The sequence below is a fragment of the Harpegnathos saltator genome, unplaced genomic scaffold (assembly GCF_003227715.2).
Source record: "Harpegnathos saltator strain DR-91 unplaced genomic scaffold, Hsal_v8.6 scaffold94, whole genome shotgun sequence".
Classification (NCBI taxonomy): Eukaryota; Metazoa; Arthropoda; class Insecta; order Hymenoptera; family Formicidae; genus Harpegnathos; species Harpegnathos saltator.
In genome coordinates this window covers 19,546-81,327 of record NW_020230722.1, presented here as the reverse complement: position 1 = coordinate 81,327, position 61,782 = coordinate 19,546, and the positions used below count along the sequence as shown (strand labels likewise).

Sequence of the window (61,782 nt, the reverse complement as noted above, 5' to 3'; positions counted from 1 at the left end):
TTACTGGGAGTAGAGAGTCGTCCATGTAGTCCAAAATGTAGGGTTTTGAAAGGGCTTTAATTTGGTACCTGTCCGAAGCCTGTATCTCTAACCGTTTAGGAGATATCGAAGGTTTAAATTTTCAACCTTTTCCGTCGATATCCAGCCTTCATCCGTCGATATCTCCGCTTCTACTGGGAGTAGAGGTCGTCCATGTAGTCCAAAATGTAGGGTTTTGAAAGGGCTTTAATTTGGTACCTGTCCGAAGCCTGTATCTCTAACCGTTTAGGAGATATCGAAGGTTAAAGTTTTCCAACCTTTCTCCGTCGATATCCAGCCTTCATTCGTCGATATCTCCGCTTCTATTGGGAGTAGAGGGTCGTACATGTAGTCCAAAATGTAGGGTTTTGAAAGGGCTTTAATTTGGTACATGTCCGAAGCCTGTATCTCTAACCGTTTAGGAGATATCGAAGGTTAAAGTTTTCCAACCTTTCTCCGTCGATATTCCGCTTCTACTGGGAGTAGAGAGTCGTCCATGTAGTCCAAAATGTAGGGTTTTGAAAGGGCTTTAATTTGGTACCTGTCCGAAGCCTGTATCTTTAACCGTTTAGGAGATATCGAAGGTTAAAGTTTTCCAACCTTTCTCCGTCGATATCTCCGCTTCTACTGGGAGTAGAGAGTCGTCCATGTAGTCCAAAATGTAGGGTTTTGAAAGGGCTTTAATTTGGTACCTGTCCGAAGCCTGTATCTCTAACCGTTTAGGAGATATCGAAGGTTAAAGTTTTCTAACATTTCTCCGTCGATATCCAGCATTCATCCGTCGATATCTCCGCTTCTATTGGGAGTAGAGGGTCGTCCATGTAGTCCAAAATGTAGGGTTTTGAAAGGGCTTTAATTTGGTACCTGTCCGAAGCCTGTATCTCTAACCGTTTAGGAGATATCAAAGGTTAAAGTTTTTCAACCTTTCTCCGTCGATATCTCCGCTTCTACTGGGAGTAGAGTGTCGTCCATGTAGTCCAAAATGTAGGGTTTTGAAAGGGCTTTAATTTGGTACCAGTCCGAAGCCTGTATCTCTAATCGTTTAGGAGATATCGAAGGTTAAAGTTTTCCAACCTTTCTCCGTCGATATCCAGCCTTCATCCGTCGATATCTCCGCTTCTATTGGGAGTAGAGGGTCGTCCATGTAGTCCAAAATGTAGGGTTTTGAAAGGGCTTTAATTTGGTACCTGTCCGAAGCCTGTATCTCTAACCGTTTAGGAGATATCGAAGGTTAAAGTTTTCTAACCTTTCTCCGTCGATATCCAGCCTTCATTCGTCGATATCTCCGCTTCTATTGGGAGTAGAGGGTCGTCCATGTAGTCCAAAATGTAGGGTTTTGAAAGGGCTTTAATTTGGTACCTGTCCGAAGCCTGTATCTCTAACCGTTTAGGAGATATCGAAGGTTAAAGTTTTCCAAGCTTTCTCCTTTGATATCTCCGCTTCTACTGGGAGTAGAGGGTCGTCACTTACGGCAAAATGTAGGGTTTTGAGAGGACTTTAATTTGGTGCCAGAACCAGGCCTGTATCTTTAACCGTTTAGGAGATATCGAAGGTTAAAGTTTTCCAAGCTTTCTCCGTTGATATCTCCGCTTCTACTGGGAGTAGAGAGTCGTCAATTACGGCAAAATGTAGGGTTTTGAGAGGACTTTAATTTGGTGCCAGAAGCAGGCCTGTATCTCTAACCGTTTAGGAGATATCGAAGTTTAAAGTTTTCCAAGTTTCTCCGTCGATATCTCCGCTTCTACTGGGAGTAGAGAGTCGTCACTTACTGCAAAATGTAGGGTTTTGAGAGGACTTTAATTTGGTGCCAGAACCAGGCCTGTATCTCTAACCGTTTAGGAGATATCGAAGGTTAAAGTTTTCCAAGCTTTCTCCGTCGATATCTCCGCTTCTACTGGGAGTAGAGAGTCGTCACTTACGGAAAAATGTAGGGTTTTGAGAGGACTTTAATTTGGTGCCAGAACCAGGCCTGTATCTCTAACCGTTTAGGAGATATCGAAGGTTAAAATTTTCCAAGCTTTCTCCGTTGATATCTCCGCTTCTACTGGGAGTTGAGAGTCGTCATTTATGGAAAAATGTAGGATTTTGAGAGGACTATATTTTGCTGCAAGAAACAGGCCTGTATCTCTAGCCGTTTAGGAAATATCGAAGGTTAAAATTTTCTAACTTGTACCTTTGATATCTCCGCTTCTAGTGGGAATTGAGAGTGGAAATTTATGGTAATATTAGGTATAGGACTACATTGTGGCAAGAGCGCGTTCCTGTATCTTGAACCGTTTAGGAGATATAGTAAGTTAAAATGTTTAACTTGTGATGTTGATATCTCCGTTTCTCCTGTGAATTGAAAGTCGAGCTTTATGGTCAAAGTAGGGTTGATATAGAACTATATTGCACAAGAGCGCGTGGCAAGAGCGCGTTCCTGTATCTTTAGACCTTTAGGAGATATCGAAGGTTAAATATGCTATCGATGAGGTTCGCTTATATCTTCCATTTATCTCAAGAGCACTTCTCGGGAACGAAAGGTTCCGTTCGAAAGGTTAGTCTGCGATAAAAAGTGTCTTGCGATCTGAGGCCGCTGTTGTTTAAAGTTAAATTGCAGCAGCAGCAGTATCGGTCAACCTTGAGACCGGCTGCTAACATCCATTTGTGACTTCTGCCGCGCCTTTGCGATTACCGATAAATTCAGTTTTCTTGATTGCTCGCGCAATTTCAAGTGGCGGCCATAATATATGGCGAGAATGCATGGCAATATATGGGAATAATATATGGTAATAATATACGGCAAAAATATATGGCAACAATATATGGCAACAATATATGGCAACAATATGTGGCAACAATATAAGGCAATAATATAGGACAATAATTCATGGAATATATTTTTCGTTACTAGAATCAATGCAAATTTGCGGCATGCACAATGTAATAATAAAAGTAATAATAAAGTAATAATAAAAGTTCTTTCTGCGAGCTTTGAGACAGACACTCACCAATAATGATATTGATGATGTCCTGTTGCATCCAACCAGATCCATCAATGTCCGCCCATGTCCGCTGCCGCTCTCCATGTCGCGCAACATCTATCTTGCAGCTCGTCCCACGGTGATCGCTACACTTTTATCACACTTCCACGACGCGGTCGATACGCGGTATTAGAACGGCGATATTTACATCAATTAACGAACGTTTTACTCGCCATCGGTGGAAACTTTTGACGCGCTGTGAAACGGACTCTATAAACTCGATCGGCGAGGAGTAAGAACCGTGTGAAAATTTATTGACTCGTCCAACGGATTTTTACGGTGCTTTTCGCGATTGCGTCTGAAAAGTCGCGAAAATGTGGGATTATCGATATCTACGAGTGAAATATTCGCGATGCGAATGCACGCGAGGAAAGATTAGACAATCAGAAACCGGTCCCCCTTAGGGAGCGCGAAGAGAAAGTGCAAAGTTTTCACGCATTATAACTCTGTCACGACGAAGCTTACGCGATACTTTGGCGAAATGAGAATTTAAGTTTTCTTTGTTAGCAACGCGAGTAAAAACGCGTATATTGACAACCGCGGTCGCGATATTCAAAGGCACGCGAGCGAGGATACCTCAAGCTCGGCGTGCGCTGGCGCAATTTCTGCGCGCATTATACGCTACTCGAGACAATAGGGATTGTGATGAATGGACAATATTGCCAAATAATTCTACAGCCTGTTTTGCAAATAAAAGAAAAGTAGCTAACGATATCGGCATTTAGGTATGAATATATTTTATACGGACAATTGAATATTGTCAAATAATTAAATCGTTAAGTAATTCTGCGGCCCGCTTGCAAAATAAAAATAAAGCAGCTGATGTCGGTGTCGCGTTTGTACATGTGAATATTCTCTTATTCAGATGACTGAACATCAAAAGAGAATCATTCAGTATTTTAAATCTTGTATGTAATGCAGGCTATCGATCAAGTAATCCCCTGATTGTTTCGAGCAATGTATTTTATTCAACGTCACAAATACACACATGCAAGTATTTATTTGCAATTCGCATTGACTCGAATGATATTTTTTAGTCCCACATCCGTCATGCAGAATTTTGTTTCTCTTTTCATTTTGACTCACCGAAACGACTTGCAGTCAAAGCCACGTTCCGCTTCCATTCTGTAACAAAAATTCACATTCGCTCATCAGATTTGACCAACGAGTGCGGGCGAGTAAAAAAGTAGTTTACCCTCTGCGATCGTAATTCAAGTCGGGCCGGAAATTATATCCCAGCTCTAGATCGCCAAGGGTCAAACAGAAGACTATAGTAAACTTGTAAACTTACCTTCAAGCCGACTCTGCTTGGCCCGAACCGAATCCTCCGGTGCGGCATCCGCATCCACCGGATTGTTATTGCTTTCCGCAACAACTGAAACAGAAAAATAATTTTCTCGGTTGATAACTTGCGGTAGAGAGAGAATATCTTTGATCGGGACGAATCGAAAATACGGATATATTTTGATACGGAATTTTTATCTTAATATTTTTGTTCCAACATTGAAAATTCAAATGGGACTTGAAGCTTTCAAGAGAGCTGATAAGGAACAAGTTACAAAGGCAAAGATCGTAAAGAGTTGAACACAGATGTGTAGGAAACTTGTAAACTTTACCTTCCGGCCGACCCTGCTCTGCCCGAACCGGATCCTCCGGTGCGGCATCCGCGTCCGCCGGACTTGCTTCCCGCAACGTCTGGAACAAAAATTTAGCGTTGGTAAGCCTTGGTTGGTAAGCTGCGGTAGAGAAAAAATGGTTGGTCGGGATGAGTGGAGAATATTCGCTACGATTTTTTTTCTTTATTGACATTTAATGTCTAGATAGGAGCTCTTGAAAGAGCTGACGAAAGAAAATGGCAATAAGAAGCGGAGACAACAGTTGTGTGCTCTCGAAAATATTCTTTTACGGATGGACATTTAAATTCAGATCCCGTAACAAGAGTAAACAAACTTGAAAGAAGCGCTGACCGGAAACAAAAAAGGTCGCAGTCTAAGAAGCGATATGACGTTGAATATTCTACACAAGACCAATATTCTCACACAGGAATTGGGAATGATTCAGAATGTTTGATTGAGAACATGATGAATTCGAGATCCACGTCCATGGACCGTTATCCGTCTCTGTCTGGATCAATATCTTTTGTATACAACAACGCAATAAATAGATAGACAGAGATTGACGAGAGTAATTGCAAATTCATAAAGTGATGATTACTAGTCGGATGATGACGGATTGTGAATGCCGAGCGCGGAATTCCGACTTCTTATTCCCGGAAAATTCGTCAAACGTACGCTCTCGTTATCGGAGACCTCCCGCGTAATAAATGGTTCCACATACCTGGAAACGTGACATATCGCTGCCGGCGTTCTGCTTCTCGACTGCTGAAGTCCTCCGGATTTCACTCGCTCATGCTTCTAATGCTGATACTCGCGATTCGACCGTGCAGTTAATGAATGAGATGCCGACGCGATGCCGATTGAGTATCTCGAGGACCGACGAGATATATTTCTTTTAATTACACGAGACGGAAATGACGAGAGCGTCGCGCACGGCTGCTGCTGATGGAATGAGGTCGAATACATGAGGTGCGCGAGTATTATAATACGAAGGGCAAAAAGTGTCGTCGCTCGCGAGCCGATCAACACAATCGGCGCGATGTAAACATTGCGGGCCTCGGCGGCGATTGAAGCAAGAGAGACTTGCCTTTGAGCGTCTCTTGTTTTCTCGAAGGTTTCGGAACGACGAGGGGAATGCGAGGAGGCCTTTCAACTGTACGCGACATTGATGCACTCTATTTATTGATTACTGAAAATAAAGAAAATTACTCTGTCGAAGCATCGGACATTTGTTAGCTTTATGTTAATTAAAGAGGAATGTATACGATTAGAAAATGTGTTAGCAACTAATTGTACAGAGTGTAAGTTGTTGTGACGCCGTTTTCAGAGAATAATTAAAGGTCATGGTAGCGTTAAAGAATGGAATTTCATCCTATGCGAATTTAGTCGCGCTCTTATTAAATATTAGTCCTGTATAAAATGTCGTATTTAAAAGTATTGTTTCGCATTCACGAGATTTTGTCGTGAATTCTGCTGTCGGATTGGATCGCGGGTGAATACTTTTTAATGCGACGGGGAATGGAACGTGAAAATCTTGTATGCCTCTGAATCCGAAAACGATTAGGAGAAGAAGTGAATATTTTTCAATACGAAAGTTCGCATTTAAAAATTATCGATTGCGATTGAATACAAGGCATATTTGAAACGAATTGAATCCTTGTTAATGCGAAGCATTCACTACTGCCATCTCGCATTTAGCGCGGTGAAATTTAATGGGAACTAATACTTTTTATTTTCCCTTTCTTCGGATCAGAAAGCAGAATTCAGACGTATTCAAAATGTCAATACTTTTTAATATGTTTCAGTTCGACATTTTATACAGGGAGATTATCCGCTGCGGACAATAACTCTTCTACTTTTCATTTAATATTCAATGATGATAAATAACATTTAATTGCATTCGTTTGGCTTTTTTTATTTCGAAAATAAGAAAATATATACCGGGGTGAGATTTTACCCATGACAACATTAACATGATTTTCTTTGATGCTTTTTTTAAAAGTTCAAATATTTCGTCAACTCGCGGGATATTTATAATCGGAGTCTCGTCACGTTAATTACGTGAATAACACGTGCTTCTCCGAGCGGATCGAATGCTCACCGACGGCCACTGTCAGTGCCACGAGCGAATGTCCGGAGCGGACGGGATGCTGAATTAAAAAACAAGACGAAATGAACGGGACGCGGACAACGATACATCATGCATCTCCATACATGTCAAATTGTTTATTATAGAAGAGACTTTGATACGGCAATATATATTCGAAGATTTAACATTTAATGTACTTTTATTTTTTCTGCTCCTCCCCCTCTCTCCCCCGCTCTTTTTAGACCACCGGGCATAGTCTGGCATAGGCTGGTATTCATAGTCAGGTCTTTTATTTAAGACCGTCTTAAGTTCACTTTCAGGAACTCTATAGCCAATGAAGTGCTTTGTACAGAGTTTGAAGATAAACTTAAGACGGTCTTAAATATAAGATCCAACTATGAATACCGGCCATAGAGATAGCAACTGTCATTGCAGCACGGACATAAACCGCCTGAAAGTGGATGTAGCATGGACTTCCACCATATGCAGATTTTACTACCGAGACCTGTAAGTGGATGTACTATCGTAGTTCCCCTCTCAAAATGGATGCAGATGGCGTCCTTTCCCCTGTGCGGAAAGTCGGTGTCGCAGAAAATGTCGTATTGGCCGCTCTCAGGTTACTCTCTGCTTCTGCAGACTTTTAGTATTCTGTCGATTCATTGATGTGTTGAACATAAATTCGAGATATCGAATGTTTATAACTGCATTTGTTCATTATAATATAAATGTTGGAATTATTTTTTTTTATCAAAATCTTGTATTTGTGATACATCGGCCATTGTATGAACAGTTAACGTTTAAGTCAATAAATTTATTTAAATATAAAATTAAGTACAAAATTTGTAGTGAATATCCTCGTATAATATAAAGACATAAAACACATTAAGTTTTGTTTCTAACATGATATATCATATTCAACCTCTTCCATATGTACAAAATGTCATTAGCAGATAGTTTTGCAAGTTGTTAACGTTACAGGTAATAATAAAGTAAGATTTAATTGTATTGCATAAACTTTTGTACCAATTGATTTATGAAGATGTAACATTATTTATTATTTATGCTCTTTGTGAAAAATTGGATTAAAAAGCTGTACATGTATCTTTTTATTTGAAAAATGGCATTTGCTAGTCGTTATTTTGTCTCCAGGAGATATATTAAATCCATATTAATATCTACAATGTCTACATTGTCAACGATGGATGAACGTATGTTAAAAGGAATACAGAAGGTGATACCTAGTTTGATAAATACCAAATACAAAGGCCAAGATGGTAGAATTGGAGTCTTTGGTGGCAGTATTGAATACACAGGAGCACCATATTTTGCGGCAATGAGTGCACTGAGGACCGGTGCTGATCTTGTTCATGTTTTCTGTGCAAAAGATGCCAGCATTCCTATTAAGTCATTTAGCCCAGAACCGATAGTTCATCCAATATTGGACCAGCATGATCCACTAAAATATATAATACCTTGGCTGGATCGTCTGCATATTATTTTAATTGGACCTGGGCTTGGCAGAGATGAAAAGACATTCAAAACAATTGTTGACTTAATATCAACCTGTCGTGACTTGAAAAAACCACTAGTTATCGATGCGGATGGGCTGTTCCTAATCTGTCAGAAGCCAGAAATCGTAAAAGACTACCCAGGACTCATCTTGACACCAAATGCAATGGAATTCAGCCGTTTAGCTAAAGCAGTTTTGGATAGGAACATTGCACCATCCCCTGTAGTCAAAGCTTCTGATGTGAAACATGTGGCAGAGACTTTTGGAAAAAATATAGTAATATTGCATAAGGGAGCAAAGGATGTAATTGTGGATGGTCACAAAGGTACTGAAACAATTTCCTGTGGATTGGCTGGCTCTGGGAGAAGATGCGGTGGACAGGGAGATCTCTTGGCTGGTTCCTTGGCCATTTTTTGGTGGTGGGCTATCTCTGCAGGAGCAAGCGAATGCGCTCTGTCACCTGCGATAGTGGCGTGTTATGCTGCATCTAGACTAATTCGAGAGTGCAATACGTCAGCATTTAAAATGAAGCAACGAGGAATGTTGGCATCGGACATGTTGGAGCAGATTCAACCAGTCTTTAACAAGATCTTTGAGACTCATAGTGCCAAGTAACACAAAAATGCATCGTGAACTTTTTCAGTTTTATTTATGTTGTTTGTATATGGCATTGTTTTCTTTGATGGAAAGGAATATATAATTATTTATATATGTAATTGTTTATATTATTAAAGAGAAACAGTTGGGAATAATTATATATAAAAATAGGATATCAATGATTATTATTGCGATTTTATTATGGGTTTTAGAACTTCTTCGTTCAGTGGAAGAGGTCGAATACGAGCTATTGTTTCGTGAAGCATGCACGCATCCTCGTAATATCTAAAATTTATCAATTTATTTTGCGTTGTGTAAAACTTTGAAAAATCGTAAATAAATATATATTTCTAATTTTACTTTCATTCTCTCTTGTATACACATGTAATTTTGTATGACTATAAAGAAATAAATATTATAAAACCACAGTGCATATATGACGTATTAATGTTATTTATTCGCAATAAAATTCCTGTATTTCTGTTGTAGATAATATACGCATATTTTCTGCAAAATGTGTTTCACGAGAGGAATTTATATATAGAGAACTATTTTTCTCCCATTTCGAATTCATATTTACTAATACGATAATAATATACATGATGGGTTTTATATGATTCATTTTTCAGGAAATAAGGACTAAGGCGATTTTGGTAGGGATTAGCAAATGTTCAATACTAATGTAAAAATTATAGACACATATTATTCATGTTTTCGTTTCAATAATTGTCTTGATAAAAAGTTTCGTTTCATTTCTACCCGATCGTTGTAATTATTTAATTAATTAGAGCGCTAGACTACTCCGCTTAGTCGAGTAATGCGAAACAGCTCGGAAAGACTGTTCTACAGGTACTAGAGTTATCTGGCTAACACACTTATGGTCGTAAGAACCCCTTAATTCTATAACTTACAGTCGAGAAAATTAAATACAAAGTGGATTTTAAGTACAGGTAAAAAAGAAAAAAAAAAAAGAAGAGAAAAACAAGAAACGCAGAAACGCGTCGAGAAGTATTGGCGTATATCTACATTAGTTTTGGCATAAATATTCCAAATACTGTGCGTTCACATTGGAAAAGTCCTTCTTGTTCGTTGAGAGACCTTTCGCGGCATCAGAGTACATACGCAAATTTTAATTATACCTATACTAGAATCGGTGGACTACGAGTAAAACGTCAATACGGATGTGTGATTCCCACGGACTAAGATCGTGGGCGGCATATCCTTCGTGAGTGACTCTAACCAGGCCATGTATAATGGCGCCGAGACCGCACTCTTCCTCGGCATTGGTAAGGACCTGAAATTGTTTTAAATAATGAAAGCGTCCTCGAAAATTATAACACGACGTTATGATACGATCGCGAGCTCCAACGTTCTTGTTCGCACGTACATTACTACTAAAGTAGACTGACTCGAGTTCTCCAGTAACAATTCACGCAGTCGTAATTGCCGATGGGTCTTATCCCGTAAAGTTTGCAGCTCGAGGTCGGTGACACAGCATTCTGAAAACGACCATCGTTATCACTGAATGTCGAATATGAACGTCAAGAGTATAAACCGGAAGAACAAGGAAATTACATACCTGAACACGTACTTGAATTGTCCGAAGAATTGTTCATCCGGAAGTCGGATATCAGTTTGTCGAAAAAGGACTGCGTTTCCTGTTGCGGCTCGACGCAGATGCCGTCTACCATCTTCAAGCTGCTGTATTTTATCCGAGCTTTGCGCATTATCTCAACCATCCTGCGAAATTCGAGCGAAAATTGATAACACTCGTCCGCGTGTCCGCGTACGATGTTATTCATTGAAGGCATTTACTTTCGACAAAGAGCGTTGAAATTCTCGTTTATACGCTCTGCTTTATACTTACTCTTTCTCCTGAGCATCAATGTTCTGCTTATGATTGGCTAAAGCGAATATTCTCATCTTGCAGTGTTCCCAACCAGATCGCGTGCTGATTATATACGGTAAGAGGATCGTCAGACCTGCCGAGTAATAAATTTTGCCGCATACAGATCAGCCAGAAATTTTCGTTAATTCCGAACACGAACGACTCGGCTCGGATACGTATATATTGACGTCCCGTTGATCGCTCAAGTATAATTTTGTCAATTACCTCCGTCATCGTACAACCACCATACGTCAATCGTCCCCTGCTTGTGCTTCTTTTGGAAGATTGTCATATTCTCCGGTATGGAGGCCATACCGTTGCTTTTATCGCTGAAATAATAGACAATTAATTAACAGCGGCAGACGAATTTGCGGGGCAGCTCCGGGCGATCACAGAATCGATATTCGTACACTCACAGCAGTCTGTCGAGAGCGAGCTTCTTCTTCTGCTTCAAATTACCCCGCGCGTTCCAGTGTATCGGTGAATCTCTCATCACATTTGTGACGTCGGTGGGTGTGACGAACGACGAACCTGAAACGATCAAATAACCATCGAAGATAATGAATGTCGAACATGTAAAATTGAAATTTCATGACTTCTTCGCACAACGCAGCGGATTTTTTCCTCTTCTTTTCTTTACCGAATGTTTAGACCGGCTCACCGCGAGAGGTGAGTGAACGGTCGCTTTGAACAACGATTTAATTCGGCATCGTCAAAAGTAGAAATAAAAAGCGTCCATCTCCATAAGTGGTACGATCTTCTTCAATTTCACTTCAATATATCGCGGCCATTTTACCTATCGTCGGTACGCTCTGCACTCTGGGGATCTGCGTGCTCATGGAGAGATCGCTGTCGGCGTGCATCAAGGTGTTGCCCGCCAAGTCGTAGCTGCTTTGAGCGAGATTTCCGTGTTCTTCGTCCCCGTTCGCACTGATCGCGCCGGAGAAGTCCAGTCCATCGGCGATCCTCAAAATAGCCACAGCCAGTTTGTGGTCAAAGGCATTGCTAAGGGGAAGAAATCATCGTGAGAGACCACGAAATGCCGCGCTCTCGCTACTGATTTATTTACAACCCAAGAGTAATCCCGAAGTGGACTATTCTTATACCTATACTGCGATAAGTGGAATCACATGGCTTTTCGCACTATAATAATAATAATCTGACTGATTTTTAGGTTTACGCAGAATAGAGAGGCTTGATTTGCTTTCCGGCTTGGTATCGCGTGAATTTCTTGCCGACATGCCGGTTCGCTTCTTCAGCGAGAAAAACAACCTGAAATTCTATACGTACAGTGATAGTAATAACGTTGACTTACTGGAGAACATTGAAGTATTCCTGCAGGTCCTTGTGATTGCACGTCGACCAGTGAGTCTTGTAGCCCATGAGAACCACATTGGGCGCTAATTTGCCAACCCCGCTGGCCTGCATCAGCGCGGCGACGCCTCGCTCCAGGCTCATATCCTCCACCATGTGGTAGAACGATTTGATGCGGTGTTGGTACAGCCACGTGTAACCGTTTCTCATACGTACGGAGCGTAGACGATACGACAGTCGCGTCTGAAATCATATCGGGACGTTAGTTTCGTGTGTTCTCGTTGGCTGGTGTGCGGAAATGACCGGTACGCAAGTGTGTCAGATCGAGTTTCCTGTTCTCGTACCGGGAAGACTTCGCCGGAGATCAGCAGCGAATTATTCTTCGTGATGAGGTTCGCCAGGTGTATCAGCGCCGGCCTCGAGCCAGGTAGGCCGGTGAGCGCGAGAATCTGCGGCGCGTAATTCTTCACGTGCTCGTCCATGCTGTTCAATCTGGAAGTTTTCGCAGACTTTAGAGCGCGTCGCTTCGGCGATAATTTCAGGCTGGGATATGTCAACACATCCCCCCCATCTGTGAGACTTAATCGACTGAAAAAGAACGCCGTTCAACACCGTACTTGTACACGACGGAGAGCGCCGTCTTGTAAGTTTGCGCTTGTGTGCTGCTGCCCCAATTGACGTCCGGTTTGCGGTAAACCACTATGAGGTACAACGCGAAGATGATGACGAAGGTGACGAGCGAGGTGACCCAGTCGATGAGGAACATAATCGCCACGCAGATGATGAACCCGAAGAGGGACAGCCAGGTGTTGTAGTACTGCAACAGTGACAAATCCACAAGATCGTTGTGTAAGCCTTGCCTATGTCGCGTCAGTCGTTCGGTTGACTCTTAGCACTCACCTTGAAGCTGGGTCGCCAGCCGAGCGATCGAATCAGCGCCGCGTGAAAAGTGCAGAAGTTGATTAAGGCGTACGACGCTAAGTAAAAGTTCGAGATCAGCGGCGCGACTGCGTTGAGATTGGCTGAAAGGAAAGCGATTCGAGAGTTTCGTCGGGGTTCGACAGTGGATCTTTACACGCTCAATGGGAGTTGAGTCTCTTGAAAACGACGAGGGAGAAACGCAGGCAGGATCTTACCGATCAAGAGGAAGAGACCGGCGACGCAGAAGGTGAGGATGTAGCCTCGGTAGGGCTCCCCGGACTTGCCGTATCCCTTGCTGAAGTAAATCAAGCCGGGATAAATTTTATCCTGACCCAGAACCTGAATGAGTCGCGGCACGGACAATAAATTCGTCAGCGCCGTCGACAGGGTAGCCGCGAAACATCCTGCGTAAATGAGCGGTCCCCAAAGAGACATCAATTGCATGACCTGCGAAAGACAAACGCGTGTGCGTGTGGAAAATCGGCACGGCATAGATCTTTGCCCTTGTTATTATTAAATCGAGAAGAGACGCGAGAATCGTCGCATCCCTCGGACAATTTACTGATAAGCAATAATTGCTGAACGGAGAAACAAGTCGCACAAGTTCGGCGGAATCAAGTAATCTCGCTCAGCATTTCAAGGTCTCGAGCATTGGAAAACAATTATATCTTCGTCTTTAAACGAAACGCTTCTTCAAATTGAGATCAGGAAAGAGACGCAAGATAACATACTTCGGGACTTCGTTGTATTCTCAAACATAGCTAAAAGCAATGTTCTTCAGGTTATTCTCACCGAATAACTGTTGTGCAGCCCGTACGTGCAGTTGACCCCGGCAGTGCAATTCATGATAGTGTTGTTCAGCAAGCCGCCCGCGTCTCTGGCAGCCGCGCCACCAGCGAAAAGGACGAACGTTACATAACTCAGCATGGAGATCAGCAAAGCGAGGAGAGTCCCGATCGGTATGCTGCTTCCTGGGTCCTTCAGGTCGCCGGATATATTAGCACCTGCCTGGATCCCGGTGACCGACGGGAAGAAGATGGAGAACACGGAGAAGAAGGTTTGATTGTTCTTCTCGGAGAAACGATAGTCCGACTGGAGATTACTCATAAACACTTCCGCTGCGGAAATTAATTATTCTCAGCCGTCAAGTCAACTTCCGTCGTAAGGGCAGCGCGTGAGAATTAGAAATTGCTGTTATTGGCTTATTATTATTATATATCCGTTATCGCGCCTTACTTCGCTGCGTCTAACTTCGCGCTTACCGGAGAATCCCTTGAAACCTTTCGCCTCCTGCTCCAGATTCTTCGGTCCCATGACAGTACCGATGAGAAAATCAAAGATGGCACCCACGATTACGGCGATGAGGAAGTTTTGCGCCTGGGGCGAGAGCACAAGTTATCAGATCGTTCGCGCAAAGCAGCGATTTAATCGGCGCGATTAAAACAGCACCAACGAGCATTCATTCGATTTATTTTGAATATTTCATCGCTTTTACTTCTTCTTTTCATGTATATGTAGTTTTCAAGATTTCAAGATTTAATCTTGAGAATCATGTTATTCGAGAGAAAAGGCAAATCAATCGGATATACCTTCGACTCCCACTCCATGCCGACTGCGCAGATAAGAATCATAACGACAAGCGCTATAATACCGACGATTCTAACGTCATTCACTCCATTATCTATGATCTTCAAGCCGTATGTCTTCAGCAGATCGTTCAGCGAATCGCAGAAGCCGATTGTGTTCATAGAAGCTGCTACCGCATTCGCGAATGCAAACACGATGCCAACCGATGCGCCAAACTCCGGCCCGAGAGATCGAGATATGATGAAATATATCCCACCTGCAAGTCAGTCTCCATTGTATACCCTAATTACTTCTTCATAATGGGAGTTGATAAAAAAAAAAACAAGAAAACATGGAACGTTTCTTCTTACTTCGTCATTAAAGCTTATTCTCTTGCAAATATCCTCTAACGAAACACAAGAATCGTTAAGTAATTTGAAGTGTCGACCGGGAATATAAGTTTCGACTAATCTCGACTTCACTCAACACTACGTAAATGACGTGAAATGAAATCGATCGGATGAAATTCCGCGAAAACAATAAGCCCGACATTGACTCGGCTATATAAGAGAGCGACCGGTCGTCTGCTCGCCAAGATCGATGGGGCGAGTAAACGCATCGCCGTCCGACATAGATCTCTTTCCGAGGAAAGTCTTTTTTCAGCTCGGCGGAGGAAAGAGAGAGAGAGAGAGAGAGAGAGAGAGAGAGAGAAAAGAAGGAAACCGCCAGCGTCGTATATCAGACGATAAAAGTCGAACGCGAGCGCTCCCGGTGCCGCGGCGCGGTGCCACTCCTTCGGAAAAAAAGAATTACAGAATGCGTTATACGGTGGTAACACACCTCCCTTTACTTCCCCATTAGTGCTAATTGCACTGAGGCTAAGCGTCGTAATGACGCAGACGACCGCCGATATTCCGATAATGACGATACTCTGCAGAATGCCGGCCTGCGCGACTACCCATGAGAGTCGCAGAAACAGCATAACGCCCCATATGTTGAGCAGACATGGTATGAGAACGCCTTGGATCCATCCTAATTTTATTCCGCTGTGGCCCTGCTGACCGCCTGCGGCGCTCCCGACCTGTCCGCTCTCGACATTGGTGTCCTGAAGTCACGATATTTGCGTACTTTAGACGCGCAATTCGTCGCGCGAGATTCTCGAAGCCGTCGTCGTCGTCGTCGTCGTCATCGTCGTACAGCGCGCGCGAACGTCGTATCGCAAATTGCATAATTTTCGTGGCGTTACGCCGTCGCGCGATACAATCGCGACGATGCTTAACCGATCGACGATGCTTAGGGGCGTTCGGGAAAACGCGAAATCAGCGTGCAAATTTCTCACGGACTCCGCGTGAGAGGAAGTCCGCGGATGATGATTTTTGGGCAATTTTCGTTGCAAGGACAGACGAGCGACATTCCGACATTCCGACTGACGGCGACTGAGACGTTGAAATTCAACAATGCGCCTAAGAAAGCCCGCTCTTCCACGCGATATCTCCTCTAATTTCACCGGGCGGATGTTTACTGCTGTGCAAACTTAATAAACTAGTTTCCCCTCGCTCGATGTGCTCATCAGTCGCACAGTTCGATCGCCCGCGAAGGAGACCGACAGAGAGAAGTCGCGCGCACACTGCTTGGCGGATTCCTTTTGTTATCTGACAGAATTTTACTTCTGTAATTGCGTTTCGCGTGTCATCTCGAAAGTCATCATCGCTTCGTCGCAACGGCTTTATCAACTGTCTAGGCCCGAAAGCGGTTGGAATTTAATCTCAGCATTTTTGCTAGCCTCGTTCTCTGATAAAGAAGCGGCTTCTTTTCCGCGTAACCGCTCGATTTCCGATCAGTCGGCCGATCACATCGACGCCCATTCGCGACCGGACAGATTTTCGTCTGCAAATTCTCGATCAATTCTCGCGTTCTTCTCCCGCCTTCTTTTCCGAAAGATCCACGACGCGGTTTTCGAGCGACGCGATTTAGCGGGGAGCCAGACGTCAGTGAAATTCTAAATGCGACCTTCGAGGCGACTGAAATCGATGAATATTCAAGCGCATTCAACCGATAAGCCGTATCGTTGTGGCGTATATTGTGGCAGAAAAATTAAAATGTCGCCGTACTCGAGTGCGACGTTATTTCCGTGTGCAACATATAAATCGTACATTCGTAAGCGCACCGATTCCTTTATTAAAACAACAATGAACAATACAAAGATAGCGGCGTGTACGAACGATGTAACGTCGTCGTCGACGAGATGCGTCGAGATCCGTAGATAGTAGTTCCGTGTAATCTGATAACTATATCGAGAGAGCGAGATATATGGCTTAGGTAAAAAGATTCTTTCGAGTAGCGAATATCATCCGTCGCGAAGCTTACCGAATAATCAGGTCATATTCATGAGTCCGTTACCGGACGAAATCGTCAGATTTCTTCCCACGACGCCGAGTCGTCACGACAAGCGGAAGCTTCTAAGCATATCGGTAGCGAGAACGGTAGCGAAAGAAATCTCGATTTCCCTTTGCGAATTTCCTTAATGCGAAATCGAAATGTCGCAAACGTAGAGAAATTTCCTCACCTTTATCAGATTTCCCTCGTGCAAAGTGTTTAACGATGGCCTCTTCACACGGCGGCTCACTCTGCAAAAAAGTTTCGACAAGTGACATATACGCAGGTATTGACTCCCCCCCCCCATTCTTCTCCATCCGTCGCCGAATTCACCGACAAATCGTTTCCAGATAAATGCGAAAAAGACATTAACGATCTTTTAATATGTAGGGCGTCAGATATCATAGCGAAAGCCGTGCGTCAATATGATACGCGATGAATCGCGCGCGATATATACGATATACACGTTAATACCGCCCGTATAATTAATTCGCAAATATATACCTATAATAATCCAAGCGTGGAACTACGTCCCACAGTCCGCTCACGTTTAACGTCATCGGGGATCGTTTGTTACTTTGCAACTGGCCGATCACGTCGTCTTCCGGCGTTCTGCCCTGGAAGCGACTCTCCATCTCGTCGTACCTGAAAAGTGCGCTCGATAAACAACACAACATCGCTCGTTTTCCGCTTGTCCTTGCTCATTATGCAAGTCGTTATCCTCTTGCACGAGCGCTTAAACAATAGCAGCTAATTAGCTGCTAGCTCTGCCGCGATAAGGATTATAACCATATACGACCGTATCGAGACACTAGCGACTAGTAGAAAACAAAAGACTAGTTGAAACACTAGCGACTAGTTGAAAACAAAAAACAAAAAACTTTAAATGTCGACAATCGACTCGAATCCGTAGCGATTTAACAGTGCGATATGACGATGCAATCACGTGACACCTGTGGCCAAAAGAATCCTCGTGATTTAAACCACTACAGACGCCTCGCGCGTGTCCGGTGCAGATGCGAAAGAAAGAAAGAAAAAAAAAAAGAGACCTTAGAAAGTTGGTAGAACGGCGGACGGTGCAATTTCCAGAAAGAGTCGTGCGACAACGATTCAATATTGACCCGAAGGTCTCGCGTGGAGTGATAATTGGAATTAAGGACATCATGGCTGTATATTGGAGTACTTCGCGGAAAATGCTAAAGGACGTGGTCGTCGCGCCAATGAGTCGGGCGTGTATTGGGGCGTCCGTGGAGGCGCGCGATTATTACACTTTAATTAAAAGCGCGCCATTCGCCGATCATGCTAAGGCGTAATTTGTCGCAACGCGCGTAATGCGCCAGACGAATTGCCGAGAACGCGTAACGAAACGCTGCGATAAAAGCCGACGGGACGTTCCTGTTGCGCTCGGTCTGCCGAAAGGATACTGACCGTCTTCCGCTTTATCTAGGGGCTTATATTAATGGTGCATGACTTTAACCCGCGACGCGTGCCGGAGATTCCCGTGCAATTATTTCGGTCATCTTCCCAGCCGATGAAAATCGGGAAGCACGCGAGACCGGAGATCTATTCGCAAGCGTACGCGATTTTCCGCGATGGTCGTTCGAGGAGGACGCGGCGAGGTCCAACGGCGTATGATTAATATTGATTCGCGCTCGTTGTTAAATTAACAGCGTTTCATCGCTCGAATTAGCCTGACCGGGTTGGCTCGTACGTCGCTCGTGTAAATGAATATGCGCTCGATAGCGCGAAAGCTGAACGGAAAATTTTGCGGACGCAGCGTGTTCATTCTCAGATCGGTCCGATGCGATTTTTCAGCGGAACGAAGAAACTTTGGGTCGCATAGATTTGTGTACTACGTAAGTTTATTGTGACGCTGTCTTATATGAGGAGAGACAAAGGCGGTACAAATGATACAAGAGATAATCTGAGCGAATGATATGAGATAAAGAGGAAAAAAAAAGAGGAGAAGGAAAATGAGAAGGAAAATGGGAAGAAAAACGAGAAATTATTAAAGAAGGAAAACCAGAAATGCGGTTAAACAATATTCTCGGAATGGAGAAAGGAAAATAAAATTATTGTATTGTTAATTTCGTGGCGCGCTCAAAGAGCTCCGCGATAATCACGGCCGGCGCGGGAACGAATTACGAACTCTGGTCAACCTGTCGGTGCAGCGACATGATCGATACTTTTTACGAGATCGAGTGCTGGTCGAGTAATTTAATAAGGTGAGGTTCCTAAGAGAATCCATCGAAGACGCATCTTTGGACGTTTGCCGATGTCACACACGTGTCTCCCGCCCCTACGTTTACGCGACGACGCGACGCGACGGAGTAATGTAATATGGGACGGAGAAAATACCATTTCTTGAGATTACTGATACCGTTCCCGAAATATCCGGCGCTTCATAATCGAGCTTCTCAAAATTCGATGACATACTTTGAGCGATGTCGATCCTTTGGAAAATCGACTTGCATTAATCGCCGAGCATTATATGCACATAAATTTCAAAGCTAACCCACACATATTTCATACAAGCTCGAGTCCTTCTCTGCGGTAAACGTTTCACGTTATTTGCAAGATCCGCGATCGTCGATGCGAAGTACTTGGAAAGGAGGGGAAGAAAAATACGAAAGGCACGCAGGGAAGGAAAAATGAGGGAAATATGGAGAATGCGAGAATATGGACTCTGCGAGGAAGCGGGACAAAAGGGCGACTCCTTCGCACTTTGCGAGACATTCGCTCCGGGGAGATTCTCCACGCGACTCGACGTACATCGGCGCGCACGAGCACCCGTCGGCGCATAATCGCGGGTCAACGAAATGGAAAACACGGTCAACGTGCACCATAGCGTCGAAATCGATGATGAACGCCCGCGGCTGTGCACGATTCATTTGCATCGATTTACCGCTTACGTCCCGTAAGCTCCCGGCTCGCGCACAAACGTACGTCGGGTCGAATAAATTAGCGAGACGGATTTTGGCGCCTTTTCCGGCGAGGCGCCTTCACTTTGCTATTTACGATCTCGTTGATCCTCTTGGATAGCCGACGACACGCACGTTCCGCAGACGGTCGTTCCACTTATCAGACTCACCGACGAACAAGACGTTTGCTTATCGACTTATCTGCCTTGCGCAACCAGCTGACATCCGATAATCAATTAAAATAATACGCTAATCTTGCATCTTGATGATTAAATCAGTTTACTCCGAGGTGCGAGTCGATCGCGATAACGTGTGTGTGTGTGTGTGTTTACAATTACGAATTTGCGTCTCATCGACCCAACGCGCTCTTTTTGCAGATTCGACTGGTGAAATTGACACTTTCTCAGGAAACCCTCTATTTTCCGAATATTGAACGAGACGCTCGGAAATGAGATTGATTAATTGCTCAGTAATTGAGATACACGTCGTTTGTACGCTTATGTGCGACGTAATTGCTTGCGATAATACGGGCGAAATCGGTATTATTTTTCTTCAGAGAGAAGTGCCCATTGAAACATGATCGATTGACGAAATGTGATCTACGGTTCAAAAGTGAAGAGCCATCGAGGGGATACGTTTCAAGCGACACGAAGACCGCTTTTCCACTATCGGCTGCAATCTATAGTTTACATTGAAAGTACTCGAGCGTAGGTTCGGTGCATTAAATTACGCGACGACATTTGCAAGTAAAAAAGTAAACCCGTAAAATGCAAGCGCACTTGGAAGTATCGACTCGAAAGTACGACGGACGTTTACTTCACTTTTCGCAGAGCAAGCGCAAATGGAAAAGTAGAAGGTGCGTTCACGTTCGAGACGGTGATATAGAGGTCAGGCGGTCAGGTCAGCTGATAAAAATTCAATTTCTTACATCGAGGATAAATCACTCTGACTTACATCCTGCGTATCGAGTGCGTAGGCGAAACCCGGTGCAATTAAGTAAACAGGCTGTGCACGAAACTCACGTACATCGACGAGCGGATGACGCGCGGATCACTCGAAAATTACCAACAGCACACGTATCGCGTTTCAGTGGAACAAAGCCGAAATGACAGTCACAGTAGAATCTCAATCGAAGCTCAAAGTCGTGTTCTCTTCAACGATTGCAGTCTCGGAAGAGGAGCGTGTCCAGCGCGATCTCACGAAATTTAGCGCGCGCGCGACGTCGGGAGTATCGCAGCGCACGAAAAGCGCATCGAACTAGCCGGCAGTGCGCAAAGCAACGAAGTTAAACAGTGACTATCAGCTGTGCACGCGCGAGCTTGCGAAAGTGGAGCGAAACCGGCGACGCGAATTTTCGAATGAATCGAGCCGAGTGATCGGCATCGAGGCGCCTGCGGCTCACATGGATTCACTCGTCCGTCCGCGTTTCACGAATGCCGCTGCGAATAATCCGAGCGACCGCGGAGAGCCCGGGATTTCCCGCGCTGGAAAAAGCGTATCAATCTGGACTCACGGCGCGCGGGGTCCGCTTGAAAGATCATACGAGTGGAAGTTCGACGGGCCGCGCGCGCGCGCGCGATCTCGGCCGGTGCCGTTGAGGCGAACGATGAGACAATCTAACACGACGAGGCACTGAGCGTCGCGAAAACTTGAACCTCGTGTGGTTCAAGACCCCCCCGAGTGCAGGCATTAAGGAAGGAAGCATGCGTCGAATTTCCCTTTCCACGAGCGCTCACACGCGCCCACACGCCCGCTCGTACGTACGAACACACGTGCGCCGCGCGTACCTGCGCGGATCGCGCACGACAGCCATTTTTGTCCATTATATTCCCGGACACGTGCGAAAAATATTTCGACGCGTGCACGATACGCGTGTCGTGTGTTTCCCCTCGCAGGTTTTTTCGTCGCCCGCTGATAAATATATAGTCGTGTGTGTGTGTGTGTGTGTGTGTGTGGTGTGTGTGTACGCACATCGACAGGGATGCTCGCAAAGGCGCGGCGTCGTCTAACGCCCGTCTGCCGCGGCAAATACGTATTATTTATTTATTTATTTATTCTTCTCGGGAACACTGCCCTGCGAATTTCAATGTCCGTCTTGTAGAACTTGCGAGTCAGCCTTGCAGAGATTTTCGGACTTGGATATATCGGGTGATGCCTCATCAAAGGGTGAATATTCGCGAAGCTGAGAAAGGCGCGCTGTCGAGCTTTCGCGTGGGCGGCTGCTGCGTGAGTGTTTCGTAAACTTCGACCCTCGGCGTGTTTTGGTTGGGAATGAGGGAAAAGGAAGAAAGAGGAAGGGAAGAAAAGAGGAAAGAGAGAGACAGAGCCGAGTGATTTTCGAACAGCGCGCTTCGCGGAACAGCACGCCGCGGACAGAAATGCGGAGCAGCCGCGATGAGAAGAGAGAAGGCGCGAAGGTCGTGCCGCGGTGATTCCCTCGCGTTCTGAAATCCTTTGACGCCTCTTCACGCTGCACGCTAGCGCGGAGAGAAGCACTCTGTGCGCGCGCAAAAAAGCGCGGCCAGAGGAGACTCGCTCGAACAATGCCGCTTGAAGTCGAAATTTCGTGGTAACACGCAGAAGCCGTGTGGAGAGCCGAGACATCAAACGCGTGCGATATCGAGAGAAATCATATCGGTTTGTATAAATTGCGCGAGATGATCTAAAAAAAGAAGGTGAGGAAAATGATCTAAAAGAAAACAGGAAAAGATAGCGACTGGGTTCTATTCCTGACGCGTAAATCCGCAAAGGAAAAAAGCACCACGTGCGTTAAAGGATAAATACGAGTTGCTACGAGTTGCGTCGTAAAGTTTCCACACGGGACAAGTTGTGCAATAAAAAGTAGAAGAATATCGATGTATCTTAAACTAAAAAGAAATAAAAGGTACAAGTGTGAACAGGAAGAATCGAATGAAAAACGTACCTTGATAGATCGCGCGTGAAACTGATTCAAAAATCACACAGCCGAGAGCGAGCTGCAGTATCGGCAAATCACCCAATTTTTAAATTTATCCAATATTCCCAATTTATATATATATATATATATATATTATGCGCAAAGTTTTTTAGCGTAATTAAGAGAGGCAGGAATCCAACGGATCTCGCCTTTGTTTCGGATATGCGCGCACTAATTCACTGGTGCTTTGTCTCCCTCTTGCGGGGACGCCTTCGCGACGAAGATGTGAGACGAGACGATCTAGCGGATTATATCATCATTATCGCGAGGATGGCTTCGCGAACGTGTCCTGCGAGCGACTACCACCTTTTTCAGTGGTGCCGTCATTATATAGACGGCGAGGAACTGTCAATGCGGCCGATGACGTTGGCTTTGCAAGATACACGCCTACGCTATCAAGGCGCCCTTGCGGAGATACGTTATCGTGCGAACTACCGCTTGAAAATTTGTCGTCGGGAGAAGGCAGATCGCGCCCGCGGATCGCGGATTATCCTTAATATTTATCCTTATTAAGCGCTGCTGGCCACCATGACGCACGATTCGTACGAATCCTTCGCGACGTCTCTGTTCTTCTGCGACGCGAGGCGAAGATCGATTCGCAGCAACACTTCGCTCGCCATTAAATTGTCGAGTTGCGAGCGAGAACTCCCTGGAGGAGGAGGGACGCGCGGACATTTTCCTCCGGGTAGACGTTCGGTAGCATGAAATATTTATTTTCGACTGTCTCTCATCGAGATAGTCTTCCTTATTGATATGGCTGCCTGTCGCCTTCGCCATGAACGACGTGAAAATACGACGCGCGATATTTCAGACGCTGCACAATGTCGGCGGCTGCGCTCGCAGCCGGCAGTCGCACTGATTCGAGTTGCAAATATCGCTGTTATACGTGTAAGTCGTCATACGTTATACGGAGGAACTAACGAGAAGGAATTTATCGGCGATTATCTCGGTATTCTCTTATCGCTCACGATTAGTACACATTTTTGTTTCTGCCCGATCGAGTGTTTGGTCGGTTAAATAATGACAAGTGTTTAAGTCAACAGTCGCCTCGTTTGCTCGCGCGCCGTGTCGCGATTACTTTCGATACGTCTTGCGTATTTTCATACCTCGTTTGCTCAACGTATCGCCGAGCAGAAGCAGGAGCAGGAGGAGGAGGAGGAGGAGGAGGAGGCTATGATTTACGAATTTACGCCCGCATCCGAGCGGAAATGTCGCATTGTGTGTACTCGCGTTCCGCCGCGCGCGGGATGCCGCGCACAATGGACTTGTTCTTCTTAACTCGAGCTAACGCGCGCGTGCGGATTTTTCTTCTCCCTTCTGTCTTGCGAGCACAGATATACATATGCATTTTGTTTCGCGAACAGGGAAGCACGCCGAGCGCGCGCTTCGACGCGAGAGAACGGACGTGACGCGTTCGAGCAGCGCCTCGGTGTTCCTCTTTTTTTTATTCCCGCACTCGTCTTTGTCGTTTTTACACGTCGAATCGTCGCAGCATTTCACCTCGCCTCTGTGCGTCTGTGCCGATAGAAAAAAAAATCCACCTGCGAGACGCGTTTCGATCGTGTCAGCCTGGCCGACGACATCGCATTACGCTAACGATGCTTTACTGCCGGGCGTGTGCAGCCGATAATCAAACCCACGGCCGTGCGACCACGAGATCGCGCAAACGATGGGCACATTTTTTTCTCCTCTTTTTAACGTCCTCTCAACGAGCTTAGCGTGTGCGCGCACCGCGCGAGAGTTGTGCTGATTTATCTTAATAGAGACAAGCGAGCTCTTGGCCGATACGCGCCTTCGCGCGTTGCGCCGTTTGACGTCACGTGGCGCGAGGCAGCGAAACACGTGAAATTCCGTGAGCGACTGGCCGCTGGCTGATGCAATTAAGCCGCCGAAAGTCCATTGTTGCTCGCGCCTCGGCTATTTGTCTATTTGCCGGTCGGCGCGTTTGCTCTCTTTTCTGCGTAAACAGACTGGCGGACTGACGGCAGACGCGTGATGAGACACACTGCCGGAAGGAGACGTCGGGCATGGCATAAATCCGTCATGCGAAACAATGTCGACGCGTCGCACGATCCTTGGACGAGCTTGTGTCATCGGGCCTGCAAGCTTATGTAAAGCGAAGCTTCATCGCGACGCGACACAATTCTCTGCGGATCGGAAGCTACGCTAATTCGGCGTACGACGAAACTCCGCTGTGCGATAAAAGTTACGACAACTCGATGCACAATAAGAGCCTTCGCGCGCGCTTCCCGTCGAATTACACGCAAATGATTCTGCGGGTAATCCAACTCGCGGGATGACACGCGGGCGCAATTCTCGCGACTCTCCTCAGGCGAGGAAGGATCAGGACCTGTCGATAATAATTCGACTCGAGTTCTCCGCCCTGGCGGATCTGCCGGCGGCTCTTCCCCGCTGTGCGGGGGAGATTGCGGCGCGAAATGTCGCGGAGAGAAATCGCGGCTGAAATCTGTATCCGATAAAGGGGGGACATTATCCGCCGTGTGCGGGAACACGTTGTTTCTGTTCAAAAAGCGCGGGGGTTGAGAGCTCCCGCGGCCGCGAAAATTCTCTCTCGCCAACGAGGCCCACAGCGGGGTTTTAGATTTGCAAGCGGAGGTTGCAGGAGGAGAGACGAGGCTGATTTTCAGAGCGACGACAGGTGAGCCCGACGGAGCGTTGGATTTCCATATTCGTGTGGAGCGCGTAATTACATCGCGGCACATTTCGAAACGCGCGTCGACTGTGTACCGTTCGGTTATCGAGTCGGCTGTAGATTCGTCATCGACATTGTCGTCGTGAGACACGACGGCGTAGTGGGACGCGTGTCCAAATACTTTACCGGATCAAACTGCCGGCGAACACGTTGCCCGCCAGGCAGAGGCACGTCGATTGCGAGGATACTCGCTAAATCCCCCTTTGTGCGTCGCCTCGACACTGATCTTAATCCTGTTTACATTCCCGATAGCGATCTCTCGAGCGAGAAACGACGGGATCCCGATCCAATCGTCGTATGATTTTTAATACTGAGTAATTGCACGCAAGTGACATCGACAATCGTCGCGCGCGCGCTCGCGAGTGTGTGTAACTTCCGCGTATCGTGAGAGCGTCGGATATTGTTCAGATTGTGCCGTATTGTTTTTCGCTGGCACGCTGGAAGTACACCGCGTAGCATGAATAATTGTCCAACGGGCTAATTGAGATTGATGAAGCTCATTGGAAGGAAAGGAGAATAATGCAATTAATTGGGCGTTGTGAGCGCGACGGCGTTGCGGACGTCGAAGAGATGAGACAATTGCGACAAAACAGCACTCGTCGTTAAATACGAATAAGAGAGAAAAAAATATTTGGAGCTGTAAGAAATATAAAAGATGCCTTCGTTGCAACTTGACGTTGTTAAAATTGCGACGTCTCGGCGGGGGTGAAACGGATCGAAGGGTCGCGAGTATCTGCGAGGAAATCCTTTCTCTCGCACAGTTCGCGGCTCGCAAATGTTTCATTAATATTCATCGCGCAACTGTCAAAGAAAACGTCGGTGCGTCTCAAGTTGGAAGTGACATCTGAGTCTTTCGAAGATTACGCGCAATTATTTGCTCACACATTGTAACGAACTGCCGATGCGCACGTGGAGCGCGATGCCGGCCCGAAATTGTTATACGTTGTTAACGAGCCGCGTTGTGGAGGGACGAGAGTTTGACAAATGGCCAATATTTAAAATTCCACGCGCAGCAGTTGGCAGGCCGGCGCGATACAAATATTTGCCCGAATAGCTGGAAGAAATGTGCCGTCTGAGAAGGACATCGCTGATTCACCGCATAGTTTCCCGCCGCGAAATCGAGCGCCCCGAAATCAGCCCGACTCGAGTCGCACGACCCTTATGCGGAATCCGCTTTGATGATGACTCCACCTCGGCTTCTCGGTGGAACCTTGTCACTGAGGAATCTCGTTATGCAATATTTTCCTACAGGCCAGCTGCGACCGTTTCACGGAGCTATTTGAGATTTATATTTCGCGACGCACGCGCAATATTTGCGGAAGAGCTTCCGAAATCGAGCGACTGATTCATCCGCGTCCATCGTTCGTCGGATTATTTCCTGCCAAGCGTATCGCGGAACGAAATTTGCCGGCTGCGCCGGCATTAATTTTCATTTGGAAAGTCATCTCATCTGCGATCTTGGAATTACTTTTCCGATCTGTAACGCACACGAAACAAGCCAAATCTTCAGTTTGAATTTCACGTAGGATTTCGACGATCTGGCGTGTAAATGCACTCCCCGAAAAATATATTCTCCAAAAATCAGCGGGACTTTCGACTTTGTGGAATTTAGCTTGAAGCTCAACGTACGTGGCCAGTCGGAGCGTGTTCCAACTAATTGTGTATGCCGAGCTTGTGCTTCTGCATAATTCCCCGTCCAGACGTAATAAATTCCGAGTTTACTTCTTACGACTTCCATACGACCTGTCACTGTATCGCGGCAGAAGAGGCGGGCAAGGTGCTGCTTGTCAAAGTTGTGTGAAAACTTGAAGTGTAAGTGCTCTCCGGCCGGGCACGTAATCTACCAGGAAGGCCAGTTATAGCTCGCCCGGCATCATGAAACGCGCGGAAATCCAAATTAACGACTCGGTTGCGAAACCGCGGCCGTTCTCCGTGCGTACAAAGGGGCATCGCTGGTTTTTCGTTGTAATTATTTTACTTTGTCGCATGACGACCGCGATTTGCACGGGGAAGAACATTCAGCGCACAACAAAAGCAAAAGGCGTCGCGAAAAAATATAAGGGGTGAAATTATATGACAAAAGTTCTTTTCTCACTACGAAACGGAGGAACGAAAATAAATTGCTGAGAGTTTTTTCTTTTTTTTTTATTTAGGATTTTCATTTCATTTTTGCAAAGGGATTCATTAGACTCGACTTTATCGTTTGAGTATTTCGCAGATCTCCATTTCACTAGATTTTGTTCGCTTTAGATTACTACGGAATAATTGTTGTATATTACATTGCTGTTGGAATAATTAACGTCAATGTATCATCCTGGTAAGAATCCTGAAGAAACATTTCGTAATCCTCACGACTGCAGCCGAAATGAATGCCGAGTCAGACAGATATGTGAGCACCGTTGATTAGTCGAAACCTCGCGTAATCAATAACACGGCTGCTCCTCGATCTAAAAATACAATTAGTGAGACTTCTTATACCTTAAGAGGGCATATGATCGGCCCTTGTCGTCTATCGATCGCGTCTCATACGTTGTATGTCCATCATCGTAATTGCGTCGTCTCAACCGATATGAGCCAAATTGCCCATTTGCAATTACCGTAACGATTATTAAGTCGGCGAGCCACGAATCGACACGCGCGCGCGCTCGTGAGAGAGAGAGAGAGAGAGGGGGAGGGAAAGGGAAGAACCTGGAGTGTACTTAACAAAATGATCGAAATTCGAAATACAATTGAAAGAAGAATGCTCCGGTTAATGAATCCAGTCGTGTCGTCGGCCGTTTCGGCGTCGCGCGTTCACCGTCGGTGGTCAGAAATAAATTATACACAGTCAAACGAATTATGCGCACAGACGAACGCGATACGTAACGCGGAACGTATCAGCGATGTATGAGCAATATCGCGAAGGAATGAGTGCGTCGCAGATGAATCGCAATTGAGAAAATCTCGATATGTATCGCGGCTCCAGCAGGAAGTCGACGATTTTATGAATCTTTATCTTTTATAAATGGAAATCGCATCTCTTTTGTCTCTTGCGTCACACATGGTGTCTTGTTTTACCAAGTGTGCAAGAATAACAGCTTCATTCGCTCGGCATTACATCACACGTGCTTGACAATTAACTTATAACGCGCTACGTAGTTTTCATAGTATTATTAGTCGGCTTTCACACGTGCCGCAGGCGACTTCCTCGCGATAATGAAATTGCAATCCGCTATTATAACACACGCAGAATCCTGCGTAAGAGGCAGGTTTCATTCGACTTAAATTTTAATTACGAGGAACGATAACAGAGCAATGAGAACCGACGCGGCTTGATCACAGTGAGCGAAATTTAATTCTCATTTAAAGAAACGTACCCAGCCTTGAATGCGATAATTAAAGAGAATTCCACTCCACCCGCAACGATCAAGCCGCTTATGGTCCCCCCGATCGAAGATCCGAGAGCCTCAAAATTACGGTCTGAAGCCTGAAATCACTTTCGGTGGGACATAATTTCCCCTTAAAATTACTCATTCCGTCGCCATGACGGAAACGTTATACGAACGTTACACGAACAATGTAATAACGTTCCGGCAGCTATTTGAGAGCGAAGGAGCGTAGGAACGAGCAATTGCAATTGGGTTAGGGAGTGCGAACAAACGTTCGCAACGTCTCTTCAGGTTTACGCCCGTTTCGCCGGCGTACACATGGCCGCGAGATACACTCGCATTTTATGCGTTTTCGAGGGGCTTCTAAATAAAGCAGGCGGAATTCATGCCGGGTTAGTTCCTTCCGTTGCGGCCTGCCAGATGGTGACGCTCCCCGTGCATACTGATGAGAATATGTCCAAATGCCGTTCCTCAAATAATGCATGCCTTACGAAGCTGATACTCGCCGATAGCGCGCATTGCAATATTGAGCAACACCTCGTACCAGGATACTTGCCCACCACAGCATTTCGAAAATTCTAGAAAGTCTTTTTCTCTTTCTAGAAAGGAAAGATTCTAAAAGGCGGCTGAAACGCACAGAATTTTCCTCAAACAAGACTAATATCCGTAATCTCTGACGCTTATTTCTCCAAGCACAATTGAAATTTGTCCTGACCAAATACTCAATCATATCGCGCCAAGTGACATTCGAGTAAATCCATTATCGTGCGACGGGACATACAATGCATTGTAAATAACACTCTTCATTTTTGTTCTCGCCTAAGCGCGTCTCTCGGGGCTAATTATCAGCCACGCGACATGTATATGTAATTATTTTCAAACGACGTGTCTCTCTCTCTCTCTCTCTCTCTCTCTCTTTCTCTCTCTCTCTCTTCCTCTCCCTCTGATATTCTTCCTCAGAGCGGCGGATCTCACGAAGTTGCAACTCGTCAACGAAAGGCCGCGGTCGACGGAAATAATGGCACTTATTATTGATGACTCGCTCGGGCCTAAGCCGCGGTCTCGTGCGAGCAGATTTGCGAGTGCCGCGGCTCCGATGAGTAATCCGCTCGACGAGCGCGAAATCTTTGCGAAAGATGCGTGGCTGGCAATCGTTATCAACGCCCAATTTTTGTTAAGTCGACATATACTGGCAGTTACATAAGGCCTTATGTTATCGCTGGTGCAAAGCCAGTTGGCCGATATTCACGGTGGCTTAACTCAAATTCCGATACGCTAATTCGTTTATTTATTTGCGGTAAACATCAATCGCTCTCGTCGACGATCGACAATCGAAAAAGCATTGTGCATCCCGGGACGAGCTTCACGACTGTCTCGAAATTAAAACCGCCCTCGAGCGGCCGCAACTGCGCTCTCCCCAGCAAATCCGCGGCAAATTGTTTAATAATATTCTCATCCTTCCTTTTCGTCCTCGCGCGACTTCTTCAACGTCCTTCGGACGCCTCCCGAACGTCCCATGAACCTCCACGCAGTGTCTGGATGTCTGCGGCTAATTGTAAGTATAATCCGGCCGATATTATCCTCTTGAATCCTGCGTGTGATTGAGCGAAAATTGGACTTGCCTGCCGCTTATCATCGTCGATCTCGAACACGTGTGGGTCATCTAAATTATTATATCTCGCGAAGCACATCTACGCGGTAAGTACAATAAGAGATACAGGTCTCTTTCTTTCTCTCGTGCCGGGGATGAATACACGTGCTCTCGAGGCACATGCGGGGGAAATCGATCGACATGTACCTACGATTAAATAACAAAGAGGATAATCTTTTCAATGAGGCCAAGTGCCATTCCACCCCTTGCCCAGTTCTCTCTCTCTTTCTCTCTCTCTCTCTCTCTTTCTTTCTCTCTCAAACCGTGGTGGATGGTATTGCGATCGATTCCATAAACTCCCACCTATAATTGGTGTCTCCACGAAGACAATGAGCACCCGTGCTTTTGTCGTGTTGCCTGAAACGCTCGGGAACGATAACGTTACCTACGATACTCGTTATATCACCGATGATGCGCAGCTCTCCTCGCTCGGGGAAAGTGGTGTCGCGTTAACTCACACGAGCGTGAAACATATTTAATCAAAGTTTTATTGTGTCAAAATCTCATCCTTCCTCGGAGGAGAAGGCTACCCATACTCGCGACTAGAGAAATTACGCTCTGTATGCGAAAATCGCGCCCATCATACTTGTCCTCATCTCCTTGAATCTGTAATTTTCATTACGGTGAAAGAGCGAAGAATTACGGGGAGGGGATGTTTCGAGCAACGACAACAAAATCGAGCACACGTCGGGATCTCCTCGACGTGAACTGTCGCAGTCTTTACAAGAGCGTTTCTGCGAGAAATAGCTGGGGAAGGCTAGCTCGCCGATTAATGGGCAGACGTATAGTCAGGTGACCGGCTAATCGATTTTGCGCTTCGGCTCGTTTTTCTCGTACAAACGTCGTTGCGTGGTTCCGAGAACGAGACCTCGATCTCCGACGGGAAAACTCGAGTCGCCAGCTCAACTCTGCTTGCCTTTTTGCAAACAAATATTTTCTCGAATGTGCGTAATCGCGGCATAGGCGTGAACGAGTCCGGACATCTCGGGATTTAACAGCTACGATCCAGTTAAAGCCAGTCGGATCCAACCGACCTGGTGGAAGCATTTGGAATGTCACGCGGATTGCTTTGGGACCTGCGGAGAGCTCGCTCAAGCTTGTTCGCCCCTCAAAACGCGGCTCGGAATAACGATCGAATGTCTCTTGAGTAATGACAGCGAAAGAGAGAAGAGAGTTGCAATTAATTGCGAGAGAGCAACTTTCTCGACCACGGCGGCTGATGATTGCAATTTCTTCGCGTCTTTTGTATTTTTCCTTAAATATTTCTGCATATTTGAATTTTCGCTCTAATCATGAAGAATTTAAGACGCGCACTGTAATTGTTCTTGATTTCCCGACGATGGCCAGCCGAGTATCTCATTCTCGGTATATGTTCCCGTATCTTTTGCACGTAACACGACGCTTTTTCACCGAGGAACCCTGAAAAAAAGAGGCGTGGAGGCTCCCGACGGGATATTTCTTACGTCGCAAGAAATATACCGAATGAGGCCAAACCACTACGAAGAAAGAATTGCGGCCGATCGATTGAGCAACACGTGGTTCAGGTGTATCAATGTTTGCCGTTAGGCTAAAGTGGACGAAACCTAATTTATATGGACTGCCTTGCGCAATTGTCAAGAATACTTGGCGCAAATATTTGCGCGCGATGTGACGTTACGAATTGTATGAAACTGTATGTAACCGCGGCGCGGAGTCTCTCGAAGCTCGCTCTGATTTTCTAATTTTCCTGTACTCGGTGCTCGGGAAATGACTAGAAGCTCTCCGATAAAGTGAAACGTAACTCACGGCGGAGGAAACTTCCAAAGACGGAACTTTCAAGTTTACTCGACCAAGCTCGATTCAGTGTCGATCAATTGACACACCAACTTTGGCGGTAACTTAAGAATGACTGCGATTTTTCGAGTACGTGTCAAAAACATTCGAAAACGACATATCTCAATAACGAAGAGCAAAAACGAAATAAATAACTTAAAAGTTGAGGATATTAGATTATTAGATTAGGTGAGAAGTAAATCACCTTATTGATAAAGAGAAAACAGAAAGAGAGAATATCAAGTATCGACGCTAGTTACGTCATTAGAGTCTATAAAAGAAGCTATTTCTGCTAATAGCGATAAACGAAAATGCGATTCGTTCAAATTTATGCAAATAAATTGGTCACGAAAAAATTGGCATATCCGCGTGAAAAAATTGGGCGATATTGGATGCATCAGTTCTCGTTAGCGATTCTATAAATATCCGATGTACTGAACGCATTATCATCTTCCTCCACGTCGCGAACCCTTCTTCGTGACTGCAGTAAATGCCAGTTCGCATTTAGAGCGTGCATTATCGCGGTTAAAAATAATACGTTAACCGCGTGTTTTTCGACAGAGCTCGGAAACAAGGAAGTTTACTTCCCTCGAATATTCTTAACGCATCGAACATGTAGCAAACATGTAGCAAAATTGCAAAATATATATCTACATATTTTGTGTCACAATATTTCATGCAATATGCAAAAATTAACTGGTGATTGAAAAAAAATACACTTGCCGATCAAAAAATTCATACGTTTGGCAAAGAAAAACATCCCATGTTGCGTGACGATATAAAACCACATCGGTAAAATTCACTTAGAGAGAGAAAAAATTTGCCACCACGATCGGGAACTCGATATGGTGGCAAATTAAGCGAAAACCGGGGGTTCCCGAATTGCGCGTTGTGATTCTCCAGAGAAATCATGAGCTACTTAAAGGTATGAGGTACAGCAAAACTGGCTGTTATTGAAAATTTATTCGCTTTATTTATACAATTAATGTTCACTTGAATTTGGCCGCAAAATGGGAGAATTATGCAAGTCGACAAGAAGATGATGGCTGATCGCAAAATTTGAGAACCCCGGGGAATATTTATATATATTTCGCTTTGCTCATGATTGTTTTGACGTACACAGAGATTCACTCACGTTTCATGAAATTTTATTACTAAACGGGACAAGAATCATCGTCGGGATAAACTTATTGCGCGGTTGATTATAATTCGAATGTACTCGGAGATATATTATTGTTACTATAATATGTATGTTTACAACTTTACGATTCTCGAGTTGGCTTGCTACCGATGGATAAGAACGATAAATACTGGATACATAAAATTCCGACAGTTTTCTTATCGATAATCTTATCTCCTCTTACATAATAATATTACATAATCGTGGTCCAAGATATGTGTTCCTGAAAATCGACTAATAAGATAAATATCGTTTGTTCATCCTGTTGCGCGTATTTCGATTCTAAAGATAACGTGATGCTAACGCGTAAGCTCTCGCATCCTTGTAACCCTAAACATTTGTCGATACGTTAGATTGACCTTTTTATCGTGACTATGTTTTGTTTTCTGACGAATTTAATCAGTCGTTAGTTGCAGTTACAAATTACACGATAAAATACGGCCGTTACAGAATTAATTAGCAATATATCAAATAGCGCGGGATCATTATTCACATAGTGGATAATATGGTTGCGGTAATTATTCGCCGTTTTTATGATATTTGAAAGACATAAAGCGCACCTTTATCAACTGGACTTACGAGTCTTACTAATTACGATTACTCTCTAAAGATTGCTATTTTTACATTATAATACGATATAGTCGTGTTTCTTTCGAGGACACACAGCGATCAGTTGATCGCTTAATACTTCATATTCAAGAAACTGAGGTCGCCCGCAGGATTTCTCATTTTATTCATTATACTAAGGATCGTGATTCAGGTAGAACTTTCTTATAAAGAGAGTAATTAATATAATTATACTACTAAATACACTTGGTACACATTGCACTTGGACGGACATTGGCATTCGGTCCGTACAATTAGGCTCGTCGGAAAGAAACACTGGTAATTCTTCATCTAGAAGTTGACGATTAACAATATTTATATGTATAAATAAAATCTCTCGATCTCGGGGGATAATCGACGCAATTGTTGGGAAGATTGACACTCTACATATTTACAGTTATAGAGAGTGACATGCCGCCAATTATGATATACTCTGTATACAACGATAACAGCAACAATAACAATAACGATAATCATAATACTTATTGATTTGAAGAAAAAAAATCAAAAACGTTTTGATATATCATCAAGGATAAAATTATACTATATGAATATAATATATTTATATGCAGAACTTTTGCTCGTAGCATCGCGTGCATTAATTTGCGTGCATCAATTTTCATAATTGATTAATATCTCAATAATTACCGTAGTTGTGTTTGCAAAATAACAGAGAACTCTTCTCTTTAATTTGATGAGTTCTACTTGCACACGAACGTTGCTACATTTAAGTTGGAACATCCTGAATAAATAATACCTGTCCGAATAGCATGATACGTCCGAAAATTATCCTGGATATATATTCTAGGATGCACATTCGGGACATTTTGGGATATTGCAGGATATCCTAGACATGTTCAAAGACATCTTGTGCTACCGGAGCATATCAGATGCAAGCAATTGCGTAACTCGCTAATAACATAAAACAATTAATGAAAAAAAGAAGTTGAAAATATTAAAATTTTTTTTAAACACATTTAGTTACGCTACGTACATGCATTACGTTAAATTACTAAAAAATTAAAAAATGTATTAATCTCAATATAAAACCTCCAACCAGACACGTCTCTCCCTTATTTTTGGTCTTTGATACACCGCAGACGTTCAACGAATAATATCGTTACGTTTTATTATATATAAAACGTCATATATATATATATATATATATACATATATATTTATACATATATGTACGCATATATGTGCTGTATATAATGTTAAATATATAAATGTTTGTTACACGTAGTTTTAGGGATGCTCAAAAGCAACGTCATCTCTATTTAAGAAGTTTGTGAGAAACGTTCCACTGAATATTAAAAAGTGCTACTGGTTAAAAAGTAACAGTCAATCTGATAAATTTCTTTGTAAATAAAATCCAATAAATAATAAAAAAAAAACGTTATATATCGTCCTAATAAATGATAAGAATATTTTTATATTCTTGCTAATCTCCCTCTTTCTCTCTCTCGATATATACACGTGGCATTAACGGTAGCGGAAACTTTTTCATTAGTAAAGATGTTTTTTTCTCTTTTTGAGTACCCCTAAAATATGCATCGACAAAATGGAATCATCATTAAGACGAGTCACGAGTCAACATGAACGAATTTCAACTGCGACCGCTCGTTTATAGCTAATACAAGTAATCTAGACTCCACATATCACAAATTATTTTCGCCCCATTCTTCTGGTAACGATCAGTTCTTCCAGTAGTTCTCCGCAAAACGTCTCTCGTCTCTCTCTCTCTCTCTCTCTCTCTCTCTTTCTCTCTCTCTCTCTGTTCGTCAGCTAACTCAGCGCTAACTTCAGTGTTCTAACAAAATAACAAAAAAAAAAAAGAAAATACACATCCACCGTGTTTCATTGATTTCATGATCACTTTGCCCTACAGCCGTGCACAATAGTCTTCCTTTCTAGTTGAGGATGTCGTGTGAGAGAGCTTCTGCCTCAGATCGAGCGACGTTAGATGTTCTGCATCTCCGTGAAGTCCGTTCTTCCTTCGACTGGCGATTGACGAAAACTGCGCTCTTCCCCGTTCTTTCACGAATACAAAAGCGCTCCCGAATCCAAATCTCTCAGTTCTTCGCGTACACATGTGCACCAGCCCGTTAACCGAACAGCTTCGTCGCCCTAAACGGAGTCCACCTTTGTAGGTCCTTCTCGCAGATATTTCACGTCGACTCCAGCACACCGCCGGCGAGTTTCGTCGCGTAGAGATTTAGTGCCTTGAAGAAAAAGTTCCTTTTTAGATCCCAACCGTTCTAAAGCGCGACTGCCACGATATGTCTTATGCGAAAGGATAAATTTACAATTCACTCCCCCGCTGAATAAGACAAGACTCACAGGATGGCTCACATAGATATACGCGCTCACGCATTGCTAGGATTACTAGGATCGCCAGCGGACAATCACCTTGTATATGAATGCATACTGCTCCTTCGTTTGAACTGCGCCAGCACGGTCTCTCCTGATGGTGTAAACGACCCTCGGCACGTCCACGGTCCTCGTAATTTCATATTGTCTAATTCCTAAGTCGAGGGCTATTAGCGTGCCGGTGCGTCCTGTACCAGAGCTGCAATGGACTACGATAGGTCCAGGACCTCCGCGCTGTAGTGCTCTCGCCTCGAGGAGCACCGCTATTAGACCCGCGCCGTCCGTCTCGACGCCACTCACCGGCCACAGGTACCAGATGTGGAACACCTCTCGGAACGTATTGTTCTCCAGGTTCTGCAAAGGATACTTCGTTAGTCGCGCATGCCAAAATATCTTACTGTCTAAATCTGCTCGCGCTCAAACGGAACTCCTCAAACGGACTCAAGCGGCAAGAAGCTTCCGAGGAAGATCGGTTTCTTCTCAGACGTTTCTTTTCAGACGTCTTTCAGACACTACTCGAGACGTTCTTGCGTCAGATTTTTCCGCGCCACGCTACATTTCGCTAGTTTCTCATTGACGAGGCTACGCTCCAACGCGTTAAACAAGATCGAAAGTGCCGATTAATTTCAGACCCGGGACAAGTGGAAATTGACGGAGCGACTCGTACCGCTCAGCCGGGTATTACGGAATTATCAGCCGCCACGGCGGCTCTTATCTGCCTCAGCGTTCCGCACGTTTCCGTCTTATTTACCGGCTGACACGACGATGCAATTTGCAAAATTCTTTACCTTCAAGTGCAGCGTGGAGATAGCGTACTTCTCTTTGGTTTCTCGCTTCTTCAGGGTCACTTGGAAGTCACCGTAGAGTCGGTGACAGTCGGTCACCTCCGACGGTGGGATGTACTCCGTGCATTTTTCCACCCCGTTCTCCACGAGATCGGTCAGCATGATGATCACTTTGCACTGCTGCTCCCAGATCATCCTCCAGAAGTCGGTCACAGTCGAGTCTAATGGCGCTTGGCATGCGATGTAGTACTTTGTCGCGTTCTTCGGGCCCTGAGATACCGATTTAGAGTATCATGCTAGTATGCATTTCGATGTAACGTGCTGTATTTTGCACATTGCGTATATCAATCGAAGACACGTCGGTGATATCATATCATCACTAATGTAATCATAAGACACGATAGTGTAATTGTGTCATTAAGGATTTGCACAGGTTGGTAGGATGAATTTATTGGCTCAAGGAGTGACTCATTTTACGGGCAATTGTCTGAAAGCTGGCGGAAAGAGACGGATAACAATGTGTTGCGCATCCACGTACTGTGCAGACGCAACCATTAACGAAAGAAAAATGCGACGGGTGTTTGCAATGTCCTTAGTACGTTTTTAAGAACCAGGCGCAGCCGTCACGGAGCAACGAGCTCCGTTTTCCGCGGCGATGCGCCTCGCAATACTTTCCATTTATTTACGGACGATTATCGGCTCGCTCGCAGCGCGACCGATTCCATTAGGACGCGCAATCGGGTTTTCGAGGTGTTACACGATCTTGTCGAGTGCCGGGCGGAATTAATTGCACGTCAGACGGCGTTCCATCAGCCGCGTATTAGTGCCCGAACGCTGTGTAATTGCGAGACATATATATGCATATCTATATACATATATATATATAAGCTGGAAAACGCATGGCGAACGCAATCGACTGTATTCACGACACGAAGTGCGTGAAGCCCGGGCGGAAGCGCGCGTCGTAAAGTACGTTTGCCGATCGAGCGATTCGCTCCTAATGGAATCCTCAGCCGCATCCCGACGCGGAAGAAATCCTAACATGTGCGCGCGCGCGATTAATTGTGCTACCGCGGGATACCGTTGCTTTTGAGAGCATACATACGGCGATTTTAACCCTTATTTTAACCCTTATTTTAACCCTTGTTGCGACACTTAAGGTCCAGTGTCCTAACAAACTGTCAAACATCAAAAATATTTTTTTATGTCAATAATAATCATGAATATTTGAAATTTCTTGGAATTCGATTCCATCAAAAAAAATTTCCTGCTTCGACAAAATAAATAAGTCAAAATAAATTTTTTTAAGCGCACGCATCCGAATCAATTTCTTCTTTAAAATATAGTATATGAAAAATATAACCCCGAAGGAATTATTTAAAAATACCAAAAATTATACGAGATATGATTCTCTCTCTTATACGAGAAATGATTCTCTTGTAAAAAATGTCATTTTCAAAAAAATATTCCTTTTCCTTTACGGGTTCTTTTCATTATGTTCATATTAAAATTATTCAAAAAAAGCTGTTGCGTCTTATTTTATAGAAGGTTTCAAAGACATCCTCAATCTTTTTCGAATCAAAATATCCAATAAAATATGTGTGATAACAGTTTTAATCGTCGAGGTCCCCCCGTGTATGATATTAAATTATTCGGAGGTGTGCTCAGTAAGAGGATTAATCGTACCTGTGCATATTTCTGTCGCCCGCGCTTCGTATCGAAAGTTCATTCACCCTGGCGTGCGTTAAAAATCGCTCGGAGCATCGCTAGAGAACAAAATTGCTCGTTGCGTAAAACGTTACGACACACACGCGGCGCGCAACGTTCGCGCGTTCGCAATATCCTCTCGCGATTGACGCAACCGAAGGAATTCCAGGTACAGCGACGGGCCCTTTTCCTCGGCCGTGTCGCTACACTTGCTAGAATTCAAGAGATTCGTCCTCGAGCCGGCCGCTTTTAATCTCCCTCGCGCTCGTTCGCGATTCTCTTTCCCGCGGGACGCGCGACTTTTTGCTCCTTGCCGGAGCCTCTCCTCGCGTCGCCCAACGAAACGCACTCAGAGAAACACTCGTGATCTCCCGGACAAGTGTTCGCTCTGTAACACAATCCCACACATGCGAGCGCGATTAGCCTTTGCCCCTGTGACCCCGTTTGGCGAAACGACGCGATTAAAAGGCGAACTAGTTATTCCGCGAACAATCCCCCGACACTTCCGCGTCTGAGTTCCCAGCTCACGCGATACAATGCGCTCACTTTCCCGGTGATCCCGCTTACGTAACGCTCTTTTTCCCACGCGAAAACGCCTCGCCGCCTCTTTAACGCTTTGACATTCGCTCCGCGTCATTACTCTGACATAATGCGACTTTGCAGAAGTGTCAAATACACGTCGCGTGTCGCACGAATCGCACACGCTATCCGTTTGGCGAATCACCCCTCTGCGTAAGCAGAAATACAGAGAAATGGCGAGTAATGGAGAGAAAGATATTACGTGCGCTAAATACATTAATAAATCTCAATCTGAAGCGCTAATGGTCTCGCTCGCGGGATGAAAAAACTCGGAACTATGAAATTATGTGAATAAATTATTCGCCGGCGATACTTCCTCATCGCGAGTTTGCAAAGTGTAAACTCCGTCCCCTCCTCCCCCTCCCGCTCCCCTCCTCGCCGGGCCCTTTGAAAACCGCTGATCTATGCAAGTGGTGGCAATAATGCACCACCTGCTTCTTCCTCTCCGGAGTGTAAAAGCCTTTATCCGAAGAAGGTAAAGTTGATTTATGTTCCTGGTATTACTCGTTGCCTCGATACACACGCACACAGCCGAGCGGCCATTTTATAGCCATAGCTGGATAACAATACCGCGACGAGCGGGAGAAAGAGAGGTACCGCGCTAAAGTCAATTATCGCTCCGTTACATCCGACGTAAATATATAATTCCGCTTATTATTTGCACAAAAGATCCACAAACCCCGTCGCTTTCCACACAGTTCACGTAACAACCCGGAGACGGAGATGTTAGGAAGAAATGATCGTCGCGATCGTACGGAGAATCGTGATCCCGCGTAGTCCACGATGACGCTGTTTATACGAAAACAAAACGAGCCCGTAAATGACGCGGAGATCGCCTTTTAAGTCTCATAATAGATGATTTAAGTTTTAAGAAATTGATCGATTGTAGTCGAATATTCTTCTCAATATTGTCTGTAATTGATCAATTTCTTAAGATTAAGGCTTAAAACATCAATTTAAGTTGCGATTTCTAGCCTTAAGTAAATTGGGCAATTCCCAACGCGTTAAATAAACATTTTAAATCTTAAGCATTAAGAAACTGACCAGTCACAATCGCGAGCAAAGTTAAGGAGAATATTCGACTGTAATTGGTCAATTTCTTAAAGCTTAAATCATCTGTTGTAGACTAAGCCGTAGGTCTCGCCTAGAATAGATAATTTAAGTTTTAAGAAACTGACCAATTGTAGTCGAATGTTCTTCTTGTCTGTGATTGGTCAATTTCTTAAAACTTAAGGCTTAAAGCACCAATTTAAGTTGCAAATTCTAGCCTTAAGTAAATTGGGCAATTCCCAACGCGTTAAATAAACATTTTAAACCTTCAGCATTAAGAAACTGACCAGTCACAATCGCGAGCAAAGTTAAGGAGAATATTCGACTGTAATTGGTCAATTTCTTAAAGCTTAAATCATCTGTCGTAGACTAAGCCATAGGTCTCGCCTACAATAGATGATTTAAGTTTTAAGAAACTGACCAATTATAGTCGAATGTCTTCTTGTCTGTGATTGATCAATTTCTTAAAACTTAAGGCTTAAAACACCGATTTAAGTTGTAATTTCTAGCCTTAAATAAATTGGGCAATTCCCAACGCGTTAAATAAACATTTTAAATCTTAAGCATTAAGAAACTGACCAGTCACAATCGCGAGCAAAGTTAAGGAGAATATTCGACTGTAATTGGTCAATTTCTTAAAGCTTAAATCATCTGTCGTAGACTAAGCCATAGGTCTCGCCTACAATAGATGATTTAAGTTTTAAGAAACTGACCAATTGTAGTCGAATGTCTTCTTGTCTGTGATTGGTCAATTTCTTAAAACTTAAGGCTTAAAGCACCGATTTAAGTTGCAATTTCTAGCCTTAAGTAAATTGGGCAATTCCCAACGCGTTAAATAAACATTTTAAATCTTAAGCATTAAGAAACTGACCAGTCACAATCGCGAGTAAAGTTAAGGAGAATATTCGACTGTAATTGGTCAATTTCTTAAAGCTTAAATCATCTGTTGTAGACTAAGCCTTATTCCTCGTTAGCCGGCTCGCCCGTTATTCATCAGAGAATTAATTAGCTCAAGCGTCCCCAATTTCCGGAAACGACTGCGAGAGCGCTCGCGCTTGGTGCGTCCATCCCGTCGTAAATATCGTCAGGTCTCCGACGTAGACGCTGAAGCTGCGCCGGGGGATAAAGACCTCCCTTTGAGGAGCGGCGCAACGCGCGCGCGATCGAGACGTCTCACTTACCCGCACGTAACTAGCGTTGATGTACTCGGTCGTGGGGTCGTTGTTCAGCCTCTCCAGTGGCACCCTCGTCTCCGGAAGCGGAATCACGTTAGCGTACCTGTTCTTCATCTCCGTGCCCGGGGGCAGCTCGTCTATCTTCACCGAAACTTGGGGTATATTCGAGAACTCCTCGTTGATTATGTTAACGTCGTTACAGAAAGATAAAATCCCGGCGAAGTTCAGCGGGTGGGATGGTATGGCGCTCTGAAACAAGGGTGCACGTCTTTCACACGGACGCTTCTCGCTCATGGACGCGCGCCTGTGGACCCTCTACTGGCCCTGATAGTGCCGCACAAAAGGAATTACTCGATACCGACCGCGACGGGTGGGATACTTCAGGAAACGTGACGGTGAAATTCGCGAGATTTCATCGAGCGAAATGGCGCGTATCACGTCGGCGGGTTTCAAGTTTCTCAAGTGGCTTTGGCGAAACTATCTCGCGTGGCGAGGAACTAAAGGCACAGCTTTCGAGCGATCTTACAGCCTACACTGGTCAACTACCTACAATTCTGTTATCGATCTGCAATCAAACTGGAACGAGACAAGGATTTAGCAATTTTAGCAGGGGGCGGTCGCATGATGAAAATTTCGTCATCAGCTTCAGAGATATTCCAGGGAAAATTCTATTTACATACATTTCAATACTCTCTCTAGGGCGCATCTTCAAAAATTACTTTCCATCTCCGAAAAATTTATATATTCGAAACCTGAAGATACTTTCGGACCAGGTCATTCCTTACGACATTAGTCGACACGAGCCAACAATATTACAACTCTTCTACTTCATCGAGAGACGTACGCTGTTCCGATATAATGATACAGATATATGAACTAGGAGCGGCATTGTTCTGCACTTTTTACCTGGACGGTTTACTTAGGTCTATACGTTCGTAACACGTAGCAGCTATAAACAGAAAAAGATTATCGCTGGAGTGTCGTCGGAGAAAAATCAAAGAACCGCACGCAGTTGAACCCGAACAATATAACGACGCGACATTCTCTCTCTTTTTCTCGCACACACATACACGCGAGCCGGAAAATCTCCGTGATTAAGCCCCTCGAACTTACCGAATCTTCGAAAGTCGGATTGCCGTAACTTCTTTTGGAGGTTCTCGACGTAACTTTCCGCCTTACGCTACTGTACGCCGAGACACTATCGAGGCTGTAAGCATCCAAGGACACCGGCCGGCAACGTTCTCCATAGTTGAACCTCGTCTGCCTCTTTCTCATTATAAACTGCAAGCAATTAGCGGCAAGATTAATGGCGCGGTGTGTCCGCGGCCGAATAAACGTAAAAGCTCATCTAGCGGCCTACTATTACTTCGCAGCTTCAAACTTCGGCCTGACTCTATCGCGACGTTCTACTGGCCAAGTGGTCTTCAAGTACTCACGATGTCTCGAAATGCGGCGGCGGTTAGCTCAGCGGCCATGCACTGAACCGAGAACTTCTGCTCGTCAGCGTGCAAAACAGATTCGCAAACAAATAATGGCCTGCCGAACTTCGACTCGACGTTTCTCGCTGCGTCCTTCGCCCAAATCGACTTCTTTCATCGGACACGAAAGGGGATCGGGCAAATCCTCGCGAAACGGTGCTAACGCGTTCGAGACACGTAGAGCAGGCGGATCGTTTCGACATCGTTATTCGCATGCACGATCAAGACCGCGGGAGAGAACGCGAGAGAACGCGAATGATAAAGCGCGTCGTATCGCGGCTGAGCGACCGAAACGTCCATTCAAGGCCGAAGGACCACGCGCGCAAACACTTTTTCTGTTGCTCCCGGAACAGAAAGAAAAAGAAAAAAAGGAATGACACATAGAGAGAGAGAGAGAGAGAGAGAGAGAGAGAGAGAGAGAGAGAGAGAGAGAAAGAGGGGGAAGGCTCTCCGCCGTTAATTATGCGTTATCACGACACCGCAAATATGCGCGCCGTTCCGCGGGATTCCCCGCGTGTGTCGCCCGTCGGTATGCGCGCCAACATCTTTCGGAATAAATCATAAGTAGCCGCGCGATACGCGGTGACCGTTAGATAATTTATTTACATCTTCTCTCTCTCTCTCTCTCCCCCTCTTGCTTTTATTTTGCCGTCGCGATTATTTTTAACGTTTTGCGGATAGCGTTTGTAAATTTATCGGTCGCACGTTCGGCTGTCTGATCGATCGCCGTGGTGAGCCGTTTTTCTGTCTGCAGGAAAGATAGAGAGAGAGATAGATAGAGAGATAGATAGATAGAGAGAGAGAGAGAGAGAGAGAGAGAGAGAGAGAGAGAGAGAGGGAGAGAGGGAGAGAGAGAGAGAGGGAGAGAGAGAGAGAGAGAGAGAGAGAGTGCAGTTTCGAAAATTGATGATGTAATATCGTCTTGGCACGCGTTCGGCAATTTTCTTCCTCTCGTTTCTTATCAGCCGCTTCGCGAAAATTCATCGGTTTTGATTTCGCTCCATGTAACACGACTCCGCATTATGCGTTCATTAAAATTAATTGTAACACGCCGCGCGAGAGCCCACGGTTATCGATGATGACCAGAGAGGGAAAATGCTGTGTGGGATATGCAGACTTCGCGGCGAAATTATTATCACCGAGAAGCGACAGTGAGAAAAATCCACACACGCGCGTATGCACATGCGCCATCGATGTGAAGGGACGGATGACATGCACGTACACACAATGTGACGTAAACGTGAGACGCAGAAAGGAGAATCGCGGAAAACAAGCTGGCATTGTAGCAGGTAAGAAAAGAAAACAGAAATGCACAAGTAAAAACAGAAGAGGAAGAGAAGTCACGGGAGAAGACACGCTCGTGTGTCGCAAAACATTGCGCATGCATCGTATTATCGTATCATCCGCGTGACGGAGGAGAGAGAGAGAGAGAGAGAGAGAGAGGGGAGAGAGAGAGAGAGAGAGAGAGAGAGAGAGAGGAGGGGAAGAGAGAGAAAATGTCGTTTTTCATTTGCCAGGCCAGGTGGAGGGACGTGTGTGTGCACAGACATGTTATCATGAACTGTTACATACAATATTACGACGGACGAAGAAGACACCGAACACGTAACGCCTCTCGAACGAAGGTTTATCGCCATGCAAGCGCGACGCAGCGGCCTACGAGTCAGAGAGCATAGATTTTCGCGGACCTGCGCAGCTGAACCTTGAAGAATTAGTACTCCCCATTTCTCTCGACGGGCTTTCGGTGTCGTAACGTGCCACGTGCCACGCGATAACGCTTCAGCGATGAGGGAGATGATGCGGTGCGATGATGCGCGATGATGATCGAGAAGCCGGGCAAAATTCCAAGGTGAGGCGCGAGCAAGGAGGTTTCCCCGCGCACGCGACTGAACGCGATCGAACGCGCGTTGGTCCGGGACAACAAAAAGACAGGTACATCGAAATTTAGAAAATGGGACAAATTGCCGAGAGGTCGGAATCCGATTATCGGAGGCGCAGCTTCACCGGAATTCGCACAGGAAATGTAGTCCGTCGGTGTGATACCAATACCAGCAAAATCCTTCTTCTTGCGACGAGACATGACACCTCGGGAGGATCGCGTCTCCCGATGTCGCACGGTACTTTCACGGATAATGTTTTCGCAATCTTCGGGTCTATGATGCGTCACGACTCGTCGGGCGATACGTCCCAATTTCTGCGAATCTCGAGCTGTCGACTTTTCGAGTCGAGGAGGCAACGCGTGTCCAGCGCGAGGACAGCTCCAGGCTTGAGACTGTTGTTTATGCGATTATGCTGTCTCGCGAAAACGGAATCAGTCTCGCATGCGGGCTAATTCTCAAGACGTGTTCCGAGTATCTTGCGCGAAAGTTTGCGTAGAGGACGAACCAGCGTCTGCTGATTGTGGATGTGTGTGTGTGTGTGTGCGTGTGTGTCAAGAGTAAAAGTGTCCGTGTATACTCGTCGTAAGTTAAACGCTAGGTGTAGTTAAATATCTCTATTTGGAGCTGAATAAACGAGGAAACTTACCAGAAGACCGGCTAAAAGGACGAGACAAATGAAAGCCACGGATGATACTACGACAACGGCTATCGCGTTTCCGGAATCCGTTTCCTGCACCAGCACGAACTTGTGTATCTGAAAAGGATGAACGACACTTTGATACAGGAACCCGCTCTTGCCAGCCGATCGTTCCGCCATTCAGCGAGACGCGATTGAAATTGCTCCGACGCGTCGATCGACCGGTCGCCGCCACCCTTCCTCGTCGCGGAGGAAGGCCGCTCGTCGTCGAAACGTTTCCGACGATAATTGAGGTTTACTCGCGAAGCTGCAGCGAATAGTTCGCCCTCGATTATCGGGGAAGAGGAGAGAGAGAGAGAGTGAAATTTTAACGAGATCAACCGAGCCGAAAGTTATAACAGAGTTCCGCTGATCTCTTCGGCCAGGCCGACTCGTTGCTTTAATCCGCGCCCGACCCCCCCGCCCCGCGTTCTCAACTTACTCTCACTGGGAAGTTGTGCGACACCTTGTATAAATTCGGCAGGATCTTTGTCATAGCGTCGTCGAACTTGCCGTCCTCGTCGACGACGTAAACCAAAATCGATGTCAGGGGCACGTCTGTGGGCGTCGGCGACGAGCTCGCCGGCTCTTGACAAGGGTTCTGGTGGATGACAATTTGCTTCGCCGAGACGAGCCTGCGGGAGAGAGATCAAGCATCGCACCGGTGTGCATGATGATACACATAACGAGCGCATCCTCGGTTAAACACGCTTTCAAGCCTCGACGGCGATACAAACGACGCGACGTTCTCGGCGCTGCGGCGCGGCGCGTGCTGAGTAAATTCATCGGTATTCATTAAAATAAAACTTGTTTCGCGTTCTGTCAGCTCAAAGGGATTCGCAATGCACGCTCACCGCCGATATGATATTACTTCGAACGACGAATATCTGCTGTTTAACGTGCATACATCGTTATTACATAAATCACTCGCTACGTCCGGACGGAAAGCTTTGACATTTAATATTAAATCGCAGTGATGCAATGATGGATAGGTAGATGTATTCGTTGTTTACATTTATATTTATTCAATATTACGCGCCTGAAATATAAATGTGGGATCTCTCTTGCGGAGCGAATTCGTTTAACCCTTAAAAGCTGCCATCAAGCTAACTTTTCTTGTTATTATTTGTAGCGAAGCATACGCGAGAATTCGTCTGTTTTATCATAATGTTGTCACTACTGATAGTGTAAATAAACACCTGTAAAGTCAGCGTGGTTACGTTTTTTAATAAGATAAAAAATTCGCGTGGGGTGAAATTTAAGAACCAGAAATTCCGTTCCCTTCGAGCGAAAGCTTCGGCCTTGTTTACCGTTCACCGTCATGCGAACTCAACCCAACCCTTCTCCCCTCCGTGCGTATATTTATCGAGTATCCCTCAACTTACTTGTCCATTTCGTTGGTCAGGACGTTCGAGAGCGCACTCTTCAGGTCCGGCAGGTGAGGGCAGACCTCCTGCAAGGTGCCTTCGATGATTATCTTCACGAGCGACGTGATTTCGTCCTGCGACAAGATCTGAATATTTTCCGTCCCCTCCTCCTCCTCGGGCGATTCCGTGCTGTTCGGGGTGGGAAGTTTCGGTGGCAAAATGTTCGTGGGCGCGAAGGGGGCCGTAGGGCTCTCCGTGACGTTCGTCGCAGGCGGCGTCGTGACCGGCGGAAGCTCGGTCGCGCCCGGGGCGGAAGTCTCGCTGACGTTTGCGTGGAAACCCGAGTCCTTGGACACGGAAGGATCGTCGGTGACGCCGGCGGTCTCGACGTCGGTGCCGGCGTCGGTGAAATCGATCGCGCTCGTGGTAACTTCATTCCCGCTGGCCTCCGTGCGACCGCTTTGTTCGTCGTCGATGGACCGAGTGGTTTCAGGGGGGAGCCTGCCTTCGGTAGTCTCGTTTATCGTGGCCGCCACTTGATCCGTCGTCGAGGTCTCGTCTTTGAGCGTAGCCGGAAGCTCGCTGGAGTCTTCGGCTCTCGCCGTGGTAATCGGCTCCTCCGTCGAAGCGTTTCCCGTGGAGGACTTTGGGGTCGTCGTGATTCTCGGCGGCATCGTTTGCTCGTCGAAGGTTCGCCCCTGGACGCTCTTCTCCGTGGTGTTGGTGCCGTTCGAAGACGCCACCTCCGTGAGGCCGACAAACTCGAACTCGACGGAAGTGGTCGTCGGGATCGACGTCTCGTCAGGGTCCAACGTGGTGGACGAAGGCTCGCTGCTTCGGCTCGCACCCGCTGCGGCAACCTGCAGCGTCACGTTCGCCCTCTGCGTGGACTCGGTGGTATTCTCGACCGCGCCGGTGATCGCGTTGCTCTCCATTGACTGCGTCATCGAGGTCGTGGACTTGTTCGCTTCGGTCGCCGTGTCCTCGTCTACGGGAACTATCGTGGACTCGGTCACGACGAGGGTCGAGCGAATCATCATAGCCTCTTCCGGTTCAGTCTGGATGTCCGTGTTGAAGAGGGACGCCTTCGGCGTCGACGCGGAGTGCGCCGTCGTCGACTCCGTCGCTTCGTCGGCGCGCGATTTCGCCTCCTCGCCGTCGCCTCGTCCACTCGCAGGCGAGCTGACTTCCGTTATTCCATTTCCGGTCACATCGTAACCGGCCTCATCCCTCATCGCCGTGATCGTTTTCTCCTCCGATCTCGTGACCGGCGCGTCCTTCGCCTCCGCGGGCTTCACGCTGCTGCTCGACTTGTCCGGGAGAGTCTCGTTCGTCGGCCCGATCTCGTCTTGGACGATCGCGATCACCGTCGCCGACGCTAAAGCCGGGCTCTCCGTCGTGGTGTTTGCGGGCTCGCTCCGACCCTTCTCGTCCGACTTCTGCTGTTGAATGCTATTCTCTATTACGACGGAAGCTTCGGTGACGATGAACTTCTTCCCCGACTCTTCCCTGCTGATCGTGTTCTCGTAAGCTGATGTCTCCTCAGCGACGCCGCTGCTCTTCGGCTTCGGGCTGGCGACGGTTGTCGTCTCCGACTGCACCACGCCGGGGTGCTTCACATAGGGGTAAGGCTTCTGAGTAAACATCTCCGTACTCAGGATGAACGGCGTTGTCCCGAGTCCACCGTCGACTCTCGTCGCAGCCGTGGACTTGAGCTCGATGCTCGGGAACTCGTTGACGTCGGAGAAGCCGATAGTCCTGCCCTGCGGAATCGGACTAGGAATGACTCTGGGAGCGGCCGAGGTCTGCTGTTCAGGCTCGATGGCCAGGGTCGTTGTTTCCAGCGGCTTCAGCTGAGCCTCAGGTGTGCTTATCGATTCCCGTTCTTTCGCGTCGCCCGCCCGATGACCCTCGACGCTCGCGTCGTTGGCCGACGAGAGCGTCCTTTGTCCCTCGTGATCTTTGTCCTCGCCGATCGCCATTCTTCTCTTCTGATAAACGACTGCCTGCTCCATGAGTTCGTTGGCACGAGAATCGTTCGCCGCGCTGTCGTTCGCGACAGCTACGATCTTCAGTATCGGCTGATGAGTCACATCCTTCACGACCTCCACCTCCTCCTTCGGGTCGACGGCGGGCTTCCCCGCAGAGGCAGCTTTCGGCTCCTGTTCCGCCTGCGTCCTGTAGTTCACGTACGTGTCGTTAATTAGAGAGACGGCCCCCTCGTGTCCCTTCTCGTCTCCGCTCTTCTCCAGATCGAACGCTTCGGACGCTGATGTGGCGGGTTCGGCCGCGTGCTTCTCGCCCTGAGGCGCGTCCTCGAGCAGAACGCCGCGCACGGTGGTGAATTCCCGGTCACGGCTCTCCAGTCGCCGGTCCTCCGCGACTTCTCGATCAGCGAAGCTGGCTGAGGTCGCGTCTTTTTCCGCGATGACTACCTTGAGATCGGGATGCTCGCCAGCTCTGTCTTCCTTGCCGCCGACGAGCATGGCTTCGTCCTTCCTCGGTCTCGGGGACGTCGAAGAGGAGTCCCCGATTATCGCGGCGTTCACTATTCTCTCCATGCTCGCCCTTGAGTCCTTCTTGTCATCGGAGCTGACGATCGATTGTTCCGGAAACGTGTGATTCCCCAGCGCCGCTCCCGCGTCGGGTTTCAGCTTCCGCTCGCTGCTCGACTCCTCGCCGACGAGCTCCTCGCTCGTTCTCGGCGTTACGGTTTTGGCTCCTTCGTGCTCAAGGGATTCTTCTAGCGTGGTGTTCGCCGGGTTCCTCTTGTTGTCCTGCTTCGAGTCATTCAGAGCTGGCTTCGTAGTCGCTATAGTCAGCTCGTTCGTCCTGGACAACCGGGGAGGTCTCTCGGAGACGGCTTTCGTGCTGATGCTCTTACCGGAGCTTTCGGCCGAGATCTCGCCGTATCTCGGTTTCCTGCTGCCATCCGCGCTCGACGGGTCCTCGATCTGTTCGGCCGAACCGGTCGCTCGAGGACTCGTCTGCGTCGTGTGATCATGCGACGTATCGCTTTTCTCTCCAGCCTGGCTCGCACTTTCGTCATCGCCGGCGTCGCGACGCGATGGCTCCCCCCCCTTGTCGCGCGCCTCGCCGCTTGTCAACTCGACATTTTGTCCATCTTTCTCCCCGATTGACTGAGCCTGACGACCCGGCGAGACCCTCGTCAAGATCGTCGCAGCTCCCCGGGGGGTCGGCGCCGCCTGATAATCAAATCTCCCGGACGGAGTGGTCGATGCTTCCGCAAGCTCCTCCGCGAGCACGTCGCCGAAGAGCAGCAGAGAAGTGCCTAGAACAGCCGAGTTTTGTCCGGTTACTTTAGCCCGCGCTCGTCTTCTGTCCCGCGGGACACGCAGTGGTCTCTTCGCGTGTTTATTCTCTACTTGCCTGCAACTCGTTCGCTTCAGGCAGTTCCCTGTGCGATCGCCTAATTACGTTATTCGACAGTGGAACAGCGAGGTGTTGTGAGGCAACAACAAGGTAACATCGGCCGGTAATAAATGTGTATATGCACACACGCCGGACAGAAGTCGCGATAACGACGACGACGACGACGACGACGACGACGACGACGACTGGTTTCCCATGCGCGCCCGCAATAAAAATATGGCGAGCGTAGATGAGGCATTTAATGGATCGAAAAACCGGTTGTCCGTGGAATTACCGGCGCGTTACTTCGGAGCTCTATTCGCGCGATACAGTTTAAGTTCTGCGGAGAAACGAGCATCGCCGGCGCGGATAGGAGAGAGAGAGAGAGAGAGAGAGAGAGAGAGAGAGAGAGAGAGAGTATTTTAATATTAAACAGACCTCGGAATTATGCAGGCGACTTCGAGTGTGTTCTCGTGTTTTGCTGATCTATGTCGATACGACATTCCTCTCTCTCTCTCTCTCTCACTCTCTCGATCGGAGCGCCGAAATAGAGGTAAATATTCATTTTATCTGCGCGCGCGCACGTGAGGATTCGCAGTGAGAATTTTCCATTCGATTTCCGCGTCGGATACCCACGTCCGTTGGTTGCCGCGTTTGCCGCAACGGATGCTGAAGATTTCATGCGCGAATTATCGATCTCCCTCGAGCCTGTTTGGGGAAATAATGAATCGCCGTTTGCCGCGTGATCGTGCGCGTTTGGTCCTTTTAATTTTTGCTACCCATGCAAACGAACGATCCCGCGAGAGCCCTTTTGCGACTTGAGCTCGCTTCTCTCGGGCACTTTTCGGCGGAAGTATCGCGAGAGCGCCGCGCGCGTTCGTATGAATATTATATTATCCTGTCAAGGGATTATCCTGTCAATAGCGCATTTCCGCAGTCGCCGCGGAACGTTCCGGAAAGCAGTCGTTGCGTTGCGATGCATTGCGATGTTTATACGTACACTGAGTTATTGACGTGGCGATATTTATCGCACGATAATGGCGTCGCGATACTTATCGAAGGAGGCTCCGTTGATCACGCGTCATCTCCCGTCGAATATTCGAAGATAATTAGGTTCCGACGCCCCCATTGTAGTTTCATGGTCATTTTTGTCAAGCGCTTCCTGATTCTCTGTTATGATAATTGGAACAAGCAACGGTTTATTCACGCGGCGTCCGCCTTTCGGTGTAACGACCGCTTCTCAACTTGTAAATTTGTTCGCGACCGTTGTAGCGTAATCGCTGCAAACGCGTTCATGTGCAATCACCTCCAATTAACCGATAATATACATAAGCAAAGATTAGCCGAGTAATGGCATCATGAACGATACGAAACGATGTATTTGATATGGCCGACATTTTCGCTCGCTTTAGAACACAAAATTAACCCGGCGTCATCGTGATGGTAAAATGTTGCACGTTGGGGCGGATCATGATGATCTGATTATTGTTTGGTCCACCCTCGCAGTATCAACTCTGGTTTCGGAAAGCTAGTAGTTTTTATGGAACAGTAGTGTAGTCTCTTAATAATTTGATGAAATATTTAACGACTTTAAAAACGTTTCGGGTCGCCATGACCTAGCCTTAATGACGCCGCGTTAAGGAAATGTGTAGCGTGTTATTTTCATTTCCCCGCTCAGAGAGATTTTAATTATCCGCCCGTTGAATTAATTATCCGTCGTTAAAATAATTGGCTGCGTTATTACCGGTTGCGTCACCGGCTTAGATTCTACGAGCATTAATTTCTAGTAAATTCACAGAGTTCCTGCGTTGAACTCCGGAGCTGAGAATTCTTAAGAATCCTTAACCTACCTTTGACTTAGCTGAGTGAGGTGAAAAACGTCCGCTGTAGCACTCTGCCAATTTTCGGTAAAATCTCGCTTGCATCTGCAGCAGCCGATAAAATCCGCGCCGGCCGATGCATCGCGAAATCGCGGTCGCTGCGTTTTCGGGATTTTCCGTTTCGCCCAAACCGGCAGACGCACGCACGCGCGCGCGCGCTCACAATAAACGAAAAGAGGCCGGTCGCGTCCATCGGCCATATAAGGCGGGGCGGAAAATTTTGTTAAGCCGCGAGTTACAGTTAACTCGCCGGCCGGGCGCGTTGAAGTAAACCTAACAGTACTCGGTGCAGTCACCTCGATTGGCAGGCTTTACATCGCGAGTTCACAATGCAACAGGATGCCAGCTGAGAGAGATTCTACTCCGTTCTCTCGTCCCTCTCCTCCCTCTCGCAATTGACGGTAATGCCGATACGCGCGCTGTGCTCGCGCTCGAAATGAAAATTGTGCGCGCATGATTCGCTTAAAAGCGCCGAGTGCTTTCCTCATTACCCTTCCACGGCGATGCGAGAAGGATTACGAGTGGATGCGCAGTTTTCTCGTTTATCGCAGAAGGAGAGAGAGGAAGAGAGAATATCTCGAGAGCAGAGTCGCTTCTCTTTCCTCCAGTCTTTTCGTTTGATCTTTCTCCAAGTGAGCGACTCACCTATGCATACCCCCAGTGCGAATACGATCGTTCTTCCGCCCGTCATTTCTACCCGTAGATCTCCTCGCTCGATCTGCAACACAAATCGATCGACAAGTTTACTCACACGGTGCGTGCGCTCCCTTATTGCGAATGCTCGTTTAAAGTGTCGCGAGACGTTAATCTTATCTCTCGCGAACGCCAAACTCCATCTCGTGTATCTGCAAGTAAAATATTGATTCAGGTTTAAATCAGACGGAGGAAATTTGTATGGAGGATACGCGTTCTCGGGCAGAAACATCCTCGGCCTAAAAATTCTCCGTCTTTTAGGCACGTTAACGATATCAGTATGCGGATGACGTATGCGCTGCTGATTAAAATTCCAGAAAAAGTGCCGACCACGCGAGTGCTCGGAAACGGATACAGTTGGTCGCACGTGTGCGTATACACAGGCATGGTTTTCAACATTGCGAAGATGACCCCGTTTACGAGCCTGTTCACCTTAGGGAGTATATCATAAAACTCCAGGCCGCAATGCAGCGCGCGGGCGCTTTATTAAAAGTTTTCACCCGGCATTTGCAACGTGGCGCAAAGGCGACGCGACAGGTCGGTCAAGGATTATCGCGAATGCGGATTCTGCGGCGATTCGTCCCTCCGCCAACGTTTCCAACGCCGAGCGCTCGTCGCGGCGTCACTCATTAACGCTCAATCCAATTTCGCGCGGAATCGGGTAACCTGCGGTTCGGTTTCACACGAAAGACGAAGACGCGTATCGCGAGTTGCGCAATTAATGGAGAATAAAGTTTCTCAGATACGCAATTCGAATTGAACGCGATTCGAGTCCGCGAAAGGGCCAATATCGCGGTTTTCGCGAGCCTCCATCGCGCTCGATTGTAAATTACACAGCATTGATATGTGACGCGGAAAAAGCAATTCTGACGCAACTCCGTTGCTGACTTCTCCGTTGCACGTTGGGATAGTTAAGAGCCGAATGGAAAATACTCGGCTGCAGGAACAAAGATTGCCGCGGGAACTTTCTAATCAGTCGTTCGGTCGTCGAGATGATTTCAAACGAGTTTTGATACAGCCGACTGTCGAGCCGGCAGTCGAGTGTTTTCGGCCACGCTTTATCCTCGTCACCGAATTCCCGACGAAGATGCGTGAGCGCCATGGCCGATCCACCGTCCGCGGCTGATGGACGGCGCTAAAGAAAGCAAATCGCGCCAAAGCCCAATGGCAATTATTCAATTTCCATAATATGTAGGTTGGTGCATCCCGCCGCTCAACGCCTCGTTTGCTGCACGAACGCGCCCGGCGGCCTGCGCGTTGTATCGTTTGTTGAACGCGCGCCGCCGACTCTAATTGTGTAGAAAGTAATCGTAGAAAGTGTACAGTACACGCTCGCCCTCGCCCGTATCGCGCTGTTACGTCGGATACGGTCTCGTCCTGCCGGCGACTCCAATTTCTTCAGCCGCGATTCGATCATCGCGATCGAGCCGCATCGACGCGGAGGAACCGCGAGGAGACGGCCTGTCTTCGCCTCCGTCGCTCCTCTTTAGCAGTCGTAAACAAGACCGCCGAAGAGACTAATAAAAAAACCCGCGTCATCTTTTCGGCTCAGTCGAGCGAACGCGAAGCTATAGCTCAGGTCTGCCTCGCGAAAGTTTATTCCGCCTTATCGGCGCCCTTATTTCGGGCCACGCCGCATCAAACACGGCCACTCGCGCTTCCTTATTAGCTCCGAGCCAGCCGGCAGAGCGTGTCCGAAATATTTATTAAATCCCACACATAGACGGCTCGTGTAACGTCGCGCCGAGTGTGTCGCATGAGCGACGCTTCATAAAACGCCGGCGACAATTGGAAGCCGCCCGCTGCACGGGTGAAGACGTAAAACGAACAGGCCCGGCCCGGCCCGGCTCGGCCCTCGTCTTTAACATGGTGATCGCGCAGTTAACGGCCCGTGTAATTGACGGGTCGGTTCGTACGGTAAGCTGCGCGTTTCGAGCAAATTCACGCCTTGATTGAGCGCAGGCAGCCCCGGATACGGCGTGGGAAAAGATCGCGATCAGTCGCCACGTGGGCGCGCTCTTAATCGTGCGAATGCAACGCGCTCGGAGCCAACGTCTGGTGAAGAGTCGGTCCTTTGAGATCCCCTCAGAGAGCTAAGAGGCGTCTTTCATACGAGCTCACACGAGCGTGTCTTCAAGACGTCTTTCAGACATCTGTGCCGTCCGGGTGATCACGTCCGAGCGGCTCACGTCGCTGAGACAAACTGTATTCGCACCTTTTCGACCACTTTCGACACTCCATTTCGCCAGGTAGACGGGAAGAAAGCTCAGTTGGCGCGAATGGGGGACGGAGGAGCACTTCTCGGTGACGAGAAGTGATGCCGCGGCTGAAAATAAGCTCGTCTAAACTTGCGCTTGTGCTGAAACTCGGCGGAGATAAGTAAGAGCAATTGACCGGGTAGAAACCGAGCGGAAGTTTCCATCCGGTGGCCCCTCAGGCTCCTCGAAGGATCCAGTCACGTTAACGGACTTATCTTTTCCCGAGCCGAGGAGTTACGGCCGCGCTCGAGTGCGACGTATTTTTCTTAGGCGCTACGTCTCAGAGGAGACGAAGTATTTATATATTGATGAGCGAAGAAGATGCCGCTGAGAGAGATGTGGAGCGATTTTCAGGTATAAATGAGCGCTCGAGCGATAACGAGATAAAGGAAAGCGAACGCGCTGCGTAGGCGGACGTCGACTGCAACGAACGCGCCCGTCGAAGAGGTCGAGCGCGCAATTACGATATTTTTCTCTCGCCACGTAACTTGTGTGTGTGTGTATGTGTGTGTGTGTGCGCGCGCGCACAAGTTTCGACTGAGCCGCAATCGGCGCAAAACGTCTATTCGCAGAGCTTCGGCTGCACCTTGAGTCTCCTCGCATGGCCGCAGCCATGACGCTCTTACGCTCGCCAGAGAAATTCCCTCGTTTCTGATGCCATAAATGCACGGAGCTCGGTAGTGCCGCAAAGATCGGCGGGCAGAGAGCGTCCGTGAGGCCGAAATATGCCACGAAAGAACGCGGCAGTACACACGCTGGAAAATCAGCAAAGCCCGCCATCCTGCGCTGTCAAAGGAAAAGAGGGAGAGAGGAAGAGAGAGGGAGAGAGAGAGAGAGAGAGAGAGAGAGAGAGAGAGAGAGAGGGAGAGAGAGGCGCTCTTTCGCGGAAAAATGCGCAGGAGCAAAGCAGTTCCTCCTCCTCCGCGTCGCTCGTAAGCAAGCAATCAGGTAGGGGGAGGCGTATACAAAATGCCCTGTTTTGCATATTTTCAATACGAGAGACTGCTCCTGTCGGGCGATGCGGAATCGTCGCGCCGCGGCCGCGGCGAATTAATCCGTCGCGCGCAAGGGGAAAATAACGGACGCGCGCTCGAGGAAGCGCGAGTTTTGCTTAATTAATCGACGCAGATTCAGACGGTGTCGAAGCCGCAGCACGCTGGACGCGCATTGTGGACAGTCATGTGTGCGTGCGTCCTCGTGCGTGTGCTCAGGGTTCGTACGTTACGTCGTCTACGACGCAGCCCGTGGGGATTATTCAGCTGGCGCTGGTAACCGCGAAGGAGGTCGACCTCGAGGCTTGTCAATTAAATTAGTACAAGTTGGCCCGAGCCTCGCGGGGAGCCTAGCAACTCTCTCTCTCTCTCTCTCTCTCTCTCTCCCGTGCGCGCGTTGTCACCTACGTGCGTGGAATCTCGACGAGCCGATCTCTTTGTGCGCTGCAAACAGGCTGCAAACGTACGCGAGGCTTGGCACGCTGCTTCCGAATGTTTGCCCGGAACTTTGAATCCCGCTGTTTACCGTGACCCGAATAAACCGAATATCGAACAGCCGGGCTATCCGGTTATTGTAATCCAATGTTCCTCGCTAGCTGAGTGCGCGCGCAATACGCCAGTACGGTTTGCATATCGGGCGGCGCGCGCCCGTTATTTACGTTCGGTGTTTATGCCGCTCGCGAGGAGGCCGCGCGATTAGTCTTCTTCTCTTCTCTCGGGAGATATATATCTTTCTCTCTCTCTCTCTCTCTCTCTCTCTCTCTCTTTCTCTCCCTCTCACGTAAATATTCGCCGAGATACCCGCATAGGAAATTTCCCACGATCCAATTGAGATCTGCTGCCATTTCCCGAAATCTGCGCGGATTCGAGAGCTGGAAGCTGCAATGCCTCAAGTTTCGCGAAAAGCGAAGAGGAAAACTTCAGATCGTCCCGGTATTTGTCCCGGTTTGTCCTCATTCCTACGTTAGAATTCTATTCTTTCGACTTTACCGAAGCGTTACCGACTGCAGGACAACGCGACGGAGCTGTGCTTGCCGGAGATAAGAACGGGATTTCCGGTCGGACGGGCAATTTTCGGACAAATCTGGCCGCCTCCGTCGGGCTCCGATCTGTGGCTCGCCCGGGAAATTTCCGTGCGTCAGACACAAAGACCCCCCCCCCCCCCCGGCACCGTCCGTCTTGCAGCGGGCGTATTACGACGACTACCGTTATCGCCTCGGCCCGCGTCCCGTTGAATTCACCTGTCGCCACGCAAAACAACGAACGGCACGCGTCCGGCGAGCGGCAGCAGTCGACGAGGCCAACGGCGGCCGCTGCGCGAAAAGCGGAGTGCATAGTAAAAGGATGCCCGGCGCTCTTTGTCCGCGTTGATTGAGTCGCTTTTCCGCAGGCGCCTCGCGACAAAACGGACGTTCCCCTTTCCCCGGGCCATCGCGAGTCGTTTATCTCCCATTCGGGCGTAGAACGGGAATCGCTGAGCGATGGATAGAAAGTTTAGTAATTCGGAGCGCGAGAGCGAATCATGCCGGCGGATGATATCCTGCGTGCCGAGGAGAACTCTCGCAAAACAGGCCGAGAAAAAATGTGTCGCGCACGCGGAGAAAATCGGCGAGGTGAGGAGCGTCGTTCGTTCATCGAGTTTTTTCAATCTCCCGGTGTGCGAGCGACCTTTAACTCCCGCTGCATTAGATGCATCGCCGCTCTGATAAGCGCCAGTCCTGTCGTGCAATTTTATTTCTCTTTGTCCTCCTCGGTCGCTTTTACGTTCGATGAAGCGCGAGCGCTTCGTTAGCATCTCATTTTCTCAACTTTCTTAATCTCCCAAACCGAGGCTGTGTGTATCGCGCGCGCGCGTCGTGTGACGAAAAAGTCGCCTCCGTTATTTCGCCAAGTCGACGCTCGGCTTCTCTCTCCGATCTCCGAATTGCTCCACTGATTATTCAAACGCTCTCGGAATTCAGGTCGCAAGCAGTCACAATCGATGCTCCTAGATCGGCCGTAATTGACAGTCATGACTCGAGCAAGTTGTCCGACGTGGATCTGAACGTCGCGTCGGGCGAAAAATCCGTCGACTCCGTCGACTCGCGCGCGATCGATTCGCGAGGTCGAAACTTCATCGGGCCCGAATGTAGATTCGAATCCCGCGGGAGGGAGCGCCAAGTTTCTGCAACGGAGATCAACATCGAGTCACGAGCGGGGGCCCTTCGGCCTGGATACTAGAAATGTCGAGCGGTGAGAATAAGAGCCGCGGAGGAAAACGCGCCGTACTTTCTCCCGGCCGGCCGCACGAACGACGACGACGACGACGCGCCGCGCCGCGAGAACCGCAGCGTTTACCGAGGAGAAGGCGAAGGCGAAGGCGCGCGTTGCAGCTCGCTAGCCAGCCAGCTAGCCGGCAAACGCCGTGTCGGCCCGCGATCCGTCGTCGCTGACGGAAAAGTGAAACACATTTGCCGCGGCACACAAACCGCGCACACAACACACAACACGCGCTCGATTTTGCGACGCGCGCGATGCAACCTCGCCTCGCACGCGCGCTATCCGCGGCATGTGGACTCGCGTTGCTCAACTGCCTTGCATGCTGATAGGACTACCGGCGAATCCGCGAGTGGTTAAGAACTCATTGTTGCACGGGCGAGCACGGGCGTAACTCGAGCGTGCAAATTTTGCCGCGTTTCCGCAGCATATTTTCTCGCCCGGAATCTCGAGGAATGCGCGGCGCGCGTTCGCGTACGTCGCGCTGGGCGCCGCCGATCGCCTCGTCATCTCGCGATATCGATTATCATCCGAACTCCGAGCCCGCTCTCGGTACTCGGATCTGCGCAGATTTCTGCGAATAACGCCTCTCCGCGCCAAAATACGTGCATTGTCCTGAGAGAGAAAAAATCAACGCGCCGACACTCGCGGCAACTAGCGAGGAGTCCTGCGGGATTTCCCGAAGAGTCGTAGCACTGAAATCCAAATACTCAGACCGTGTCCCGAGACCGCAATGTTTGCCGAGTCTCGCACGATTGTCTCGAGGAAGAACTATTATCTCGGAAACAACACACACACACACACACCTGCAGGTGGACTAATACCCCGCCATTTGTGTACACCCTATTGTGCTCCAACGAGCAAATATTGGGTATTAGACTTAATTTTAGAGGATTTACAAGAGATGACGCAATGAGCAGCTAATGGCATCGGCCCATACTGAAGCCAGCTTCATATGAAAGCCCTATCATTAGGCTTTAAGAATCAGTATATTTCATTCGGTCGAAGTATAAATAACATATTTTTTTAGCGCATTCAATATGTCGAGTTTTGCGCCAACGAAACGCAATTTGCGGGAAGCGTTACTTTTTTCCATTTCCATTTGAAAAAATCGGCAGCTGAAAGTCTTCGTTTGCTGTCCGAAGCTTATGGGGATTATGCTCCATCGATCTCAACTTGTGAGTAGATGATTCAAAAGTGGAGATTTTGATTTGGAAGATAAGGAACGCCCTGGTCAATCGAGAAAGTTTAAAGACGAAGAGTTGAAGGCATTGCTGGACGAAGATCAATGTCAAACGTTTGAAGAATTGGCAGAAGCATTAAATGTAACCAAAATGGCCGTCTCTAAACATTTGAAGTCGACGGGAATGGTTTAAGTCATTTTCCAGCATGACAACGTTCGGCCACATGTCGCTAAACCGGTGAAGGAAACGCTGGAGCTGCTCGGATGGGATATTCTACCGCACCCACCGTATTCACCAGACATTGCTCCTTCTGATTTCCACCTGTTTCGATCCATGCAGAATCACCTTTCTGCCCAGCACTTCAGTTCTTTAGAAGATATAAAAAAATGGCTCGATTCATGGATGGAACCACAAAAGACGAGTCGTTCTTCCGCCGAGGAATCCGCCTTTTACTAGAAAAATAAGAAAGAGTTGTAGCTAACGATGGACAATACTTTGAATAACATGTACTTATCACTTTGTTCCGAACTCTTTGTTCATTTTCACAAAAAAATCCTTTAAAATTAAGTTTAATACCCATAATGCACCTGGCGATGCAACGCCATCATTCCAATACGGATTCCGATGGAATTGTACCTCCGAGGATCGTCTCGCTGCTCAGATTTCGACTTTCCGAGAAACCGCCGCGCTCTCTTTCCTCTTTTCGAGGACACCAGCGGTGAAGCAAGTTTTAGTCCGGAGACGTTGCGGAGCCGCTTTAAGTTTTCACGGCCTAGCCGCGGCGAGACTGCCCTTCCCGGGCGTTTAATGGGAGTCACATTGAATGCCGAATCCGCGCTTTCCTCGGATGCGAATTTGCATCCTCACGCTCGCAGAGGGTGCTTGACCGAGGGCTTCTGTGAAAAAAAGGAAACATCGGCCTGCCGAGCGCGCTGGATGGCGGATCAGCGGAGCGTGACCTCACCTGTTCCCCCATGGTGCCTCATTGTTGGCCGCACTTAGCCGCGGCTGTTCTCTTCGCGGTGGTGCCCCACCGGATACGCCGGCGTGTTCTCGTCGCTGTATGCTCCACTAACTTCCCAACGTCCACCTCGCGAAGACTTGGTCTTCGTGACCGCGGCCGCCAGGGCGAGGGAGAACCTGTTCGGTCGAACGGTGCTACGCTTTTTTGCGAACCGACGAACTCGCGAGGTGGCGTAATGCAGCGTGAGATATTGGCGCGAGACAAAGCCGCCCAGATGTTTCCAGGGGCATGAAAAACGCCGCGGTAACTCGCGGTAACTCTCGGCGGCCGGCGCGGCGAAGTTGCGAGTTCAGTTCGGCTGGAAACTTACCAGCTCGCTTGATTATTATCGATGTAACAATAGAACTCCCCCTCCTCCTCCTCCTCCTCCTCCCCCTCTTTCTCTCGATTTAAGGAAACTTTTCGCCGCCAGACACGCGAAAGCGCCTTCTTCCGAGACGCGACTGCGATTGGCACATCGCGACCAAACGGACAAAGGCGCGTGTTTAATGTCGCATAAAAGCGACACGCTTCGGCAGGTCCGATTGCGAGGGCGATTCGCGCGCCAAGGCGGGGGGAGTAACCTACATAGAAAAAGCGGCAGCGAGCGTCTCGGGATGCTGTCGTTGTGAGCGCGGCAATATCCAATAATTAATTCCGCAGTCGCGCTGCGCGTCTGGAAACGAGAAACCTCCGCCAGCACGCGCGCGTGTCGTAAAATATGTAACGAGAGTCGAAAGCGTGACGTCACGGCGGGAAATGGAAAAGCGCGAGGCGCCGCGGTACCGTTAAACATAACAACACATAGGGACGACGCGTCCCTATTGTCAAACAACACGACACACCCCCCGCCCTCGCACGTCGATTAATGCAGCACCGATAAAGAGCGAGATCGCATTTGGCTCGAACGCGGGCTCGTTCTCATTACTCACCGGAGCGACGCGCTCGG

The 61,782-nt window shown here is 47.4% G+C and overlaps 3 protein-coding genes across 7 annotated transcripts; 1 reads left to right on the top strand and 2 right to left on the bottom strand.

Annotated features, from left to right (window-relative positions):
• Positions 1-7,330: 7,330 nt before the first annotated feature.
• On the top strand, positions 7,331-9,279 carry Naxd (NAD(P)HX dehydratase). Its single transcript, XM_011147632.3, has 2 exons — positions 7,331-7,724; positions 7,896-9,279. Exon 2 carries the CDS (start codon positions 7,927-7,929, stop codon positions 8,869-8,871), a length of 945 nt encoding a protein of 314 aa, XP_011145934.1. The 5' UTR covers positions 7,331-7,724; positions 7,896-7,926; the 3' UTR covers positions 8,872-9,279.
• A 257-nt stretch (positions 9,280-9,536) lies between these two features.
• On the bottom strand, positions 9,537-23,079 carry NKCC (sodium potassium chloride cotransporter). Of its 3 annotated transcripts, none has more exons than XM_011147634.3 (19): positions 20,794-21,466; positions 17,423-17,563; positions 17,109-17,169; positions 15,383-15,647; positions 14,566-14,819; positions 14,239-14,353; positions 13,769-14,094; positions 13,192-13,423; positions 12,956-13,077; positions 12,673-12,872; positions 12,400-12,547; positions 12,057-12,298; positions 11,538-11,746; positions 11,158-11,272; positions 10,967-11,070; positions 10,721-10,835; positions 10,433-10,593; positions 10,241-10,352; positions 9,537-10,147 (listed from the first exon to the last, which is right to left on the bottom strand). In XM_011147634.3, coding segments are annotated over exons 1-19 (3,060 nt in total). In that variant the 5' UTR covers positions 20,796-21,466; the 3' UTR covers positions 9,537-10,011. The 3 variants fall into 3 exon arrangements, with proteins under 3 accessions (XP_011145936.1, XP_011145938.1, XP_011145939.1); XM_011147636.3 differs by lacking the exon at positions 20,794-21,466 and adding an exon at positions 22,763-23,079 and having other exon boundaries at positions 10,012-10,147; XM_011147637.3 differs by lacking the exon at positions 20,794-21,466 and adding an exon at positions 19,937-19,976 and having other exon boundaries at positions 10,012-10,147.
• Positions 23,080-35,654: 12,575 nt separating this feature from the next.
• LOC105187055 (uncharacterized) lies at positions 35,655-53,192 on the bottom strand. 3 transcript variants are annotated; one of them, XM_025307785.1, is made up of 10 exons: positions 53,093-53,189; positions 47,214-50,487; positions 46,271-46,463; positions 45,799-45,906; positions 43,231-43,287; positions 42,908-43,075; positions 41,801-42,043; positions 37,287-37,553; positions 36,538-36,852; positions 35,655-36,350 (listed from the first exon to the last, which is right to left on the bottom strand). In XM_025307785.1, the coding sequence occupies exons 1-10, from the start codon at positions 53,136-53,138 to the stop codon at positions 36,297-36,299; spliced, it is 4,725 nt and encodes a 1,574-aa protein (XP_025163570.1). In that variant the 5' UTR covers positions 53,139-53,189; the 3' UTR covers positions 35,655-36,296. The 3 variants fall into 3 exon arrangements, with proteins under 3 accessions (XP_025163570.1, XP_025163571.1, XP_025163572.1); XM_025307786.1 differs by lacking the exon at positions 43,231-43,287; XM_025307787.1 differs by lacking the exons at positions 35,655-36,350; positions 36,538-36,852; positions 37,287-37,553; positions 41,801-42,043 and adding an exon at positions 42,700-42,743 and having other exon boundaries at positions 53,093-53,192.
• Between the last annotated feature and the right edge of the window lie 8,590 nt (positions 53,193-61,782).

Bases quoted from the DNA above. Each gene is read 5' to 3' on its own strand.
- LOC105187055 (XM_025307785.1), bottom strand. From the start codon at position 53,138: ATGACGGGCGGAAGAACGATCGTATTCGCACTGGGGGTATGCATAG. The intron at 50,488-53,092 runs GTGAGTCGCTCA...CGGCTGTTCTAG, and splicing joins CGCACTGGGGGTATGCATAG to GCACTTCTCTGCTGCTCTTC. The intron at 42,044-42,907 runs GTAAGTTCGAGG...CCCTTGTTTCAG, and splicing joins ATCCGACTTTCGAAGATTCG to AGCGCCATACCATCCCACCC.
- NKCC (XM_011147634.3), bottom strand. The intron at 10,353-10,432 runs GTATGTAATTTC...GGTCGTTTTCAG, and splicing joins CAATTCAAGTACGTGTTCAG to AATGCTGTGTCACCGACCTC. The intron at 10,148-10,240 runs GTACGTGCGAAC...AAACAATTTCAG, and splicing joins CAGTCTACTTTAGTAGTAAT to GTCCTTACCAATGCCGAGGA.
- Naxd (XM_011147632.3), top strand. From the start codon at position 7,927: ATGTCTACATTGTCAACGATGGATGAACGTATGTTAAAAGGAATACAG.